Source organism: Triticum aestivum, chromosome 7A (assembly GCF_018294505.1).
Source record: "Triticum aestivum cultivar Chinese Spring chromosome 7A, IWGSC CS RefSeq v2.1, whole genome shotgun sequence".
NCBI classification, from domain to species: Eukaryota; Viridiplantae; Streptophyta; class Magnoliopsida; order Poales; family Poaceae; genus Triticum; species Triticum aestivum.
In genome coordinates, this window is record NC_057812.1 from 567,035,522 (window position 1) to 567,107,610 (window position 72,089).

The window sequence follows — 72,089 nt, forward strand, 5'->3', positions numbered from 1 at the left end:
TGAATCGATGCTTGATATGCCTGGTCTTCTTGTGTGGGCTCCTTGGCACGGGCAATGGCTCCAGTGTTGTCATAGAAGAGAGTTATCGGCCCTGAAGCATTGGGAATAACTCCTAGGTTGGTAATGAACTCCTTCATCCAGATTGCTTCATGTGCTTCCTCCGAGGCTGCCATGTACTCCGCTTCACATGTAGATCCCGCCAGGACGCTTTGCTTGCAACTTCACCAGCTGACTGCCCCACCATTCAAAATATACGTATCCGGTTTGTGACTTGGAGTCACCCAGATCTGTGTCGAAGCTAGCATCGACGTAACCCTCTACGACGAGCTCTTCGTCACCTCCATAAACGAGAAACATATCCTTAGTCCTTTTCAGGTACTTCAGGATATTCATGACCGCTGTCCAGTGTTCCATTCCGGGATTACTTTGGCACCTTCCTACCAAACTTACGGCAAGGTTTACATCAGGTCTGGTACACAACATGGCATACATAATAGACCCTATAGCCGAGGCATAGGGAATGACACTCATCTTTTCTCTATCTTCTACCATGTTCGGGCATTGAGCCGTGCTCAATCTCACACCTTGCAATACAGGCGAGAACCCCTTCTTGGACTGATCCATATTGAACTTCTTCAATATCTTGTCAAGGTACGTGCTTTGTGAAATACCAATGAGGCGTCTCGATCTATCTCTATAGATCTTGATGCCTAATATATAAGCAACTTCTCCAAGGTCCTTCATTGAAAAACACTTATTCAAGTAGGCCTTTATGCTTTCCAAGAATTCCATATCATTTCCCATCAATAGTATGTCATCCACATATAATATGAGAAATGCTACAAAGCTCCCACTCACTTTCTTGTAAACACAGGCTTCTCCATAAGTCCGTGTAAACCCAAACGCTTTGATCATCTCATCAAATTGAATGTTCCAATTCCGAGATTCTTGCACCAGCCCATAGATTGAGCGTTGGAGCTTGGAGACCTTGTCAGCATTCTTAGGATCGGCAAAACCTTCTGGCTACATCGTATACAATTCTTCCTTAAGGAAACCATTAAGGAATGTCGTTTTGACGTCCATTTGCCATGTCTCATAATCATAGAATGCGACAATTACTAACATGATTCGGACGGACTTCAGCTTCGCTACGAGTGAGAAAGTCTCATCGTAGTCAACCCCTTGAACTTTTCCATAACCATTAGTGACAAGTTGAGCCTTATTGATGGTCACATTACCATCCGCGTAGGTCTTCTTCTTAAAGATCCATTTATTTTCTATGGCTCGCCGATCATCGGGCAAGTCAGTCAAAGTCCATACTTTGTTTTCATACATGGATCCTATCTCGTATTTCATGGCTTCCATCCATTTGTTGGAATCCGGGCCCGCCATCGCTTCTTCATAGTTCGAAGGTTCACCGTTGTCTAACAACATGATTTCTAGGATAGGGTTGCTGTACCACTCTGGTGCAGAACATGTCCTTGTGGACCTACGAAGTTCAGTAGCAACTTGATCTGAAGTTTCATGATCATCATCATTATCTTCCTCTCTAGTCGGTGCAGGCACCACAGAAACATTTTCTTGAGTTGCGCCACTTTTCGGTTCAAGAGGCAGTACCTCATCAAGTCCTACTTTCCTCCCACTTACTTCGTTCGAGAGAAACTCTTTCTCTAGAAAGGATCCATTCTTGGCAACAAAGATCTTGCCTTCGGATCTGAGGTAGAAGGTATACCCAATAGTTTCCTTAGGGTATCCTATGAAGACGCATTTTTTGACTTGGGTTCGAGCTTTTCAGGTTGAAGTTTCTTGACATAAGCATCGCATCCCCAAACTTTCAGAAACGACAGCTAAGGTTTCTTCCCAAACCATAATTCATACGGTGTCGTCTCAACGGATTTCGACGGAGCCCTATTTAAAGTGAATGCGGCAGTCTCTAAAGCATAACCCCAAAATGATAGCGGTAGATCGGTAAGAGACATCATAGATCGCACCATATCCAATAGAGTGCGATTACGACGTTCGAACACACCATTACGCTGAGGTGTTCCAGGCGGTGTGAGTTGTGAAACAATTCCACATTTCCTTAAGTGCGTGCCAAATTCGTGACTCAAATATTCTCCCCCACGATCTGATCGTAAGAAGTTTATTTTCCTGTCACGTTGATTCTCAACCTCATTCTGAAATTACTTGAACTTTTCAAAGGTCTCAAACTTGTGTTTCATTAAGTAGCATACCATATCTACTCAAGTCATCAGTGAGGGTGAGAACATAACGATAGCCACCACGAGCCTCAACACTCATTGGACCGCACACATCAGTATGTTTGATTTCCAATAAGTTGGTTGCTCGCTCCATTGTTCTGGAGAATGGAGCCTTGTCATTTTGCCCATAAGGCATGGTTCGCATGTGTAAAGTGATTCATAATCAAGAGACTCCAAAAGTCTATCTGCATGGAGTTTCTTCATGGGTTTGACACCAATGTGACCAAGGTGGCAGTGCCACAAGTATGTGGGACTATCATTACCAACCTTACATCTTTTGGCATTCACACTATGAATATGTGTACCATCACGTTCGAGATTAAATAAGAATAAACCATTGACCAGCGGGGCATGACCATAAAACATATTTCTCATATAAATAGAACAACCATTATTCTCAGATTTAAATGAGTAGCCATCTCGCATTAAACGAGATTCAAATACAATGTTCATGCTCAAAGCTGGCACTAAATAACAATTATTGAGGTTTAAAACTAATCCCGTAGGTAAATGTAGAGGTAGCGTGCCGACGGCGATCACATCGACCTTGCAACCATTCCCGATGCGCATCGTCACCTCGTCCTTCGCCATTCTTCGCTTATTCCGCAGCTCTTGTTTTGAGTTACAAATATGAGCAGCCGCACCGGTATCAAATACCCAGGAGCTACTACGAGCGCTGGTTAGGTACACATCAATAACATGTATATCACATATACCTTTGGTATTGCCGGCCTTCTTATCCGCTAAGTACTTGGGGCAGTTCCGCTTCCAGTGACCGTTTCCCTTGCAATAAAAACACTCAGTCTCAGGCTTGGGTCCATTCTTTGGCTTCTTCCTGGCAGCTTGCTTACCGGGCGCGGCAATTCCCTTGCTGTCCTTCTTGAAGTTCTTTTTACCCTTGCACTTGATGTTCACCATCAACACTTGATGTTCCATTTTCATCTCCACCTCCGCTGATTTCAGCATTGAATATACCTCAGGAATGGTCTTTTCCATCCCCTGCATACTGAAGTTCATCACAAAGCTCTTGTAGCTAGGTGGAAGCGACTGAAGGATTCTGTCAATGACCGCGTCATCCGGGAGATTGACTCCCAGCTGAGACAAGCGGCTGTGCAACCCAGACATTTTGAGTATGTGCTCGCTAACAGAACTCTTCCCCTCCATCTTACAACTGTAGAACTTGTCGGAGACTTCATATCGCTTGACTCGGGCATGAGCTGGGAAAACCATTTTCAGCTCTTGGAACATCTCATATGTTCTGTGTTGCTCAAAACGCTTTTGGAGCCCCGTTTCTAAGCTGTAAAGCATGCCGCACTAAACTAGGGAGTAATCATCACTACGCGACTGCCAGACGTCGATAACGTCTTGAGTTACTGGGAAAACAGGTGCGTTACCTAGCGGTGCTTCAAGGACATATGCTTTCTTGGCAGCTATGAGGATAATCCTCAGGTTGCGGACCCAGTCTGTGTAGTTGCCGCCATCGTCTTTCAGCTTGGTTTCTCTAGGAACGCGTTGAAGTTGAGGGCAACAGTAGCGTGGGCCATTTGATCTACAAGACATATTGCAAAGTGTATATACTATGTTCATGATAATTAAGTTCATCTAATCAAATTATTTAATGAACTCCAACTCAGATAGATATCCCTCTAGTCATCTAAGTGATACATGATCCGAGTCAACTAGGCCGTGTCCGATCATCACATGAGACGGACTAGTCATCATCGGTGAACATCTTGATGCTGATCGTATCTTCTATACGACTCATGTTCGACCTTTCGGTCTTCCGTGTTCTGAGGCCATGTATGTACATGCTAGGCTCGTCAAGTCAACCTAAGTGTATTGCGTGTGTAAATCTGGCTTACACCCATTGTATGCGAACGTTAGAACCTATCACACCCGATCATTACGTGGTGCTTTAGAACAACGAACCTTAGGAACGGTGCACAGTTAGGGGGAACACTTTCTTGAAATTATTGCGAGGGATCATCTTATTTAAGCTACCGTCATTCTAAGCAAATAAGATGTAAAAACATGATAAACATCACATGCAATCAAATAGTGACATGATATGGCCAATATCATTTTGCTCCTTTTGATCTCCATCTTTCGGGCGCCATGATCATCATTGTCACCGGCATGACACCATGACCTCCATCATCATGATCTCCATCATCGTGTCTTCATGATGTTGTCTCGCCAACCATTACTTCTACTAGTATGTCTAATGATTAGCGATAAAGTAAAGTAATTACATGATGTTTATATTGACACGCAGGTCATAAATAAATTAAGACAACTCCTATGGCTCCTGCCAGTTGTCATACTCATCGACATGCAAGTCGTGATTCCTATTACAAGAACATGATCAATCTCATACATCACATATATCATTCATCACATCCTTTTGGCCATATCACATCACACGGCATATGCTGCAAGAACAAGTTAGACGTCCTCTAATTGTTGTTACAAATTTTTACGTGGCTGCTATAGGTTTCTAGCAAGAACGTTTCTTACCTACGCTGAAACCACAACGTGATATGTCAATTTCTATTTACCCTTCATAAGGACCCTTTTCATCGAATCCGATCCGACTAAAGTGGGAGAGACATACACCCGCTAGCCACCTTATGCAACTAGTGCATGTCAGTCAGTGGAACCAGTCTCACGTAAGAGTACGTGTAAGGTCGGTCCGGGCCGCTTCATCCCACAATTCCGCCAAATCAAGATAAGACTAGTAATGGCAAGTAAAGTGACAAAATCGATGCCCACAACAACTTGTGTTCTACTTGTGCATAGAAACTATGCATAAAATTTTCTACGCATCGCCAAGATCAATCTATGGAGAAACTAGCAACGGGAGAGATAGGGGAGTGCATCTTCATACCCTTGAAGATCGCGACACGGAAGCGTTACAAGAATGCGGATGAGGGAGTCGTACTCGTGGCGATTCAGATCGCGGTTGATTCCGATCCAAGCGCCGAACAACGGCGCCTCCACGTTCAACACACGTGCAGCCCGATGACGTCTCCCATGCCTTGATCCAGCAAGGAGAGAGGGAGAGTGAGGGAGTCTTGGATTAGGGGGTGTTCGGATAACCGAACTATACCTTCAGCCGGACTCCTGGACTATGAAGATACAAGATTGAAGACTTCGTCCCGTGTCCGGGAGGGACTTTCCTTGGCGTGGAAGGCAAGCTTGGCGATACGAATATGCAGATCTCCTACCATTGTAACTGACTCTATGTAACCCTAACCCTACCCGGTGTCTATATAAACCGGAGGGTTTTAGTTCGTAGGACAACATACACATCAACAATCATACCATAGGCTAGCTTCTAGGGTTTAGCCTCCTCGATCTCGTGGTAGATCTACTCTTGTACTACCCATATCATCAATATTAATCAAGCAGGACGTAGGGTTTTACCTCCATCGAGAGGGCCCGAACCTGGGTAAAACTTCGTGTCCCTTGTCTCCTCTTACCATCCGGCCTAGACACACAGTTCGGGACCCCCTACCCGAGATCCACCGGTTTTGACACCGACATTGGTGGTTTCATTGAGAGTTCCTCTGTGTCGTCGCCGTCAGGCTCGATGGCTCCTACGATCATCGATAGCGATGCAGTCCAGGGTGAGACCTTCCTCCCCGGACAGATCTTCGTCTTCGGCGGCTTCGCAATGCAGGCCAATTCGCTTGGCCGTCTGGAGTAGATCGAAAGCTACGCCCCTGGCCGTCTGGTCAGATTCGGAAATTTAAACTACACGGCTGACGTCCGCGGGGACATGATCTTCGACGGATTCGAGCCACTGCCGAGCGCGCCGCACTATCACGACGAGCATGATCTAGCTCTGCCGCCGAACAGTGCCCTGGAGGCCGCATCCGCATCGGTTCCGACCCTTAATTTGGAGCCAACTGCGCCGATCGAGGATGGGCGGTTGGACGCCACCTCGGGGGCTGCGACCCCAACGGCGATTGAGCCAAGCACCAGCCCCGTACTCTGTGAGACTCGTGACTCCAAGGAGCCGGACTCCTCTCTGGACTCCGAACCCTCTGCGCCCCTACCGACCGAATCCGATTGGGCGCCGATCATGGAGTTCACTGCCGCGGACATCTTTCAGCACTCACCTTTCGGCGATATCCTGAAGTCACTGAAGTCTCTCTCTTTATCAGGAGAGCCCTGGCCGGACTACGGTCAGCAAGGTTGGGGTACGAACGATGAAGAAATTCAAAGCCCACCCACCACCCACTTTGTAGCCATTGTCGACGACTTAACTGACATGCTCGACTTCGACTCCGAAGACATCGATGGTATGGACGCCGATGAAGGAGATGATGAAGAACCAGCGCCTACTAGGCCCTGGAAAGCCACCTCATCATATGACATATACATGGTGGACACCCCAAAAGAGGGAGATGGTGATGGAACAGCGGAGGATGACCCCTCCAAGAAACAGCCCAAGCGCCGGCGTCAGCGGCGCCGCTCAAAATCCCGCCAAAACAAACAAGGTGATTCCAGCACGGGAGATAATAATACTCCGGAAAGTGCCAAAGAAAACCCCCTCCAGCAAGATTTAGCACAGGAGGATGGAGAAACCAGCCCTCATGAGAGAGCAGCAGACAGAGAGGTCGAGGACGATAATTATATGCCTCCCTCCGAAGATGAGGCAAGCCTCGACGACGACGAATTTGTCATGCCAGAGGATCCCATCGAGCAAAAGCGTTTTCAACGCAGGCTTATGGCCACGGCAAGAAGCCTCAAGAAAAAACAGCAACAGCTTAGAGCTGATCAAGATTTGCTAGTCGACAGATGGACTGAAGTCCTTGCGGCCGAAGAGCATAAACTCGAACGACCCTCCAAGAGCTACCCAAAGCACAGGTTGCTACCCCGATTAGAGGAGGAAGCACTTGATGCGGCCGACCGGCCACCTCGTGGTCGTGACAAAGAGGCCTCTCGGCCCTCCACTCAAGCTGCACCCCGTACCAAGGCATGGGAATATGTGCCGGACTTACGAGACATGCTGGAGGACAAGGCAAGGCAAACAAGATCGATCTACGGTTCGTGTGGGCGCCCCGCAGCTCGAGATGGTAACCGTCACGCCGGCCACAAATTCGGCGGGGCCGAACACAGTAGACAAGGCTCATTGGAGCTACGTCACGATATAGCCCAGTACAGAGGTGCCGCACACGCACTCTGCTTTACAGACGAAATAATGGATCATCAAATCCCCGAGGGTTTCAAACCCGTAAACATCGAATCATACGATGGCACAACAGATCCTGCGGTATGGATCGAGGATTATCTCCTTCATATCCACATGGCCCGCGGCGATGATTTCCACGCCATCAAATACCTCCCACTCAAGCTTAAAGGACCAGCTCGGCATTGACTTAACAGCTTGCCAACAGGGCCTGGAAGCCGCATTCCTCGACAATTTCCAGGGCACTTACGTGCGACCCCCAGACGCCGATGACCTAAGTCACGTAATTCAGCAGCCAGAGGAATCGGCCAGGCAATTCTAGACACGGTTCCTAACAAAGAAAAATCAAATAGTCGACTGTCCGGATGCTGAGGCCCTAGAAGCCTTCAAGCACAATTTCCATGACGAGTGGCGGCCCGGCACCTTGGACAGGAAAAGCCGAAATCTATGGCAGAACTCACGACACTCATGACCCGCTTTTGCGCGGGAGAAGACAGCTGGCTTGCTCGTAGCAACAATATGACCAAGAACCCTGGTAATTCGGACACCAGGGACAGTATTGGCAGGTCGCGTCGCAACAAGCAGAAGCGCCGCATTAACGGCGATAATGCTAAGGATACGACAGTTAATGCCGGATTCAGAGGCTCTAAATCCGTTCAGCGGAAAAAGCCATTCAAAAGGAACCCTAGGGGCCCGTCCAGTTTGGACCGAATACTCGACCGCTCGTGCCAGATACATGGCACCCCCGAAAAGCCAGCCAATCACACCAACAGGGATTGTTGGGTGTTCAAGCAGACAGGCAAGTTAAACGCTGAAAATGAAGACAAGGGACTGCATAGCAATGACGACGAGGAGCCCCGGCCACCGAACAACAGTGGACAAAAGGGTTTTCCCCCACAAGTGCGGACGGTGAACATGATATACGCAACCCACGTCCCCAAAAGGGAGCGGAAGCGTGCGTTAAGGGATGTATACGCGGTAGAGCCAGTCGCCCCAAAGTTCAACCCATGGTCCTCCTGCCCGATCACCTTTGATCGAAGGGACCATCCCACTAGCATCCGTCATGGCGGATTCACCGCATTGGTTCTAGACCCAATTATTGACGGATTTCATCTCACTAGAGTCCTCATGGACTGCGGCAGTAGCCTGAACCTACTTTACCAGGATACAGTGCGGAAAATGGGCATAGATCCCTCGAGGATTAAGCCCACCAAAACGACCTTTAAAGGCGTAATACCAGGTGTAGGGGCCAACTGTACAGGCTCAGTGTGACACTCCAAAAATTTTAATTTGGTTTTTATCAAAAACTTTGTTGGATTTTTAAGAGAGGGCTTTTAAAAAAAATTCTTTTCCAGAAATCCTTCCTCTTAAAAACTTCCTTTCCTTTGGCAAGGATTTTCTTTTCCCTTTCAAATTTGGTGTTGAAGTTTTTGGAAGCTTTTCCTTCTGGTTGTTACCCTCTCAAACTTATTTATTTTCATTTAAAAAAAAAGAAACCCTAGGAGTTTTGGGACTTCTTTCTTTTTGAAACCACCCATGGTTTTACCATGTCTCCCATAGTAAATCTTCTCAAAACCCCTCCCTCCACCCTTGGACAATCTAACTTCTCTATCTCAACAAGTCCAAACAAGTTTTGGATTTTATTTCAATTATTTTATCTCCCAAAACTTTTCTGCCATTTATTTTGAGCCTAAGTAATTTTCAAAGCAAGTACCACTTTGCCTTTGATTTTTTGTCCCAAACCAACTTCCCTGGATTGTCTTTAGTACCCACGACCTAGAACCATCTTGATCGACTCTTCTTCTTTTCAAAAATTTCAAATTTCACTCACTGCAAGTTTGGACCAGATTTGCCAAATTTGGTGAAATTCATATCTACACTCCTCCAAAAATTCCACCAAAAATCATGCAGCCTACTAGAGCAATGAGAAGCCACTCCACCAAATTTCAGCTCAAGGAAAAATCCCTAGATGCCAAAAGCATTCTGTCGAACACCTGAGCTGCACTGTTCTTTGCATTTTTAGTAAAGTTCAGTAAAATTCAGTTTTACAGTGTCGTTTTCTTCAGAGTTCAGTCACAAGCTCACAGTGCGCTTGGCTCGATGCTTGCAGCCCCTCCCTCTTGTCCGGAGCTTCACACGCGTGCGTGGAGCCTTCCTGGCGTCGGTGGCGCGCTGGCCCGCCCTCGCCGGCGTCTTCTGCGGCGTTGGGACCTCCCGTGGCGGCCGACAGAAGGCACACCACGGCAGAACGCCGTTCAGCGCCGCCCAAAGCCCCCTGGCTCTCCGCGTGGCCTCATGCATGCCAGCGCACGCCCGTGGCACCATCACCGTGGCCCGGCAAGCACGGAACGTGCTCCCTGCCGCCGACAGGCCGCGCCACCCCCGTTCCGTTGAGCTCGACCCAAACACCCAAACCCCGGCCAGTTTAGCACCTAAACGGACCCATTGAACCCCCACGACGGCGCTCGACCCCTAATCCTCCCCGACCAATGCCCTGCGCCGCCGTAAGCTTCGCCGGAGAACCCCGTTCTCGGCCACCGCCTCGAATCGCCTATAAAAAGGAACCCGAGCTCGCCCTCGAGCACGCACCTTCACTGCACCTCCCCAGGACCCTCGTCCGTAGCCCTCTCTCACACCCGGTACTCTAACCCCCTCATCAATTTGGCCTTTGCAGTCCTCTCCGACGAGCTCCATCCACGCCCGAACCACCGTCCGCCGGAGTTGAGACCGCCGTCGACGTGGTGCTCCCCGGCGACCAACACCACCACCCACCGTTGCGGAAGGACACGGTGAGCACGTTGGTAACCTCCGATCCCCTTACCTCACCGTGGATCGCCGCCGGCAACCACCGCAGCCCTTGGGCGCCGACGAGCCTCGTCCCTCCCATTTGAAAGTTTAAACATGACAAGTGGGACCCGCTGTCAGCCTCTCTGTCCTTTCTAAACGAAGCGTTTTCTGAAAACGCCTTCTGCCAAATGCGCTTTCCCTTTGGGCTGGCGTAGTTTCTGCCGAAGCATTTTCTGTTTTTATAAACTAGCCCCTGGAAACTTTCTGTTTCATTACAGATGAGTCCCTGGACAAAAACCCTTATAACTTTTAAACAAAAAGGTATTTTTGACTGATTCTTTTTCTGTTCTCTTTAAAATTTTGTCTAGTTTTTTATCAGATTTATTTGAAAAATATTTGGAATACTTTTTGTGCACCCCTTGGTATTTACGATAGCGCATATATTTTCTTTATACCATAGATACCGAAGGAGGTGACGGAGCCGCGAACTTCACCGAGCTAGGCTCCGACTACTCTGAACCAGGCAAGCATGTTTGAACTTTTGATATGATGAGTGTCTTGGCATGTTTTGCATTTAGTTAGTTTCATGGCATGTTGATGAGCATACCGATGAACGTTATTTTATGCAATGTTGAGTTAAGTGAGTTCGATGATCCATAAGTGGATGGATGTGAGTATGAATGGCCATGTGTTGGAATGAGGATGGGTAAGATGGCAGTGTCGTAGCATGCCAGTCTTATGCCAGACTATATGACTTCAGTGTCAAACCGTATCGGTCCAGTTCCTCTCATTTCCTTCCCTGTACTACCACATGTTTTCCGCAAGGAATATGGTTTAGTAAGTTGCAAACCGTTTTCCTGGTACACACCAAAAGGAGAGGCCGGGATGATGGTTCCATGGCCCTGGATTAAAGCCAGTCATCCGGTCAGGGGGCATGGGTGTTTCCGGTTGGGACCGAGAGGGGGGCACCCCTTAGAGCGCGCGTATATAAATTTGATCCCATGTTATTTGAGATTGTGATCTCCCCGTCTCAAAATTTTTTCTTGGACGATGTCTAGGGTGAGTCCTAGCATCGAGAGGTAGGATGGGTGTGTACTGGATAGCTGTGTTTTCTTCCAAAAAACCGTAAACGGAACTAGTCCTTCGTGACTACGGAAATCCGTTGGCTGTGGGAAAAATTTTGTACAAACTCTGCAGAGTCATACATTCCTTGAATCATCTATTCCATGTCCAAATTCGTATTATCTTGTCCTAACAGTATCAGTTTGATGACAGAGACTCCGGTGAATCCCATGAGTGCTAAGTCCGGTTAAATGTTATTCTTGTGGGTGGACTAACCTGTTTATTATCATGAATTGAATATTTATTATGAGTATTATTTACTTGTGAATAAAGCCCTTTCTGTGATGTCGCCCCGACATCCGACTGTGGCATTTCTTTAAAAGCCCTTTCTGTGATGTCACCCCGACGTCCGACTGTGGCATTTCTTTTAAAGCCCTTTCTGTGATGTCGCCCTGACGTCCGATTGTGGCATTTCTTTTAAAGCCCTTTCTGTGATGTCGCCCCGACGTCCGACTGTGGCATTTCTTTTAAAGCCCTTTCTGCGATGTCGCCCCGACGTCCGACTGTGGCATTTATTTTAAATCCCTTTCTGTGATGTCGCCCCGACGTCCGACTGTGGCATTTCTTTTAAAGCCCTCTCTGTGATGTCGCCCCGACGTCCGACTGTGGCATTTCTTTTAAAGCCCTTTCTGTGATGTCGCCCCGACGTCCGACTGTGGCATTTCTTTTAAAGCCCTTTATGTGGTGTCGCTAAGACGCCCGACCGTGGCATGATTTTCTCCTTTATTTATTTGTTCACCTTTCGAGGCGTCGCTTCAGACACCCGATCGGTTTCCATTTATATTTCTGTCGGGATTTCAGGTGGACTACCGCCGATTCCCTCTTTGATTACCTTGCCTGCTAATACTTTAAATGTACATTGGGGAATTAATCATGACGCATTCATGCATGCATTTATTATATCTTACGTCCGAACTGTCTTGCGAGTACTTTCAAAGTACTCACTGGCTTGTTGATTTGGCCAGATGCTGACGAAGGCGATCTCATGGATGAAGAGTTCGATAGCGAGTCCGGCGCCTAGAGGAATCCCAGTCAGTCTCGTGCGACCCTGGATTTGGTCACTGTATTATATTCGCTTCCACAACCCGACTAAATTTATCGAGCCTCACCTCGACGCTCGATGAGATGCCAGTTTGAGAGTCGTGTTATCACACTCCCCACTGTGTTATTCCACCATCACTTTATCCTCGAGTCAGTAGTATGCCACCACACCATTGTGTTATATCCGCCATTATGTATAATTATTGGCGCGCTTGTAATAATTTGTTGAGCAGCCCTAGCTCAACCCTGTAATATATCCTATGCTACTGGCTTATTGTATCAAGAATTTGTCTACCAGTGAGGAGGATTTCTCTCATACTGGACTCAAAAGATTGGTTTCTCAATAAATATTTTTATTTGAAAACCGGTCGTGACACTCAGTCACACTTGAGGTGGTCTTCGGATCTCCGGATAATTTCCGAAGCAAGGAGTTAATCTTCGACATAGTCCCGTTTCGCAGTGGCTATCACGCACTGCTCGGGCGAACCGCATTCGCTAAGTTTAATGTGGTACCGCATTACGCATACCTTAAGCTCAAGATGCCAGGCCCTCGAGGAGTAATTACAGTCAATGGAAACACCGAACGCTCCCTCCAAACGGAGGATCACACGGCCGCCCTTGCAGCGGAAGTTCAAAGCAGCCTCTCCAGGCAGTTCTCCAGTCCGGCCACTAAACGACCGGACATCGTCAAGCGCGCCCGGAGTAACCTACAACAAGACCGCCTGGCATGATCCAAGCAGGCGTAGCAATGCGGCCCCAACCCCAACCCTCGCAAAAAGGCGATGCTAGTACTTCGCGTACATAACTACGCTCTAGAGATACCATGGGCACAGGGGGAGGGGCACCATCACAGCACACCCAAAACATGGCTTAAACCGTACTAGGGGCTGCCGATTTTTTAATTTTCTCTTACTTTCAGGACTTCATCCTTCGGAAGGCCTGTTCGGCAGTTCAATTGCCGCACAAATGATGCAAGAACCAGGGAAGCAGACAAGCCACGCCGCACTACGGAACTCCGAGGTGGTCTCTATCATGAGCAGTATACCCGTTCCGCATACTATTCCGCAGCTTGCCCCTGGAACGGACATGTTAACTAGTCCAACCTTCCACTTATCGCATTATTTGTATCGTTCTGCTTTGATCGCAGCCCTTTTTAATAAACAATGCATAGCTTTCGTCTATTTTTGCATTACCTTTTTTTTCTTTATATATGTTCCTTAACGACATGTTGCACTCGTACACGTTGGTACGGCCAAAATACGCCAGGGGCTTTAGTACCCCTCAATATGGTGTGAGAAGTCTGAACACTTTAACAAGTGCGGCACCCCGAACTTATAGCATTATATGCATCGGCTCCGAATCATGTCTTGGGTCAATAGTTGGGTTTGCCCGGCTCCTATGTTTTGGTGCCTTACGTTCCGCTATATCGGCTAAGGTAGCACTAGGAGAACCACTGCGATTGTGCCTCGATTGAGTTGGGTCGAGCACCTCAGTGGAGAAAGCTAAAACTGACTGTCATGATGAAGCGAGAGCTGGTCGCTGTTCGAGCGGTTTTTTCGAGTCCCTAAAGACTTATGCCGCTTAGGGCGAGGAGCCGGCTCTGTCCGGCCAAGGCGTGGATAGCGCCCCGAACTCGGTCTTCCGAATACCAGGGGCTTCGCCGAAATTTAAAATTATAGAATTCTATGGCTAAGTGAGAGTGTTCACGCATTATAGTCCGATTACCTTGTTCATTGGGCTGAGCGCCTCCCTCAAAGGACCCAAACATGGGAAAAAGAGCGCTCAGGTCTATCCCCGAACACCCCAGCACTAGCGGCACGGGGGCAGAAGCCGACGACTTGCCATCTCTCAGAATTGATAAACAGCCGCACAGAAGGTAATATTTTAAATTCAAACAGCATTGCTTAGCGCATATGAACAAGTTTTCAGCGCACAGGACAAAACGAGCGAGTTTTACTCAAAAATTACATCCATAGAACATTCATCTGCCACAAGGCGGGCACCCTTCAGAACATCCTTATAGTAATTCTCGGGCTTGCGATGCTCTTTCCCCGGCGGTGGCCCGTCCTTCACAAGCTTCTCAGCATCTAGCTTGCCCCAGTGCACCTTAGCACGAGCAAGGGCCCTACGGGCACCTTCAATGCAGACGGAGCGCTTGATGACTTCGAGCCTTGGATAGGCCTCCACCAGCCGCCGCACCAGCCCGAAATAGCTCCCAGGCTGAGCCTCTCCAGGCCACAGCCGAACTATGAGGCCCTTCATGGCCTGTTCGGTCACCTTGTGGAGCTCGACCAGTTGCTTCAGCTGGTCGCTCAGGGGCATGGGGTGTCCGGCCTCAGCGTACTGAGACCAGAACACCTTCTCCGTCGAGCTGCCATCCTCGGCTCGATAGAATGCGCGGCATTGGACACACTCCGGGGAAGGTCTGCGAATGCTCCTGGAGAACTCCGGATTCGGGTAAGTAACAAGTAACTCACGTTTATGTGTTTGCTTTGCATAAAGAATGCCTTACCCGCCGCTATCTTGTTCACCTCATCCAACTCCTGGAGGGTCTTCTGGGATTCGGCCTTGGCAGACTTGGCATTTTCAATAGCCACCGCGAGCTCAGACGCTCGCGTCTTTGAGTCAAGCTCCAAACTCTCATGCTTTTCCATGAGAGCCTGGAGCTCTTGCCGCACCTTGCCAACTTTGGCCTCATACTTCTCCTGCTCGGTGAGCTCCGAGGATGCCCTCTTCTCGGCCTTGTCCAGCGCTTGCTTAAGGGTCGCCACCTCAGACGTGGCCCCTACAATAGCCATGATAATCCTGTCATTTTTTGAAATTGCACCTTTTTTATATATATATTTTAAACAAGGTATTTCTTACCTTCATTATCCTCGAGCTGCTTCTTGGCACGCTCAAGCTCTTGCTCGGACCTTTCGAGGTCCTACTTTAGCGTGTCCACTTTCGCAGTCAGTGCGGCGGACGCAAGCAGGGTAGCCTGCACATGCATATTGACTCATTTTTGTTAGACTCCTGCGAATTCTATTTGATCCTCTATTCATCTTTTCTTCCCAAATGCCAAACAGAGCATCAGGGGCTAATGTCTATGCGGTACTATTATTTACACTTTCTTTACTTACCTCAAAGTCTGTCAAAAGGCTAGTACAAGCTTCAGTCAGTCCGCTCTTGGCGGACTGAACCTTCTGGACCACCGCACTCATAATAGCGCGATGCTTCTCGTCGATGGAGGCGCCTTGGAGCGCCTCCAACATATTGTCCGGCGCCTCCGGTTGGGCGGAGGCCACCGGCACAGTGGGCTGGCTCCTCTTGGAAGGAGGTCGCCCGCCGGACTCTGGAACCTTTGAAGGTTCCGAAGCAGTGTCCGGCCTAGAGCCAGACTTGGAACCCTGAGGGGTTCCGTCCCCTTTACTCCTGGAGTCCGGGAGGTCGCCTTGCGGCGCCTCCAGGACCACCTCCTCCCGGCTTGGAACCTATGGAGACAACACTTCGGTGTCGTCCGTAGGACGGGGGGAGGAAGCCGTCGGAAGCGAGTTCACATTCGACGAGTCTAGTGAGCCGCTCGACGACGCGTCGAGCCGGTCTTTGGGTGGGCTGCATAAACATATTCGACGTTAGGGAAAGTTGTGCAATAAACGAATGCTATGAATTGCTCCTGTATCAGGATACTTACGATTTTGCCAGGGGCTTGGCCCTAGGCGCCCACTCCTCTCCACCGGCGTCGGCGTCGATGGAGCAGTCCGGAGGAAGGGTTTTCCCCTTCTTGGACCCTTCGGCCTCCCCAGTTGGGGCGGCCTTCCTTTTCTTCCCTTCCCCCGCTAGAGGGGGAGGGGTCTGTTCTTCTTCCTCCTCCTCATCTTCGCGGGAGGAGTGCGTCTTGGATTCGTCGGATGATGAATCCGACACCTCCGGTCGTCGGGCACTCTTTCGAGTCCCCTTGGCCTTCTTCTTGACCTTCTTCTCCGGCACCACATAAGGTGCCGGAACCAGCAGCCTCGCCAAGCGAGCGTCCGCTGGGCCTTCGGGCAAAGGGGTCGGACAGTTGATCCGTCCGGACGTCACCTGCCAATCCTGTCAGAGGAAAGGGAGCTTAGATCCCGCATAGAGTCAAACTATGAAAAACTGATACCCTGTAAAAGGAAAAAATAGCTTACCGCGAGAGCGTGACGCTGTGCACTGAATCCGCGATCCTCAGTAGCGGATGCGGGAGCCTCGGCGCCTTTGAAAAGCACCTTCCAGGCATCTTCGTACGTCGTGTCGAAGAGCCTGCCCAAAGTTTGGTGTCGCGCCGGGTCGAACTCCCACATGTTGAAAGCCCATTGTTGGCATGGGAGGATCAAGCGAATGAGCATAACCTAGACTACGTTGACAAGTTTGAGCTTCTTGTCCACCAGGGTTTTGACGCATGTTTTGAGTCCGGTCAGCTCTCCTTTTTTACCCCACGACGGTCCCATCTCTTTCCAGGACGTGAGCCGCGTTGGGGGTCCGGACCGGAACTCGGGGGGTGCGACCCATTCGGCGCCGCGCGGCTCGGTGATGTAAAACCACCCCGATTGCCACCCCTTCAGGATCTCCACAAAGGAGCCCTCGAGCCAGAGGACGTTGGCCATCTTACCCACCATGGCGCCTCCGCACTCCACCTAGCTGCCGCGCACCACCTTCGGCTTGACGTTGAAAGTCTTGAGCCAGAACCCGAAATGGGGGCGGATGCGAAGGAAGGCCTCGCACACAATGATAAACACCGAGATGTTGAGGACGAAGTTCGGGGCCAGATCGTGGAAATCCAGGCTGTAGTAGAACATGAGCCCCTGGACAAATGGGTGGAGAGGGAAGCCCAGTCCGCGGAGGAAATGGGGGAGGAACACCAACCTCTCATGGGGCCTAGGGGTGGGGATGAGCTGCCCCTTTTCGGGGAGCCGGTACACGATGTCGTTAGACAGGTATCCGGCCTTCCTCAGCTTTTTGATATGTCCCTCCGTGACAGAGGAGACCATCCACTTGCCTCCCGCTCCGGACATGGCTGGAGAAGGTTGAGGTTGGGAGTGCGGACTTGGGCACTAGATCTCGAGTGCGCAAGAATGGATAGGCGAAGGAGGAAGCAGGCGTAGGTGAAAAGGTGGATCCTTATCCCCTTATATGGGTGGACGCAGCTACATGTCCCCACCAGCCTGATAAAACTCACTTATCTCCAAGCGTCGTAATCGATGGCGCGGTTGGGTTACCCACGCCCGTATTGATGAGAATCCTGGAATAAGGGGACACGATCTCTGCTTTAACAAGACGTGCCAAGGAAACTGCCTCGCATAACGCGCTGAGATGGGACAGTAAAATGGTTCGAATAAAAGCTTGGCCGTAGTGTGATGTCACGCTATGAAATACGTCAGCAGATTAGATTTGCGTAAATATTATTCTCTCTATGGCAATATGTGGAAACTTATTTTGTAGAGCCGGACACTATCTCTGTGTTCAAAATCTTCTATGAAGTACTTGGAGGAGGAACCCGCCTTGCAATGCCGAAGACAATATGCACGCCGGACTCGTCGTCATTGAAGCCTAGTTCAGGGGCTACTGAGGGAGTCCTGGATTAGGGGGTGTTCGGATAGCCGGACTATACCTTCAGCCGGACTCCTGGACTATGAAGATACAAGATTGAAGACTTCGTCCCGTGTCCGGGAGGGACTTTCCTTGGCATGGAAGGCAATCTTGGCGATACGGATATGCAGATCTCCTACCATTGTAACCGACTCTATGTAACCCTAACCCTACCCGGTGTCTATATAAACCGGAGGGTTTTAGTCCGTAGGACAACATACACATCAACAATCATACCATAGGCTAGCTTCTAGGGTTTAGCCTCCTCGATCTCATGGTAGATCTACTCTTGTACTACCCATATCATCAATATTAATCAAGCAGGACATAGGGTTTTACCTCCATCGAGAGGGCCCGAACCTGGGTAAAACTTTGTGTCCCTTGTCTCCTGTTACCATCCGGCCTAGACGCACAGTTCGGGACCCCCTACCCGAGATCCACCGGTTTTGACACCGACAGAGAGGTTGGGGAAGACTCCATCCGGCAGCAGCACGACGGCGTGGTGGTGTTGGAGCAGCGTGGTACTCCGGCAGGGCTTCGCCAAGCGTCGCGGGAGGAGGAGGAGGTGTTGAGGAGGGGAGGGCTGCGCCTTGGATGTGGTGCAGCTGCCCTCCCACCTCCCCTCTATTTATAGGGGCAAGGGAGAGGGGGGTCGGCCCCCTCCTGATGGATCTAGAGGGGGCGGCAGCCAAGGGGAGAGGCTTGCCCCCCAAGCCACGGGGGGGCGCCCCCTTTAGGGTTCCCCAAAATCCTAGGCGCATGGGCCCTAGGGGTTTGGCACCCAGCCCACCTAGGTGCTGGTTCCCCCTCCATATTCAGCCCATAGGGCCCTCCAGGGCAGGTGGACCCTCCCGGTGGACCCCCGGAACCCTTTAGGTGGTCCCGGTACAATACCGATAAACCCCCGAACACTTCCGGCGACCGAATAAGGACTTCCCATATATAAATCTTTGTCTCCGGACCATTCCGGAACTCCTCTTTATGTCCGGGATCTCATTCGGGACTCCGAACAACATTCGGTAACCACATACAAACTTTCCCTATAACCCTAGCATCATCGAACCTTAAGTGTGTAGACCCTACGGGTTCGGGAATCATGCAGACATGACCGAGACATCTCTCCGGCCAATAACCAATAGCGGGATCTGGATACCCATGTTGGCTCCCACATGTTCCACGATGATCTCATCGGATGAACCACGATGTCAAGGATTCAATCAATCCCATATACGATTCCCTTTGTCTACCGGTATAGCACTTGCCCGAGATTCGATCGTCGGTATATCGATACCTTGTTCAATCTCGTTACGGCAAGTCTCTTTACTTAGTCCGTAACACATCATCCCGTGACCAACCCCTTAGTCACATTAAGCTCATTACGATGATGTCTTACCGAGTGGGCCCAGAGATACCTCTCCATCATACGGAGTGACAAATCCCAGTCTCGATTCGTGCCAAACCCAACAGATACTTTCGGAGATACCCGTAGTGCACCTTTATAGCCACCCAGTTACGTTGTGATGTTTGGTACACCCAAAGCATTCGGTATCTGGGAGTTGCACAATCTCATGGTCTAAGGAAAATATACTTGACATTAGAAAAGCTTTAGCAGACGAACTACACGGTCTTGTGCTATGCTTAGGATTGGGTCTTGTCCATCGAATCATTCTCCTAATGATGTGATCTCATTATCAATGACATCCAATGTCCATGGTGAGGAAACCGTAACCATCTATTAATCAACGAGCTAGTCAACTAGAGGCTCACTAGGGACATGTTGTGGTCTATGTATTCACACATGTATTACGATTTCCGGATAACACAATTATAGCATGAACAATAGACAATTATCATTAACAAGGAAATATAATAATAACCATTTTATTATTGCCTCTAGGGCATATTTCCAACAGTCTCCCACTTTCCCTAGGGGTTTGGCGCCCATCCCACCTAGGGGCTGGTTCCCCCTCCATATTCAGCCCATAGGGCCCTCTGGGGCAGGTGGACCCTCCCAGTGGACCCCCGGAACCCTTTCGGTGGTCCCGGTACAATACCGATAAACCCCTGAACACTTCCGGCGACCGAATAAGGACTTCCCATATATAAATCTTTGTCTATGGACCATTCTGGAACTCCTCGTTACGTCTGAGATCTCATCCGGGACTCCGAACAACATTCGATAAACACATACAAACTTTCCCTATACCCTAGCGTCATCGAACCTTAAGTGTGTAGACCCTGCGGATTCGGGAATCATGCATACATGACCGAGACATCTCTCCAGCCAATAACCAATAGCGGGATCTGGATATCCATGTTGGCTCCCACATGTTCCATGATGATCTCATTGGATGAACCATGCTGTCAAGGATTCAATCAATCCCGTATATGATTCCCTTTGTCTACCGGTATAGCACTTGCCCGAGATTCGATCGTCGGTATATCAATACCTTGTTCAATCTTGTTACGGCAAGTCTCTTTACTCATTCCGTAATGCATCATCCCATGACCAACCCCTTAGTCACATTGAGCTCATTATGATGATGTCTTACCGAGTGGGCCAGAGATACCTCTCCATCATACGGAGTGACAAATCCCAGTCTCCATTCATGCCAACCCAACAGATACTTTCGGAGATACCCGTAGTGCACCTTTATAGCCACCCAGTTATGTTGTGACGTTTGGTACACCCAAAGCATTCTTACGGTATCCGAGAGTTGCACAATCTCATGGTCTAAGGAAAAGATACTTGACGTTAGAAAAGCTTTAGCAGACGAACTACACAATCTTGTGCTATGCTTAGGATTGGGTCTTGTCCATCACATCATTCTCCTAATGATGTGATCCCATTATCAATGACATCTAATGTCCATGGTCAGGAAACCGTAACCATCTATTGATCAATGAGCTAGTCAACTAGAGGCTCACTAGGGACATGTTGTGGTCTATGTATTCACACATGTATTACGATTTCCGGATAACACAATTATAGCATGAACAATAGAAAATTATCATGAACAAGGAAATATAATAATAACCATTTTATTATTTCCTCCAGGGCATATTTCCAACAGAGTTGTCCCTCTTCTAGATGACGGGTGGCCAAACAAGCCGGGCGGGAAGCTTGTGCGGTAAACAACACGGTAACGCGGGTACAGGCTCACCGATGATACACTTGGCGCCTCTTCGAGACCACACGTGTGGGGCGGTGTAGTCAAGCGTGCACTAAAATCCTCCGCTATGAATGACATGACAAGACGTGACGATTACAGGCCGGCCGGCCCCCATTTATTACAGCGGCCATTTAACCCTTGTGTCTCTTCAACCTTTCGATCGCGCCCCACCATTGCAAGAAGCACACCCACCACGAGAAATTCTTAGAGGGTATCCCGCGTAGCTCCAATGGCGCTCCGAGCGGCTGCCGACGACGAGTAGCAGTTCACCATGCGTGTCGTGGTGGACACCCATGATACGTCCATTTTGCATCATGCTTTTATATCGATATTTATTGCATTATGGGTTGTTATTACACATTATGTCACAATACTTATGCCTATTCTCTCTTATTTTACAAGGTTTACATAAAGAGGGAGAATGCCGGCAGTTGGGATTCTGGGCTGGAAAAGGAGCAAATATTATAGACCTATTCTGCAAATTCCAAAAGTCATGAAACTTCACGGAAGTCATTTTTAGAATATATAATAAATATTGAGCGCAAGAAGTTCACCAGGGGGCCACACCCTGCCCACGAGGGTGGGGGGCGCACCCCCTACCTCGTGGGCCCCCTGGTGGCCCTCCGATAGCCATCTTCTGCTATATGGAGTCTTTCAATGAGGAAAAATCATAAGCCATCTTTCCGAATGAGACTCCGCCGCCACGAGGCGGAACCTTGGCGGAACCAATCTAGGGCTCTGGCGGAGCTGTTCTGCCAGGGAAACTTCCCTCTGGGAGGGGAAAATCATCGCCATCGTCATCACCAACGCTCCTCTCATCGGGAGAGGGCAATCCCCATCAACATCTTCACCAGCACCATCTCCTCTCAAAACCCTAGTTCATCTCTTGTATCCAATTCTTGTCTCCAAGTCCGGGATTGGTACCTGTGGGTTGCTAGTAGTGTTAATTACTCCTTGTAGTTGATGCTAGTTCGTTTATTTGGTGGAAGACCATATGTTCAGATCATATATGCATATTAATACCCCTCTAATTATGAACATGAATATGCTTTGTGAGTAGTTACGTTTGTTCCTGAGGACATGGGAGAAGTCTTGCTATTAGTAGTCATGTGAATTTGGTATTCGTTCGATATTTTGATGAGATGTATGTTGTCTCTCCTCTAGTGGTGTTATGTGAACATCGACTACATGACACTTCACCATTATTTCGGCCTAGAGGAAGGCATTGGGAAGTAATAAGTATATGATGGGTTGCTAGAGTGACAGAAGCTTAAACCCTAGTTTATGCATTGCTTTGTAAGGGGCTGATTTGGATCCATATGTTTCATGCTATGGTTAGGTTTACCTTAATACTTTTGTTGTTGTTGCGGATGCTTGCAATAGAGGTTAATCATAAGTGGGGTGCTTGTCCAAGTAAGGGCAGCACCCAAGCACCGGTCCACCCACATACCAAATTATCAAAGTACCGAACGTGAATCATATGAACATGATGAAAATTAGCTTGACGATATTCCCATGTGTCCTCGGGAGCGCTTTACATCATATAAGAGTTTGTCCAGGCTTGTCCTTTGCTACAAAAAGGATTGGGCCACCTTGCTGCACTTTATTTACTTTTTACTTGTTACTCGTTACAAATTATCCTATCACAAAACTATCTGTTACCTATTATTTCAGTGCTTGCAGAGAATACCTTGCTGAAAACCGCTTATCATTTCCTTCTACTCCTCGTTGGGTTCGACACTCTTACTTATCGAAAGGACTATGATAGATCCCCTATACTTGTGGGTCATCAAGACTCTTTTCTGGCGCCGTTGCCGGGGAGTGAAGCGCCTTTGGTAGGTGGAATTTGGTAAGGAAAAATTTATATAGTGTGCTGAAATTTACTGTCACTTGTTACTATGGAAAGTAATCCTCTGAGGGGCTTGTTCGGGGTATCTTCACCCCGACCAGTAGAGCAAAGAGTTGCTCCTCAACCTACCGAACCTACTGAAAATGAAAATGTCTGCTTTGAAATTCCTTCGAGTATGATAGAAAAACTGCTAGCTAACCCTTTTGCAGGAGATGGAACAGTGCATCCTGATGAGCACCTAATATATGTGGATGAAGTTTGTGGATTATTTAAGCTTGCAGGTGTACCCGGAGGTGTTATTAAGAAGAAGGTCTTCCCTTTATCTTTGAAGGAAGATGCATTGACATGGTATAGGCTATGTGATGATACGGGGTCATGGAACTACAAACGATTGAAATTAGAATTTCATCAGAAGTTTTATCCTATGCATCTTGTTCATCATGATCGCAATTATATATATAATTTATGGCCTCACGAAGGAGAAAGCATCGCTCAAGCTTGGGGGAGGCTTAAATGAATGTTATATTCATGCCCCAATCATGAGCTCTCAAGAGAAATGATTATTCAAAATTTATATGCTTGGCTTTCTGATAACAATCGCATCATGCTCGATACTTCTTATGTTGGCTCTTTTATGACGAACACTATTGAATTCAAATGGGATTTATTGGAAAGAATTAAATGCAACTCTAAAGATTGGGACCTCGACGAAGGTAAGGAGTCAGGTATGACACCTAAGTTTGATTGTGTTAAATCTTTTGTGGATACCGATGTTTTCCGTAAATTTAGCTCTAAATATGGACTTGACTCTGAGATAGTAGCTTCTTTCTGTGAATCTTTTGCTACTCATGTTGATTTCCCTAGGGAGAAGTGGTTTAAATATCATCCTCCCATCAAAGTAAAAGTAGTTGCACCTATTAAAGTTGAAGAAAAGACTATCACTTATAATGATCCTATTGTTCCTACTTCTTATGTTGAGAAACCACCTTTCCCTGTTAGGATAAAGGATCAAGCTAAAACTTCAACTGTGGTTCATAAAAGCAATATTAGAACTTATACACCTGCTGAGCAAATTAAAGTTGAACATAATATTGCCATGGTTAAAGATCTCTTGTCTGATAATATTGATGGGCATGTTATTCATTTCCGTGATGAGACTGCTAGAATTGCTAAACCTTGTGCTAAAGATAAACCTAGATCTTTGGTAGGCATGCCTGTTATTTCTATTAAAATAGGAGATCATTGTAATCATGGCTTATGTGATATGGGTGCCAGTGCTAGTGCTATACCTCATGACTTATACAAAGAAATTATGCATGATATTGCACCTGCTGAGATAGAAGATATTGATGTCACAATTAAACTTGCCAATAGAGATACTATTTCACCAATTGGAATTGTTAGAAATGTTGAAGTCTTGTGTGGGAAAACTAAATATCCTGCTGATTTTCTTGTTCTTGGTTCCCCACAAGATAGCTTTTGTCCCATTATATTTGGTAGACCCTTCTTGAACACTGTTAATGCTAAGATAGATTGCAAAAAGGATGTTGTTACTATTGGTTTAGGTGATATGTCTCATGCATTTAATTTCTCTAAATTTCATAGACAACACCGGTGAAGAGGAATTGCCTAGTAAAGATGAAATTATTGGTCTTGCTTCTATTGGCGTACCTCCTAGTGATCCTTTAGAACAATATTTGCTAGACCATGAAAATGATATGTTTATGAAAGAAAGAAGGTAAATAGATGAAGTATTCTTTAAACATGAACCCATCCTGAAACACAATTTTCCTGTTGAAATCCTAGGGGATCCTCCTCCACCCAAGGGTGATCCCGTGTTTGAGCTTAAACCGTTACCTGATACTCTTAAATATGCTTATCTTGATGAGAAAAAGATATATCCTATTATTATTAGTGCTAACCTTTCAGAGCATGAAGAAGAGAGATTATTGAAAACTCTGAAGAAACACCGTGCTGCTATTGGATATACTCTTGATGATCTTAAGGGCATTAGTCCCACTCTATGCAACACAAAATAAATTTAGAGGAAGATGCCAAACCAGTTTGTGATCATCAATGACAGCTGAATCCTAAGATGAAGGAAGTGGTAAGAAAGGAAATACTAAAGCTTCTTGAGGCAGGTATAATTTATCCCGTTGCTGATAGTCAGTGGGTAAGTCCTGTCCATTGTGTCCCTAAGAAGGGAGGTATTAATGTCGTTCCTAATGATAAAGATGAGTTGATCCCGCAAAGAATTATTACAGGTTATGGGATGGTAATTGATTTTCGCAAATTAAATAAAGCTACTAAAAAATATCATTACCCCTTACCTTTTATCGATCAAATGCTAGAAAGATTATCGAAACATACACATTTTTGCTTTCTAGATGGTTATTCTGGCTTCTCTCAAATACCTGTGTCGGCCAATGATCAATCAAAGACTACTTTTACATGCCCTTTTGGTACTTTTGCTTATAGACGTATGCCTTTTGGTTTATGTAATGCACCCGCTACCTTTCAAAGATGCATGATGGCTATATTCTCTGACTTTTGTGAAAAGATTTGTGAGGTTTTCATGGACGATTTTTCCGTCTATGGATCCTCTTTTGATGATTGCTTAAGCAACCTTGACCGAGTTTTGCAGATATGTGAAGAAACTAATCTTGTCTTGAATTGGGAAAAGTGCCACTTTATGGTTAATGAAGGTATTGTCTTGGGGCATAAAGTTTTTGAAAGAGGTATTGAGGTTGATAAAGCCAAGGTTGATGCTATTGAAAAGATTCCATGTCCCAAGGACATCAAAGGTATCAGAAGTTTCCTTGGTCATTCCGGGTTTTATAGGAGGTTCATTAAGGACTTCTCCAAAATTTCTCGGCCTTTGACTAATTTATTACAAAAAGATATACCATTTGTTTTTGATGATGATTGCATAGAAGCATTTGAAATACTTAAGACAGCATTGATCTCTGCACCTATTGTTCAGCCACCTGATTGGAATTTACCTTTTGAAATTATGTGTGATGCTAGTGATTATGCTGTAGGTGCTTTTCTACGGCAAAGAGTTGATAAGAAATTAAATTTTATTCAATATGCTAGTAAAACTCTAGACAATGCTCAGAGAAATTATGCTACTACTGAAAAAATAATTCTTAGCAGTTGTACTCGCCACGTGATATGTTGAGATGTCACCTTACTACTATCACTACAGACAACTACAGGACCAAGTTCTTGAGAAGAAAAATCCACTTGTTGTAGCTGTTGTTCTACACGTGAAGGGAAACCATCGATAGGTCAAATCACCGCTGGATGGGTCAAAGGTCTAAACAACTACGACCCGGAGAAAGACAGGGACTCGGATTAGTCGCCGCCATGGTCTCCGATGCAGCCGCGACTGCGGTTTGCCTCAGGCGTCAAACTGCTGGTGTACCTTTGCTGCTATATTCCGGAATCGGCTCGTTCTACTGCTCACGCTGGCTGCCCGCGTCGGACTCCGAGTCGTTTTCGCTGCAGTCGTTCACTTGCAAACTGTTCCAAGCGGCGGCCTCGCCTGTGACTCGCCTTTGAGCCGTTGCATTTTCGCTTCTGCCAGGGAAGCGCCTGGACCTTCTTTCCGCCTGAGCCGGTCTCCATTGGCAAGCGGCCACTCCGTTCTCAAGCCGGGCTTCACCTCATTGACCCGCCGTCGCCTCCGCCATGGCTTAACCACCAAGCTGCTGAGCCTCCACCGTTCTGCCTCGCTCTGAAATCGGCTGACTCCGCTCTGTTACAAGTCGCCACCCAACACCGCGCTGAGCCACCCGTCACTGCTGAGGCATCTACCGCTGCTGCAGCCACAGCCTCCTGACGGCGCCTCTCTGTTTCCAGTTTGCCACCTCGCCGCTGTGGGCGCATCTTGCGCTGAGCCGCCCCGCATCGAAGTGATCTCCGCTGCTGCGAGCTGCCCGGCCATCAAGTGACCTTTGCCTACAAGCCGCCGCATCTGCCGTGCCACTTGCCTTCATCGCCACGCCCCGGGCCGGTTTGCCGCGACGCCTCTCTTCGTCGGGCGACTCCTCGAGCCGCCGCCTGGCCCCGCAACACGGCGCTTCGCGGAATCGTTGGCCCAGAGCCACTAGCCAGCTCTGGCTAAATGCTTGGGATCGTTCGACGCTAATGTCGCGTCTTCCAAACTTAAAGTGTTGTTATAATGAAGCTTCATGTGTTGAAGAAAGTTAATCATAAAGAAGAAAGGAGCGACTTCTATGCAATCGCTATAGCTTATATTGATCGCGCCATGAAGAAATCTGCTGATAACTTGCTACATGTGCCGAGAAGTGTAAGCTTCAGACTTGCATAAATGGAGGGCAGAAACACACCATCTTGAGGACTCTGTTGGCAATTTGAAGTTCATGAATGATAACTACAAATGGCAGCACTGATGGAAAACTGAGACAATTTGAGAACACACTGTGAGAGATTAACAGGAGACTAGAAAAGAAAAGTGACGCCATGTTATCTGACGGATCCACAAGTAATCACTTGGGGTACAAGGCATGCCACGTCTAAATCCATCTTGTGTCAAGCAGTATGGTTCAGTCCAGTGTACATCATATTTGTCGGGTCACCCGGCGGATGTGATTGTACACAGTGGGATTGGTGAGCGGGTTGTCGGGTCAGACGGATTAAGCCTACCTTGCGCTTTCAGGAAGCAACTTTGACTCGCCACAAAAACTGACTCACCGTATGGTCTCCGGCTTCGACGGCCCGGCCGTGGTCAATCCTACAGCAGTCGACGTGGTGGCCAGAGTCAGACGTCCGGACGAACGTTGCCCATAGATAACCTGTCGTTCAAAAACATCAAGTGGTATCTATCTACATCTATTTTAACACATTGTTTCCGTCAAAGAACAATTACTTGGTCTATATATTTTTATGTGCAGGACAATGATTTATTATAAAGACGGTGCCATGCTATGCCTATGAAAGACGCCGTCATGAACCGGCGTCCACGCTCGCTTGCTGTTGAGAGGGTGTGCGCAAGCCACCGCCCGGGAATCTCGATCTACATCAACTCGCTGGGATAGCACCCGCATTGACTCGCCGTCCGCGCACTTGCGATTGCCTTGCCCGTCCGCACCGGCTTACAACATCGCGGCTGACTCATCTGTCTGCTCTCGCGGCCGACTCGGCCGTGATTGATTTCAGCTTCACCATGGTGATCGTCAACTCTGTGGTGATAATTACTGACCTGGCGCATCAGGTGAAATCCATCCAGTATATTTTATATTATATATTGCTTTCTTTAAAAGAGCAATTACTCTGGCTTCCAAGTTTCTCTAGTGCAGGACAAGTTATATCACTGAGAGGTTGAATGACTCATACCGGTTTATATCACGGTCAAATATGGAGAGTCGCAAGCCAACTCCTCGAGTAGTCTTAAGACTCGGGGGCTACAATGACATGACTCGGAAACTCTGGGTCATAGGAGGGAATGATAACCCGGTTTCGGAGGACACCGCCATATTGATGAAAATTTAAAGGCCGCCAGAAAATTGTCGGTTCAAAATAAAGATTTCGGTTTAAAGTCCGGTTCAAGAGACATGTCTCTCCCGCAAAGCTTTGAAGCTCTCAAATCCGGTTCAAACATCCGCCTCAAGGAAAATTTGTCTCTTACAAAGCTTTTAAGCTCTCAAATCCAGTTCAAACATCCGGTTCAAGGGAAATATGTCTCCCACAAAGCTCTGACGCTGTCAATATCCGGTTCAAAATCTCGGTTCAAGAAGAATTTATCTCTTGCAAAAAGTTAAAGGTTGCCAAAGAGGACCTGTTGCCATGACGCGCGGTTCAAACATGGGTTATCCTGCCTTATTGGCTTATCATATTATTGATCACATGGGGGCTTCTATTTATAAAGTGGAGTTCTGATTACATATTGATCCGGCTATCAAGCCAATATTGTCATAAGAGCACAGCTCTGGTTACTTTGGTAATCCGGCTATCAAGCCAATATTATCATAAGGGGCCAAAGAGAGTCTGTTGCACAGCACAACTCAAACATGGGTATCCCTTGAGCATAACTCATAATATCACTTGGGGGCTATGTTCGAACCATAGCACACCTCTTGATCGGCGTAAGGCCACCAGGGAAATCACTTGGGGGCTTGGTCGTATTCGAACCATAGCTACACCTCTTGATCGGCGTAAGGCCACCAGGGAAGTTACTTGGGGGCTCTTTGCTTCGTAACAAACTAAGAGTCTGCACCCTTGTAATAGGCTATCAAGCCAGGCTTGGAAGCCAGGTGTACGCACCTAAAACCCCGGATTAACCTGCCTTCTTTAAGTAAGTCACTCCGCCCAGGTAAACCTGGTACGACCCGTGAACGTTTGACAGTCAATCCCATAGACCATGAACTTGTCAAAGTTAAAACATGATTGGTTAAAGATTGAGGTCCATCTTAAGAGGCTTTGTGAAATGGTTAATTCAGTGGCCTGGCAGCCCATGAAAAGCCTCGATTTGGAGCCTAGCAGCTCGTAAAAAGCCTCACATGTTCTTTTTAAGCTCTATTTGCCAAGTTTTTTTCGCCTTTGTTGAGGTTCATAATATCTTCTCATAAACCAGCGTCCTTGACCCGGCTTGTCTTTCAACTACAAGTTGTCAGTACATGATCAGTTTATAATCTGGTGTTCATTAACCCGGTCTGGTTTTGACTAACAAGTCACCAGTGTTATAAGGAAAATCCGGTGTTTATTATATCCCGGTACGGTTTATTATCATAATCCGGCAAATTAAGGAAGGAGTTCTCAAATACTCAAGATTGGGGTTACCACCCTCACTACAAGAATTGGTTAAACCAACGAGGTGTTTCAATGTCATAGGTATCATCTATGTCATATTTGATTATCTTCAATTACAGCTTTGGTTATAAACCTTGGCTATTTATATGGGCATTATGACCCGCCTTGTGGTAAACCGCCAAGGATTCTTGTGATCTACTTGTGTGTAACATAAAAATGCATTCGGGTGGCTACCCACCCTGTCTTTCGATGTTAAGTCGCCAGGGCATATGTTATTTACACTTTGTGCAGGATTTGCAGAATTATGACATATAAATTCAAGCTCATCATCCAAATTGATGCTTCAAAACGGTTATCCATTCTGGATTTTCTCAAAAGCTATCAGCCGCCGGGTTATAAAAATTCCGGCTTACAATTAATGCGCATTAAGTCTCCATCGGCCAAGAGCCGCCGAGTATTTAAACTCCAGATTTACTTATCAACTGGTAAGATATTCATATCTTTCATATCCAAAATTGGCTGGATTTTCATGATGATATTGAATGATTGAGGTTTTTTAACCGGATTATATTATTCAAATCTTCAAATAGCCAAACATGGCTGGATTTTTTATGGTTATCAATAACCAGTATTATGATTGAGGTTTTCAAAGTCGCTTTAAGCGCAATGGCTATTATCTTATAAATAGATATAATTTATTCTACAATTGAAGGAATAGTCCGAGTCGCTGCAGGCTTACGACCCGGCACTTGGGGGCTACATTATTCAAATTGAGATTACATGCAAGTCTCATGTCACTGCAAGCATGCACCATGACACTTGGGGGCTAATGCAAAGTCATTTTTATTGGCCTTGTTGAAGACCCGACTCATCACATCATAATGAGTCGGCCCTTGGGGGCTACAATTGCTCCTGTCAACAATTCAAGGTACACAAGTCTTAAAACCATTATATTGAAAGGTCCATTGCTCAGTTGGTAAAGCACAAAGCTCTTAACCTTGTGGACGTGGGTTCAAGGGGGTTACAATATATGTTCTTTTCAAAGAAGTATATATAAAGTACCAACTCAATATTATCTTACTGAGCCGGCCCTTGGGGGCTACACATTATTGTTCAAATCTACATGGTCATATTTATAAAGTCCCTGCTCATTATTGCATAATAACCCGGCACTTGGGGGCTACATATATGGAGTATTTAGTTTTTACTAGTGACTGAGATGAACAATATGGATTTCTTTAAAGTGGCAGTAATTATATGAAAACAAGTCTTAAGCCATCACTTTGTTCTGCTTAAGACTTGGGGGCTACAGGTAATATGGATATAAGGGAGAAAAATCTTCAAATTCTCAGTTCTGAGCAAACCAGATTGACCCGGTGTCTGCAACAATTATGACCTGGCGTTGGTAACAATTATGACTCGGTGCCATCCATATTTACAAACCGGCAAGTTTTACATCTTCAAACCGGCTAAATATCAGATGAGTATTTCAAGACCAATATTTCTTAAGCCGGCGCTATGGAAGCCGACTCAAGTGGATTATTCTTCACAATATTTCTCTGTGAGAAACCAATGTCAGCAAATTGAGTATGAAGCTGGCTTATTGACCTGGATTCTCTAGAAGAAGGAAATGACAAGGAATTAAGTATGATCAGGTGCCGGTTTACAAGAATTCTTAACCCGGAGCATAATCTGTCAAGTTTGTTCTTGTGTTTATTTTATTGGATTAGTTTAACATGGATAAATCCAAATTAAACTAGGGGCTAATGTTGGAGATATGCCCCGTGGTGTAAACCGGCCGGAAGTATAACCCGGCCGGACTTGGCGGTTTATTTGAGATCACGCTGACACTTGGTGATTTACTAGCGACCCGCCCTGACCTGGCGGTTTACAAGCAACCCGCCTGGTCATTATGACTTACTGGTGACCCGGCGAGCGGGTCAGACGGATGACAATGCCCAAGGCCCAGAAGGCCAGTTCATGTTATGGTGGGCCGGTTTAAGAGGAAAGGCATGAGGAATATTTATCTTACAAGGAGTTAAGACCTGGACTTGTATCCGGTTTGTATTAGAGATAGACTAGTCCTAATCCTAATAGGACTCCACATGTAACCCTCCCCTTCAACTTATATAAGGAGGGGCAGGGCTCCCCAAAGAGGGACAAGAAAGAAGAAACAATCTTAAGGCTAGACACAAAGAGGAGAGCCGGTTTACGGCGACTCCCTCGTGATGATAATGAGACCTAGACTCAAACAGCATGTAGGGTTGTTACCGGATGATGTTTCCCGGGGCCTGAAGCTGTCTAAATCCCTGTCTTGTGTTGCGTCACTCGATCCACTCAACCCCTCTCAAGCAACCACATAGATGCGTTGGCCTCACGACTAAGTCCTCACGCTAGGACATCTGCCATGAAAATTCCACGACATTGTTGATTCTAAAGTAACTATTCACATGAATCATGCTGCTATTAAATATCTCATGGAAAAGAAAGATGCTAAACCTAGACTTATTAGATGGGTTCTCTTGCTACAAGAATTTTATTTGCATATTATTGATAGAAAGGGAGCTGAGAACCCCGTTGCAGACAACTTGTCTAGGTTAGAAAATGTTCTTGATGACCCGCTACCTATTGATGATAGCTTTCCCCATGAACAATTAAATGTCATAAATGCTTCTCATACTGCTCCATGGTATGTTGATTATGCTAATTACATTGTTGCTAAATTTATACCACCTAGCTTTACATACCAGCAAAAGAAAAGGTTCTTCTATGATTTGAGACATTACTTTTGGGATGACCGACATCTTTATAAAGAAGGAGTAGATGGTGTTATTAGATGTTGTGTACGCATGAACAGGAACATATCCTACGCAAGTGTCACTCCGAGGCTTATGGAGGACACCACGCTGGAGATAGAACTGCACATAAGGTATTACAATCCGGTTTTTATTGGCCTACTCTCTTCAAGGATGTCCGTAAGTTTGTCTTATCTTGTGATGAATGTCAAAGAATTGGTAATATTAGTAGACGTCAAGAAATGCCTATGAATTATTCACTTGTTATTGAACCATTTGATGTATGGGGCTTTGATTATATGGGACCTTTTCCTCCCTCCAATGGATACACACATATTTTAGTTGATGTTGATTACGTTACTAAGTGGGTAGAAGCTATTCCAACTAGTAGTGCTGATCATAACACCTCTATTAAGATGCTTAAAGAAGTTATTTTTTAAAGGTTTGGAGTCCCTAGATATTTAATGACCGATGGTGGTTCACATTTTATTCATGGTGCTTTCCGTAAAATGCTTGCTAAATATGATGTTAATCATAGAATCGCATCTCCTTATCACCCGCAGTCTAGTGGTCAAGTAGAACTGAGTAATAGAGAACTCAAATTAATTTTGCAAAAGACTCTTAATAGATCTATAAAGAATTTGTCCAAGAAACTTTATGATGCATAATGGGCCAATGGAACTGCATATAAAAATCCTATGGGTATGTCTCCGTATAAAATGGTCTATGGAAAAGCATGTCACTTACCTCTCGAACTAGAACATAAGGCTTATTGTGCTATTAAAGAGCTCAATTATGATTTCAAACTTGCCGATGAGAAGAGGTTATTTGATATTAGCTCAGTTGATGAATGGAGAACCCAAGCCTATGAAAATGCCAAATTATTTAAAGAAAAAGTTAAAAGATGGCATGACAAAAGGATACAAAAGCATGAGTTTAATGTACGTGACTATGTATTGCTATACAACTCTCGTTTAAGATTTTTTGTAGGAAAACTTCTCTCTAAATGGGAAGGTCCTTACGTTATCGAGGAGGTCTATCGTTCCGGTGCCATAAAAATCAACAACTTCGAAGGCACAAATCCAAAGGTGGTGAACGGTCAAAGAATTAAACATTATATCTCAGGTAATCTTATAAATGTAGAAACCAATGTTATTGAAACCGTAACCCCGGAGGAATACATAAGGGAAACTTTCTGGAATGTTTCAGACTCCGAAAAGGAATAGGTATGTGGTACGATAAGTAAACCGACTCCAAAACAGTTCTAATGGCAATTTTCTTCCATTTTGGAACATTTGGAAAAATACAAAAATAAGAAGCAGTCCGGGAAGGACACGAGGGTGGAGGGCGCGCCCTACCCCCGTGGGCGCGCCCCTACCTCATGGGCACCTCGTGTGCTCTCCGGACTCCATTTTCGTACCCGACACATATTTTGGTCGGTAAAAATTCACTATATAATACCCCGAAGGTTTTAACCACCGTATCACGCAAAAATCTCTTGTTCTTGTTTCAATTGTTTTCCGCCAGGGTTGTCAAAGCTAAGCATCATGTCGTCTCCCTACTCCTCCAACAATGAGGGCAACGACGCAGGGCTAATGAAGATAGAGCTGAAGAGAGAAGAACCCATGGAGATCAACAAAGATGAAGGGATCAAGAAGGCCATGGAGGACCAAGTTCCGGCAACAAAAGACATCCTTCAACTTGATCACAATCTTCTTACCCCTACTAAGATCGAAGCTTTCAAGATGATTGAGCTAGCTCGTATACAAAACAAGTATCTCACACATGAAAATATTTTGTTGAAGGAGCATATCATCGCACTCAAGGGCATTATCCGCAAGTTGGAAGACCTCCTACGCTCAATGTGCGACTACCCATCATCACCACCATCTTCTTCACCAACAAAGGAGACATAATCACATGGGTATGGGCACTCCCCTTGGCAACTGCCAAGCTTGGGGGAGTGCCCCGGTATCGTATCACCATCACTTTTATCTTTACCGTTTTTCTTAGTTCGATCCTTTTGGTAATATTTTGATTTAGTAGAATAAAAGCTTTTAGTATGATCTAGTTGTGAGTTTTGCTTTATGATCCTTCTATGTAATCGAGTCCGTGAGCTATATAATAAAGATTAGTGTTGAGTCAAGGGCTTGATTATTTTGCCATGATCTTGAGTGAATAAAAGAAAAGAGAAAGAATAAGAAGAAATAAAAGAGATCATATGGATCTTTTGGAGAGTAATGAGCTCACATATAAAAAGTATGATGAATAAAAGTTGTTGAGAGTTGACAGACATAGTTTTGGTCATCGTTGCAATTAATAGGAAGTAATAAAGAAAGAGAGGTCTTCACATATAAATATACTATCTTGGACATCTTTTATGATTGTGAGCACTCATTAAAATATGACATGCTAAAGGGTTGACGTTGGACAAGGAAGACAATGTAATGGGTTATGTTATCTTACATCTGAGATAAATTATATTGTCATGGATTATCCAACATGGTTGAGCTTGCCTTTCCCCCTCATGCTAGCCAAATCCTTTGCACCAAGTAGAGATACTACTTGTGCTTCCAAACACCCTTAAACCAGTTTTGCCATGAGAGTCCACCATACCTACCTATGGATTGAGTAAGATCCTTCAAGTAAGTTGTCATCGGTGCAAGCAATAAAAATTGCTTTCTAAATATGTATGATTGATTGGTGTGGAGGAAATAAGCTTTATACTATCGTGTGATATGGAAGAAATAAAAGCGACGGACTGCATAATAAAGGTCCATATCACAAGTGGAAATATAAAGTGACGTTCTTTCGCATTAAGATTTTGTGCATCCAACCATAAAAGCGCATGAAAACCTATGCTTCCCTTTGAGAAGGGCCTATTCATACGTCTCCAATGTATCTATAATTTTTGATTGCTCCATGCTATACTATCTACTGTTTTGGACATTATTGGGCTTTATTATCCACTTTTATATTATTTTTGGGACTAACCTATTAACCGGAGACCCATCCCAGAATTGTTGTTTTTTGCCTATTTTAGGGTTTCGAAGAAAAGGAATATCAAACGGAGTCCAAACGGAATGAAACCTTCGGGAACGTGATTTTCTCACCGAACATGATCCAGGAGACTTGGACCCCACGTCAAGAAACAAAGGAGGAGGCCACGAGGTAGGGGGACGCGCCTACCCCCCCAGGCGTGCCCTCCACCCTCGTGAGCCCCCTGTTGCTCCACCGACGTACTCTTTCCTCCTATATATACCTACGTACCCCCAAATGATCAGATACGGAGCCAAAAACCTAATTCCACCGCTGCAACTTTCTGTATCCACGAGATCCCATCTTGGGGCCTGTTCCGGAGCTTCGCCGGAGGGGGTATCCATCACGGAGGGCTTCTACATCAACACCATAGCCTCTCCGATGAAGTGTGAGTAGTTTACCTCAGACCTTCGGGTCCATAGTTATTAGCTAGATGGCTTCTTCTCTCTTTTTGGATCTCAATACAAAGTTCTCCCCCTCTCTTGTGGAGATCTATTCGATGTAATCTTCTTTTTGCGGTGTGTTTGTTGAGACCGATGAATTGTGGGTTTATGATCAAGTTTATCTATGAACAATATTTGAATCTTCTTTGAATTCTTTTATGTATGATTGGTTATCTTTGCAAGTCTCTTCGAATTATCAGTTTGGTTTGGCCTACTAGATTGATCTTTCTTGCAATGGGAGAAGTGCTTAGCTTTGGGTTTAATCTTGCGGTGTCCTTTCCCAGTGACAGTAGGGGCAGCAAGGCACGTATTGTATTGTCGCCATCGAGGATAACAAGATGGTTTTTTTATCATATTGCATGAATTTATCCCTCTACATCATGTCATCTTGCTTAAGGCGTTACTTTGTTTTCATGAACTTAATACTCTAGATGCATGCTGGATAGCAGTCGATGAGTGGAGTAATAGTAGTAGATGCAGGCAGGAGTCGGTCACTTGTCTCGGACGTGTTGCCTATATACATGATCATACCTAGATATTCTCATAACTATGCTCAATTCTGTCAATTGCTCAATAGTAATTCGTTCACCCACCGTAGCATACTTATGCTCTTGAGAGAAGCCACTAGTGAAACCTATGGCCCCCGGGTCTATCTTCATCATATTAATCTTCCAATACTTGTTTATTTCCATTGCTTTTTTACTTTGCCTTTATTTTACTTTGCATCTATATCACAAAAATACCAAAAATATTATCTTATCATATCTATCAGATCTCACTCTCGTAAGTGACCGTGAAGGGATTGACAACCCCTTATCGCATTGCTTGCGAGAAGTTATTTGCTTTGTGCAGGTACTAGGGGACGCGCGCGCAACCTCCTACTGGATTGATACCTTGGTTCTCAAAAACTAAGGGAAATACTTACGCTACTTTACTGCATCATCCTTTCCTCTTCGGGGAAATCCAACGCAGTGCTCAAGAGGTAGCAAGAATAATTTCTGGCGCCGTTGCCGGGGAGGTCCGTGCAAGTCAAGATTTGACTCCCGACAACAAGCAATTTCTGGCGCCGTTGAGTCAACATACCAAGTACCCATCACAATCCTTATCTCCCGCATTACATTATTTGCCATTTGCCTCTCGTTTTCCTCTCCCCCACTTCACCCTTGCCGTTTTATTCGCCCTCTCTCTCTATCCTCCCTCTCTTTCTCTATTTGCCTCTTTTCCGTTTACTTGTCATTATGGCGAGTCCTCTATCTTCTCTGTTGTCTCCCAAGAATGAAGTTCTAAATTTTAAGCAAAGGGAGGGAGAAAATCTAAAAGACGCTTGGTATAGAATTTGCAATGCTCAAAATAGATCTACCAGGAAGCAGTCTACTTCCGTTCTTCTTCGCAATTTTATGTAGGCATTGCTCCTTGGTACAGATTTTTCCTTGATACCATTACCGGAGGGAATTTCTTGGGTAACCACACTTTTGATTCTTATAATGCTATGAAGATTTATTTGGCTCACCACCTCTTTTGGTTAATGGGACTGTATTAACTTTGGAGCATGTAATGCAAAGGCTCGAAATTATTGAAAATAAGGTTGCTACCGTAGAGTCAATTGAAAATTTGGATAAAAAGATCCACAATCGAATCTCTCAACATGGATCTGAAGTAGGAGTCACTTTGAAAAATATTAAAGAGAAGGAACCCATAGTTAATGAGAAAATAAATCATGATTCCACTAGAATCGATAAACTTGAGGGTATCATTACCAATTTGGGAACTGCTTTTTCTTCCGTAAATAATACTCCAAGTCCCCGACTAAAATTGCCAAGCTTATGTATGTTCCTAAAAATAAGGGTGAATCCTCTAGTAAGGAAACTGTGGATCTCAAATCTATAAGTATTCATCCCAATCTTGTTGCTATCATTAAGGAACCATTTGTTACAAATGAATTTTTCGATATTGTGCCTAAAAGTTTGATAATAACTAAAAAGAAAGAAATTCCTAAGGATGGTAGATTCCTCATTCAAGAATTACCAACCAAAGATGGCAATACCTAGATCTATCCTTGCTTTTATGCCTAGCTAGGGGCGTTAAACGATAGCGCTTGTTGGGAGGCAACCCAATTTTATTTTTATTCCTTGCTTTTTGCTCCTGTTTAGTAATAAATAATTTATCTAGCCTCTGTTTTGGTTGTGTTTTTGTGTTTAATTAGTGTTTGTGCCAAGTAGAACCGTTGGGAAGAGTTGGGGAAAGTCTTGATATCTTGCTGTAAAAAAACAGAAACTTTAGCGCTCATGAGAACTGCTTCCATTTTTATTTGTAAAGTGATATTTAGTTAATTATTTTTGCAGATGATTAATAGATAAATTCCTCACGTCCAGCAATTTATTTTAGAATTTTTGGGGTTCCTATTCTTGCGCTAGCTACAGATTACTACAGACTGTTCTGTTTTTGACAGATTCTGTTTTTCGTGTGTTGTTTGCTTATTTTGATGAATCTATGGCTAGTAAAATAGTTTATAAACCATAGAGAAGTTGGAATAAAGTAGGTTTAACACCAATATAAATAAAGAATGAGTTCATTACAGTACCTTGAAGTGGTCTTTGTTTTCTTTCGCTAACGGAGCTCACGAGATTTTCTACTTTGAGTTTTGTGTTGTGAAGTTTTCAAGTTTTGGGTAAATATTTGATGGATTAGGGAACAAGGAGTTGCAAGATCCTAAGCTTGGGGATTCCCATGGAACCCCCAAGATAATCTAAGGACACCTAAAAGCCAAAGCTTCGGGATGCCCCGGAAGGCATCCCCTCTTTCGTCTACTTCTATCGGTAACTTTACTTGGAGCTATCTTTTTATTCACCACATGATATGTGTTTTGCTTGGAGCGTCTTGTATTATTTGAGTCTTTATTTGTTAGTTTACCACAATCATCCTTGCTGTACACACCTTTTTAGAGATCCATACATGATTTGGAATTTGTTAGAATACTCTATGTGCTTCGCTTATATTTTTTGAGTTATATAGTTTCGCTCTAGTACTTCACTTATATCTTTGAGAGCACGGTGGTGGATTTGTTTTATAGAAACTATTGATCTCTCATGCTTCACTTAGATTATTTTGAGAGTCTTAAATAGCATGGTAATTTGCTTAATAATCGTTATATGCTAGGTATACAAGATTAATAATAAAATTCTCTTATGAGTGTGTTGAATACTATGAGAAGTTTGATGCTTGATAATTGTTTTGAGATATGAAGATGGTGATATTAAAGTTGTGCTACTTGAGTAGTTGTGAATTTGAGAAATACATGTGTTAAAGTTTGTGATTCCCGTAGCATGCACGTATGGTGAACCGTTATGTGATCAAGTCGGAGCATGATTTATTGATTGATTGTCTTCCTTATGAGTGGCGGTCGGGGATGAGCGATGGTCTTTTCCTACCAATCTATCCCCCTAGGAGCATGCGCGTAATACTTTGCTTTGATAACTTGTAGATTTTTGCAATAAGTATATGAGTTCTTTATGACTAATGTTGAGTCCATGGATTATACGCACTTTTCTCACCCTTCCACCATTGCTAGCCTCTCTAATACCGCGCACCTTTTGCCGGTATCATACACCCACCATATACCTTCATCAAAACAGCCACCATACCTACCTATTATGGCATTTCCATAGCCATTCCGAGATATTCTAGCGACCAGACCTCAAACGGTCCAATCTCTGTGCTCTGGTGTCATCCCTGGATCAGTAATGCTGACAGCACATAGTACTTGAAGGATTTATAACAGAGTAGCAATCACACACTTATTACATCGAGTGTCTCAAAAGAGAACTTATTACAATAAATATGGCATAAGGCCATCTAATAACGATAACAGTGGAAGGCTTGGAAGATAAGTGAGTCCATCAACTTCAACGGCATCACTGAGTATAGAACCACGACCTAAAAGCACCTTACTCGTCGTCTGAAAAGTCTGCAACATGAACGTTGCAGCCCGAAACGGGTCAGCACATGGAATATGCTAGCAATGTAACACAGAGAGCAATGAAAGAATAAGGCTATACTACATGCATATTTGGCCGGTGGAAAGCTCTATGGTTACACTTTTGCGTAAAGCCAATTTTTCCCTACTGCAAAGGAATAAATTTTATTTAACTATTATGGTGGTTGTTAAACATTGAGAGTGTAGACACCCTCTCAATCCCAATTAAACATCATCATTAAAACCCCAACAAATTAATTAGAGTAACATGATGAGATTCACATGATAATCCAAGTACTAGATACTCAAGATGTCCATAACCGGGGACACGGCTAACCATGATTAGTTTATACACTCTACAGAGGTTTGCGCACTTTTCCCCACAAGACTCGATCTCCTCCATTGGGATTCTCGCACTTCATGGTGTTTGAGAAACGGATGACCGAGACATAGTCTTTCAGAAGCGCTAGCACCTTACGATCGGGTAGACCGTTACACCTACTTTCCCCTACATCTGCTAGTCTACCACTGTAAGAGTTTGCACAACTTAATCAACTATGCTAGAGCCCATAGTAGCTTGTGGCTGCACACAGAAGTTTCTAGTATGAATAATCTCATGATCCCTTTGATCCTGGGTGGCGGTCCAAAAGAAAAACAGGCAATCGCTGGAATACCCAGGTGCCTCAATCCACCCAGATGTGTATTAAAGTTTCCACCTTAAATAAACCATTAATTTAACAATCTCACATCTGTCATGGATACACTCACCCAATCCATGTCTACTAGCATAGCATGGCAATATAAGCAAACGTAGAAGTAACTCCCAAAGGTTTGATAATAACACAGGTAATAGGTACTACCTCATCTACTTCCCAAAACCCACAATTTAATTAGATCCTAATCATGCAATGTGTGAGGATTGATCTAATGCAATAAAACTGGGTAGTAGGAGGTATGATCTAGGTGTTACTTGCCTTGCTGATGATCCGCAAAACCTAGCGATTCGAAGTAGCAAACGGCGCACTCTGGGTACTCTATCACAAACAAACAAGCATACAATAAGTACTCAACTAATGCACAGATAAACTCAAATAAGAGATCTAACCAGAAAGTTCAACTTAAGAACTCCGGTTGGCAAAAAGAACCAAATCGAACGAAGCAACGAAAGACAAACGGCAAAAGAAACAAGCTTCATTTACTATTCTGGATCTAGGTCAAATTTTATAGAGGAAAAAACTTGTTTGAGTTGGTTAAATGAAAAGAGGGTTTCGAGACGAAACTCCAGGTGCTTGAATCACCTGATTCCGATAAACGAGCGAAAAGTTATACTAAAACGAAAATCGGATCAGAAATCGTGATCAGAAAAATCGTGGAATAAATCCGAGAAAAAGATAAATGACGAACAGATTAACAAACGAGCGTTCGTTATTTGGATCTAAACGATGAACGCGTTCGTTAAAACGAACGAACGAGCGAATGCTCGCTAATTAACTAAACCGAAAAAACTGATTTATCTTAAAAACGGATCTAAAAAACCGACGAAAAACCGAACGGTTTTTCTAAAAAAACGGCGGCGCCGGCGGCGGGATCGACCTCGTCGGCGGCGGCGGGCGGCGGCTGGGCTCGGGCGTGGCTTAGGGTTAGGGTGGCGGCGGCTTGGGCTGATTCGGGCCCCGGGGCGCGCTATATAAAGCCCCCCCCCCCCTGAGGAGTCCGGGCCAAACACGGCCCGTTGTCGGTTCGCTCTTTTTTTTAAATTATTACGCGCAGAAAAACAAACAAAAGGAATACTAAACGTACTCCAAAAATCCCGAAATAAAATTTCCCCGGCTTCTAAAATCAAGCTTTTGCTCATGGAGCTATTTTTTTCATTAGGGATTACAATCCGGAACAGAATGAGGATAATGTATTGGCAAGAATGTTAGACCATAAAGAAGCTATCATATCTCATTTAAGTTGGGCTAGCCTCTTTCTAGGAATTCTATTAATTTTCATTTTCCATTTATTTAGTTAGTTTTTCTTAATGAAATTGAAATTATGAACTAGAGGGCAAATAAAAATAAAGAAACAACTTTGCTGACCATGATATATTTTTATCTAGGCCAATTTCGATTATCTATATATTAGTTCATTTCTATTTCTAGATATCTATTTCTATATATTAGTATTAGTTAGTAGTACTATTAGTGCCAAATACGCTCAGTGTGTGATCCACAGAAAGAAAAAAGAGTTGTTTTGGTGAACATCAAAGAAAAAACTTGCTCTTCTTCCATAAAAAATTCTTCTAAAAATGCCGAACCCAATCGTTGCCTTGTACACGCCGCCCGTCACACTATAGGAGCTGGCCATGTTTGAAGTCATTACCCTTAACCGTAAGGAGGGGGATGCCTAAGGCTAGGCTTGCGACTGGAGTGAAGTCGTAACAAGGTAGCCGTACTGGAAGGTGCGGCTGGATCACCTCCTTTTCAGGGAGCGTTCGCCACTGGAAACACCACTTCCCGTTCGACTTGCATGTGTTAAGCATGCCGCCAGCGTTCATCCTGAGCCAGGATCGAACGCACAGGATGAACATTTATTTGGGGCCTAAATGCAATTTTGAAAAACGTGCATTTTTCCTAAATTCAAATAAAATAGCAAATAAATCCAAAATAAAAATCTTATTTTATTTTATTATTAAATCCTCAATATTTCTTTATTTTGGGAAAGTCATTTTATTCCCTCTCTCATATTTTTATAATAGAAATAATTGAAGATAAAATAAATAAAATCAAATGATCCTATTTTCAAAATTTGAGAAAACTCAAATATGAAAAATAACGAAATCCCCAACTCTCTCCAAGGGTCCTTGAGTTGCGTAGAATTTCTAGGATCAACCAAAATGCAAATAAATATGATATGCAATGATGATCTAATGTATAACATTCCAAATTTAAAATTTGGGATGTTACAAACCTACCCCCCTTAAGATGAATCTCGCCCTTGAGATTCGGGTTGGCCAGAAAATAGGTGAGGGTGGTCCTTTAGCAGATCTTCCTCTCGCTCCCAGGTGGCTTCATCCTCTGTGTGGTGGCTCCACTGAACTTTGCAAAACTTGATAACCTTGCTACGGGTGACTCGGGTGGCATACTCAAGAATATTGACTGGTTTCTCCTCATAGGTCAAATCACTGTCCAACTGAATTGCTACCAGCGGCACTGTGTCTCTCAGCGGTATATCAGCCATCTCTGTGTGGCACTTCTTCAACTGGGAAATGTGGAATACATCGTGAACTCCTGACAATCCTTCGGGCAATTCCAACTTATAGGCTACTTCTCTCATACGCTCCAAAACCTTGTATGGTCCTACAAAACGTGGCGCTAACTTTCCCTTAACTCCAAAGCGCTTAACTCCTCGAAGTGGAGATACTCGAAGATAAACTCGGTCTCCGACTTTGTAAACGGTCTCCTTGCGTTTAGAATCTACGTAGCTCTTCTGCCTGGACTGGGCTACCTTGAGCCTATCGCGATTCAATTTCACCTTCTGTTCAGACTCCATAATCAGATCTGGTCCAAACAACTGGCGGTCTCCAACTTCATCCCACGACAATGGGGTCCTGCACCTCCTTCCGTACAAGGCTTCTAAAGGGGCCATCTTCAAACTGGATTGATAACTTTTGTTGTAAGAGAACTCTGCGTATGGCAAATTCTACTCCCAACTAGATCCGTAATCTAGCGCACAAGCTCTCAGCATATCCTCCAAAATCTGATTGACTCTCTCGGTCTGTCCATCTGTCTGCGGATGGAAAGCTGTACTGAACTCTAGCCTGGTACCCAAAGTTTCATGCAACTGATTCCAGAACTTTGAGGTAAATTGGGTTCCTCTATCTGATACAATGCTCCTTGGAACTCCGTGCAGACATACGATCCTGGTCATGTATATCTTTGCCAACTTGGCACTAGTGTAGCTAGTCTTCACTGGGATGAATTGAGCTACCTTTGTCAAACGATCGACTACAACCCAAATCGAGTCATAGCCTGAACGAGTTCTGGGTAATCCTGTGATAAAATCCATGCCTAACTTATCCCACTTCCATTCGGGTATTGGCAATAGCTGTAGCAATCCTGCTGGCTTCTGATGCTCTGCCTTTACTCTCTGACATACATCACAAACTGCTACATACTCCACAATATCCTTCTTCATTCCGGTCCACCAGAAAGTATCCTTCAAATCCAAATACATCTTGGTATTTCCTGGGTGAATCAAATATGGTGAATCATGGGCCTCCTGCAGAATTAACTTCCTGATCTCCGGGTCATTGGGCACATAAACACGGTCTTCAAACCATAAGGTATCGTGCTCATCCTCAAAAAATCCTTTAGCTTTTCCTTTGTTCATTTTCTCCTTAATAGAAGCAATCTCCTTTTCAGTCTTCTGGGCTTCTCTGATCTTATCCATCAAGGTAGACTGAATCTCCAATGCTGCTACATAGCCTCTCGGAACTATCTCCAAACATAGCTCACGAAGATTTTTGGCTAACTCCCATGGTAATTCTCTCGTCATTAAGGTGTTGACATGACTTTTACGGCTCAGCGCATCGGCTACTACGTTAGCCTTTCCAGCGTGATAATGCATTCTCATATCATAATCCTTGATGAGCCCCAACCATCTCCTTTGCCTGAGATTCAACTCCTTCTGTGTGAAAATGTACTTCAAACTCTTGTGATCCGTGTACACTTCACAATGGTTTCCAATGAGAAAGTGTCTCCAAGTTTTTAATGCATGCACTACGGCTGCTAATTCCAAATCATGCGTGTCATAATTTAACTCATGCAACTTAAGTTGTCGTGAGGAATATGAAACAGCTCTTCCTTCCTGCATAAGCACTTCTCCAAGTCCTCAACGTGAAGCGTCATAATACACCTCATAATCCTTGGTCTGATACGGCAAAATCAACACTGGTGAGGTAACCAAACGTTTCTTCAACTCCTGGAAACTAGCCTCACATTCCTCAGTCCATTTGAACTTGGTATCCTTCTTCAAAAACTCCTTCATAGGCTTCGCAATCTTCGAGAAATTTTCAATGAATCTCCGGTAGTATCTTGCGAGTCCAAGAAAACTCTGGATCTCTCCAACTGTCATTGGGGCTTCCCAGTTTGTCACAGTGTCAACCTTGGTGGGATCTACTGCTATACCTTCTACGGATATAACGTGTCCGAGAAATCCAACTTCCTTCAACCAAAATTCACATTTGCTAAAATTGGCATATAACTGATGTTCTCTGAGCTTCCCAAGTACCAAACGCAAATGCTCCTTATGCTCCTCTTCATTCTTCGAGTAAACCAGAATATCATCAATGAACACTACGACGAACTTATCCAAAAACTCCATAAACACTTTGTTCATCATGTTCATAAAATATGCCGGTGCGTTAGTCAGGCCAAATGACATAACGGTGTACTCGTACAGCCCATACCTGGTGGTAAAAGCCGTCTTAGGTATATCCTATTCTCGAATCTTCAACTGATGGTATCCTGATCATAGATCGATCTTGGAAAATACCTTAGCTCCTTGCAATCGATCAAACAGATCATTGATCATTGGTAGTGGGTACTTCTTCTTGATTGTTACTTCATTCAACCCTCGATAATCAACAACCATCCTTAACGATCCATCCTTCTTCTCCACTAAAAGTACTGGCGATCCCCAAGGTGAAGAACTTGGGCGAATATAACCTTTATCCAGTAACTCTTTAATCTGCTTCTTAATCTTCTCCGAATCCTTTGCGGGCATCCTATACGGTCTCTTAGATATTGGTCATGTGCCTGGCCAAAGCCCAATCAAAAACTCAATGTCTTTATCCGGTGGCATGCCTGGCAACTCCTCTAGAAATACATCAGGGAAATCCTTCACTACTGGTACTTCCTCCTGCACAACTCCTGTTAACGAATTTACTTGAGTCCTTTTAGGCACATGTCGGGATACATACTTGATCCTTCTTCCTTCTGGGGTGGTAAGCAAAATTGACTTACTGGCGCAATCGATGTTTCCTCCATACATCGACAGCCAATCCACCCCCAGAATTACATCCAAACCTTGTGATTCCAAAATGATTAAATCTGAGGGAAACACATGCCTACCTATACTCAATGGCACTTGAAAACATCCCTTACTGGCCATATACTCCGCTCCTGGTGAGCTTACTAACATAGGTGTTCTAAGAACCTTAGTGGGCAGGTTATACTTATCCACAAATCCCCATGATATGTATGAATCCAATGCACCAGTAACAAAAAGAACGATTGCAGTAAATGTCTTAACCAAGAACTTACCGATTACTGCTTCCGGCTGCTCTTCAACCTCCTCCACGTTAACGTGGTTCACCTGTCCCTATTGAAAGGGTTCGGCTTCTTCCCAAAGCTTCCATTGCCATTTCCATTCTAGGATTCAGGACATTCATTGGCATAATGTCCGGTCTTCTGGCACTTAAAGCAAGTGACTTGGCTCATGTCTCTTTTGGCTGGGGTTGATGGGTTGGTACGGTTCTGGCCGTTGTTCGTTCCATTCCCATTACCATTCTTGGGGCCATTATGATTGTGCGAGCTACCTCCTCCATGAGTATGCTGAAAATGTCCTCCTGGTCTAGGGGTAAAACGTGGCTTCTGCTGAGCTCCAGAATTGTACTTCCCTTGTCCATACTTCCTCTTGCGGTTCTCAATTTGCTGCTGCTTCCCTTCAATCATAAGAGCATGATCTACCAACTCCTGGTAGTTGTTGAAGGTTGCTACCATCAACTGCATGCTCAACTCATCATTCAGTCCTTCCAGAAACTTCACCTGCTTAGCTGCACCCATAGCAACGTCATCTGGGGCATAATGTGCTAGCTTACTAAAGTCCTCCACATACTGGCCAACTGGCCGTCCTCCTTGGCGCAAGTTGCGAAACTCTCGCTTCTTCATGGCCATAGCTCCTGCTGAAACATGGGCAGTACGGAAAGCCTGCTCGAACTGGTCCCATGTGACAGTGTCGATAGGGAAAGTGGCTGTGAAATTCTCCCACCATGATGTTGCAGGTCCGACAAGCTAATGTGCGGCAAACTTCACCTTTTTCGCATCTGTGCATCCTGCTGTGGTTAACTCCCTTGCTGTCTTGTGGAGCCAAGCATCTGCTACTATAGGCTCGGTGCTACTGGAAAACATCGGCGGATTCAGCCTAAGAAAATGGGCTAAGTGATCAACAGGTGGTGGTGGTGGTGGGTTGTTGTTGTTGTTCCCCTGATTCTGATTCTGTACTAGCAACTGCATCAACGTATTCTGCTGCTGGATCAACAGAGTGAGTTCTGGTGGGAAGGTAAATCCGGGGTCACGTCTCGGAGGCATGTGAGGGGTTTAGAAAAGATGAGATTTAAGAATAGAGAGGGGGTCTAAAGAGAAAACACCACCCATATGCACATGAGGCAAAAGCAAACAATTCACTTCATTCAATCAAACAAGGGCATACAATCGGTCTAACTATCGCAAAAGTGCTCGGACTACTATATTTACATGGTGGACTACTACTACTATTAGGGTGGTCTACTAGAAATATTCTTCGGTTGCAGACTCCATGATATCTGCTCCAGCTTCATCAACATAGTCATCATCGCTATCATCTGGATCCGAGTCGGTGTCGTCGATGATGATGTAGTCTTCCGGGCGAATCTCCTTGGGTTCTTCGTCTTCTTCTACTGGTGTAGGGCCTCCCATAAATATTCCGATCTTCTTGATCAGGTTGTCATTCTTCTCCACTAGTACTTCGATTTCCTCTTCATAATCTTCACGTGTAGCCTTGAGTTCTTCCTCTAGTTCCGTGATTCTTGTCCTTGCCTTCTTCAGATCTATCATATCTGCGCACATCTGGTTCTCCTGACGTCGAATGTGCTGGTTTAACTCCTGGATAAAACCTGCAATTGATCTATCCTTCTTGGTGTTGATCATCTCCCAGTGCTCATCTCGGCGCCCACAAATCTGGTAGATAGTATCCTTGAGATCATTGCGGTAAACTTCTCCAATATGTCCCATGGCGATGTGAGCTGCCATGCTCTTTCCTAGACTCCAGGTTGGTGCATCAAAGGAAAATTCTATGGGTTCAGTGACTGGCATGAACGTCCATCCTGGAACTTGAACTTGAATCATCCAGCGCTCCTCTTCAGGTAAAGTGGCGTTGTAGGTCCCGGTGAAGCTTGGTACTCCATGTTCAGATATCTAGTGACTTCCTTCAAGTGACGTCCAAAGGGTGTATCTTCATCCGGTTGTGTGAACTTGTTCCTTGCATCCGCCATCCTAAAAGAGTACAAAAGATGAGAAGTCAGAATGAGAAGAGTGAGTAGTGATCTAGGGCTTTAGCTTAGTGATCGTGTCCTACAGTCAGCATGTGCTCTGATACCATCTTGTAGTGACCAGACCTCAAACGGTCCAATCTCTGTGCTCCGGTGTCATCCCTGGATCAGTAATGCTGACACCACACAGTACTTGAAGGATTTATAACAGAGTAGCAATCACACACTTATTACATCGAGTGTCTCAAAAGAGAACTTATTACAATAAATATGGCATAAGGCCATCTAATAACGATAACAGTGGAAGGCTTGGAAGATAAGTGAGTCCATCAACTCCAACGGCATCACTGAGTATAGAACCACGACCTAAAAGCACCTTACTCGTCGTTTGAAAAGTCTGCAACATGAAAGTTGCAGCCTGAAACGGGTCAGCACATGGAATATGCTGGCAATATAACACATAGAGAGCAATGAAAGAATAAGGTTATACCACATGCATATTAGGCCGGTGCAAAGCTCTATGGTTACAGTTTTGCATAAAGCCAATTTTTCCCTACTGCAAAGGAATAAATTTTATTTAACTATCATGGTGGTTGTTAAACATTGAGAGTGTAGACACCCTCTCAATCCCAATTAAACATCATCATTAAAAAAACCAACAAAATAATTAGAGTAACATGATGAGATTCACATGACAATCCAAGTACTAGATACTCAAGATGTCCATAACCGGGGACACGGCTACCCATGATTAGTTTATACACTCTGCAGAGGTTTGCGCACTTTTCCCCACAAGACTCGATCTCCTCCGTTGGGATTCTCGCACTTCATGGTGTTTGAGAAAAACGGATGACCGAGACATAGTCTTTCAGAAGCGCTAGCACCTTATGATCGGGTAGACCGTTACACCTACTTTCCCCTACATCTGCTAATCTACCAATGTAAGAGTTCACACAACTTAATCAACTATGCTAGAGCCCATAGTAGCTTGTGGCTGCACATGAAAGTTTCTAGTATGAATAATCTCATGATCCCTTTGAGCCTGGGTGGCGGTCCAAAAGAAAAACGGGCAATCGCTCGAATACCCAGGTGCCTCAATCCACCCAGATGTGTATTAAAGTTGCCACCTTAGATAAACCATTAATTTAACAATCTCACATCTGTCATGGATACACTCACCCAATCCACGTCTACTAGCATAGCATGGCAATATAAGCAAACGTAGAAGTAACTCCCAAAGGTTTGATAAGAACACAGGTAATAGGTACTACCTCATCTACTTCCCAAAACCCACAATTTAATTAGATCCTAATCATGCAATGTGTGAGGATTGATCTAATGCAATAAAACTGGGTAGTAGGAGGTATGATCAAAGTGTTACTTGCCTTGCTGATGATCCGCAAAACCTAGCGATTCGAAGTAGCAAGCAGCGCACTCCGGGTACTCTATCGCAAACAAACAAGCATACAATAAGTACTCAACTAATGCACAGGTAAAACTCAATAAGAGATCTAACCAGAAAGTTCAACTTAAGAACTCCGGTTGGCAAAAAGAACCAAATCGAACGAAGCAACGAAAGACAAACGGCAAAAGAAACAAGCTTTGTTTACAATTCTGGATCTAGGTCAAATTTTACAGAGGCAAAAACTTGTTTGAGTTGGTTAAACGGAAAGAGGGTTTCGAGACGAAACTCCAGGCGCTTGAATCGCCTGATTCCGATAAACGAGCGAAAAGTTATACTAAAACGAAAATTGGATCAGAAATCGTGATCAGAAAAATCGGGGAATAAATCCGAGAAAAAGATAAACGACGAACAGATTAACGAACGAACGTTCGTTATCTGGATCTAAACGATGAACGTGTTCGTTAAAACGAACGAACGAGCGAACGCTCGCTAATTAACTAAACCGAAAAAAAATCGATCTATCTAAAAACGGATCTAAAAAACACGAAAAACCGAACGGTTTTTCTAAAAAAACGGCGCGGCGGCGGGTCGACCGGCGGCGGGCGGCTGGGCTCGGGTGCGGCTTAGGGTTAGAGCGGCGGCGGCTTGGGCTGATTCGGGCCCCCGGGAACGCTATATAAAGCCCCCCCTGAGGAGTCCGGGCCAAACACGGCCCGTAGTCAGTTCGCTCTTTTTATAAAAAATTATTACGCGTAGAAAAACAAACAAAAGGAATACTAAACGGACTCCAAAAATCCTGAAATAAATTTTCCCGGCTTCTAAAATCAAGCGCATAGGATGAACATTTATTTGGGGCCTAAATGCAATTTTAAAAAACGCGCATTTTTCCTAAATTCAAATAAAATAGCAAATAAATCCAAAATAAAAATCTTATTTGATTTTCTTATTAAATCCTCAATATTTATTTATTTTGGGAAAGTCATTTTATTCCCTCTCTCATATTTTTATAATAGAAATAATTGAAGATAAAATAAATCAAATCAAATTATCCTATTTTCAAAATTTGAGAAAACTCAAATATGAAAAATAACAAAATCCCCAACTCTCTCCGAGGGTCCTTGAGTTGCGTAGAATTTCTAGGATCAACCAAAATGCAAATAAATATGATATGCAATGATGATCTAATGTATAACATTCCAAATTGAAAATTTGGGATGTTACAGATATATTGCCATGCAACTTTCCACCGTTCCGTTTATTATGACATACTCCATCATTGTCATATTGCTTAGCATGATCATGTAGTTGACATCGTATTTGTGGCAAAGCCACCATTCATAATTCTTTCATACATGTCACTCATGAGTCATTGCATATCCCGGTACACCGCCGGAGGCATTCATATAGACTCATATTTTGTTCTAAGTATCGAGTTGTAATTGTTAAGTTGTAAGAAAATAAAAGTGTGATGATCATCATTATTAGAGCATTGTCCTAGTGAAGAAAGGATGATGGAGACTATGATTCCCCCACAAGTCGGGATGAGACTCCGGACGAAAAATAAAAAAACAAAGAAAAGAGGCCATAAAAAAGAAAAAAAGGCCCAAATAAAAACATGTGAGAGAAAAAGAGAGAAGGGGCAATGCTACTATCCTTTTACCAAACTTGTGCTTCAAAGTAGCACCATGATCTTCATAGTAGAGAGTCTCTCATTTCGTCACTTTCATATACTAGTGGGAATTTTTCATTATAGAACATGGCTTGTATATTCCAATGATGGGCTTCCTCAAAATACCCTAGGTCTTCATGAGCAAGCAAGTTGGATGCACACCCACTTAGTTTCTTTTTGAGCTTTCATATACTTATAGCTCTAGTGCATCTGTTGCATGGCAATCCCTACTCACTCACATTGATATCTATTGATGGTCATCTCCATAGCCCATTGATACGCCTAGTTGATGTGAGACTATCTTCTCCCTTTTTGTCTTCTCCACAACCATCATTCTATTCCACCTATAGTGCTATATCCAAGACTCACGCTCATGTATTGTGTGAAGATTGAAAAAGTTTTGAGAATGTCAAAAGTATGAAACAATTGCTTGGCTTGTCATCGGGGTTGTGCATGATTTAAATACTTTGTGTGGTGAAGATAGAGCATAGCCAGACTATATGATTTTGTAGGGATAACTTTCTTTGGCCATGTTATTTTGAGAAGACATGATTACTTTGTTAGTATGCTTGAAGTGTTATTAACTTTATGTCAATATGAACTTTTATCTTGAATCTTTTGGATCTGAATATTTATACCACAACTAAGAAGGATTACATCAAAATTATGCCAAGTAGCACTCCGCATCAAAAATTCTATTTTTATCATTTACCAACTCGAGGACGAGCAGGAATTAAGCTTGGGGATGCTTGATACGTCTCCAACGTATCTATAATTTTTGATTGCTCCATGCTATATTATCTACTGTTTTGGACATTATTGGGCTTTATTATCCACTTTTATATTATTTTTGGGACTAACCTATTAACCAGAGGCCCAACCTAGAATTGCTGTTTTTTTGCCTATTTTAGGGTTTCGAAGAAAAGGAATATCAAACGGAGTCCAAACGGAATGAAACCTTCGGGAACATGATTTTCTCACCGAACATGATCCATGAGACTTGGACCCCACATCAAGAAACAAAGGAGGAGGCCACGAGGTAGGGGCGCGCCTACTCCCCCAGGCACGCCCTCCACCGTCGTGGGCCCCATGTTGCTCCACCGACGTACTCCTTCCTCCTATATATACCTACGTACCCCCAAATGATCAGATACGGAGCCAAAAACCTAATTCCACCGCCGCAACTTTCTGTATCCACAATATCCCATCTTGGGGCCTGTTCTGGAGCTCCGCCGGAGGGGGTATCCATCACGGAGGGCTTCTACATCAACACCATAGCCTCTCCGATGAAGTGTGAGTAGTTTACCTCAGACCTTCGGGTCCATAGTTATTAGATAGATGGCTTCTTCTCTCTTTTTGGATCTCAATACAAAGTTCTCCCCCTCTCTTGTGGAGATCTATTCGATGTAATCTTCTTTTTGCGGTGTGTTTGTTGAGACCGATGAATTGTGGGTTTATGATCAAGTTTATCTATGAACAATATTTGAATCTTCTCTGAATTCTTTTATGTATGATTGGTTATCTTTGCAAGTCTCTTCGAATTATCAGTTTGGTTTGGCCTACTAGATTGATCTTTCTTGCAATGGGAGAAGTGCTTAGCTTTGGGTGCAATCTTGCGGTGTCCTTTCCCAGTGACAGTAGGGGAAGCAAGGCACGTATTGTGTTGTTACCATCGAGGATAACAAGATGTTTTTTTATCATATTGCATGAATTTATCCCTCTACATCATGTCATCTTGCTTAAGGCGTTACTCTGTTTTCATGAACTTAATACTCTAGATGCATGCTGGATAGCGGTCGATGAGTGGAGTAATAGTAGTAGATGCAGGCAGGAGTCGGTCTACTTGTCTCGGACGTGATGCCTATATACATGATCATACCTAGATATTCTCATAACTATGCTCAATTCTGTCAATTGCTCAATAGTAATTCGTTCACCCACTGTAGAATACTTATGCTCTTGAGAGAAGCCACTAGTGAAACCTATGGCCCCGGGTCTATCTTCATCATATTAATCTTCCAATACTTAGTTATTTCTTTTGCTTTTTACTTTGCCTTTATTTTACTTTGCATCTTTATCACAAAAATACGAAAAATATTATCTTATCATATCTATCAGATCTCACTCTCGTAAGTGACCGTGAAGGGATTGACAACCCCTTATCGCGTTGGTTGCGAGGAGTTATTTGCTTTGTGCAGGTACTAGGGGACGCGCGTGCAACCTCCTACTGGATTGATACCTTGGTTCTCAAAAACTGAGGGAAATACTTACGCTACTTTACTGCATCATCCTTTCCTCTTCGGGGAAATCCAACGCAGTGCTCAAGAGGTAGCACCTATCTTTTACCTTTATCTCCTACCTTACATAAGAGTCATGGTGATCTTCACCCTTCCTTTTTACATTTTATCTTTTGGCAAGCACAACATGTTGGAAAGATCCTTGTATATATGGCTAATTGGATGTGAGTTTTCATGAACTATTATTGTTGACATTACCCTTGCGGTAAAACGTTGGGAGGCAAAACTATAAGCCCCTATCTTTCTCTGTGTCCGATTAAAACTCCATACCCATAAGTATTGCGTGAGTGTTAGCAATTGTGAAAGACTAAATGATAGTTGAGTATGTGGACTTGCTAAAAAGCTCTTATATTGACTCTTTCCTATATTATGATAAATTGCAATTGCTTCAATGACTGAGATTATAGTTTGTTAGTTTTCAATGAAGTTTATGATTCATACTTGAAATTGTGATTGAATTGTTACTTTAGCATAAGAGATCATATGACAAGAATTATATAAGTTGCTATTCTAAGAATGATCATGATGCCCTCATGTCCGTATTTTATTTTAATCGACACCTCTATCTCTAAACATGTGGACATATTTTTCTATTTCGGCTTTCGCTTGAGGACAAGCGAGGTCTAAGCTTGGGGGAGTTGATACGTCCATTTTGCATCATGCTTTTATATCGATATTTATTGCATTATGGGCTGTTATTACACATTATGTCACAATACTTATGCCTATTCTCTCTTATTTTACAAGGTTTACATAAAGAGGGAGAATGCCGTCAGCTAGGATTCTGGGCTGGAAAAGGAGCAAATATTAGAGACCTATTCTGCACAGCTCCAAAAGTCCTAAAACTTCACGGAAGTCATTTTCAGAATATATAATAAATACTAAGCGCAAGAAGTTCACCAAGGGGGGCCACACCCTGCCCACAAGGTTGTGGGGCGCGCCCTACCCCCCTGGGCGCCCCTACCTCGTGGGCCCCCTGGTGGCCCTCCGATGGCCATTTTCTGCTATATGGAGTCTTTCGATGAGGAAAAAATCATAAGCCATATTTTTGGACAAGACTCCGCCGCCACGAGGCGGAACCTTGGCGGAACCAATCTAGGGCTCTGGCGGAGCTGTTCTGCCGGCGAACTTCCCTCTGGGAGCGGGAAATCATCGCCATCGTCATCACCAACGCTCCTCTCATCGGGAGAGGGCAATCTCCATCAACATCTTCACCAGCACCATCTCCTCTCAAAACCCTAGTTCATCTCTTGTATCCAATTCTTGTCTCCAAGTCCGGGATTGGTACCTATGGGTTGCTAGTAGTGTTAATTACTCCTTGTAGTTGATGCTAGTTGGTTTATTTGGTGGAAGATCATATGTTCAGATCCTATATGCATATTAATACCCCTCTAATTATGAACATGAATATGCTTTGTGAGTAGTTACGTTTGTTCCTGAGGACATGGGAGAAGTCTTGCTATTAGTAGTCATGTGAATTTGGGATTCGTTCGATATTTTGATGAGATGTATGTTGTCTCTCCTCTAGTGGTGTTATGTGAACGTCGACTACATGACACTTCACCATTATTTGGGCCTAGAGGAAGGCATTGGGAAGTAATAAGTAGATGATGGGTTGCTAGAGTGACAGAAGCTTAAACCCTAGTTTATGCGTTGCTTCGTAAGGGGCTGATTTGGACCCATATGTTTCATGCTATGGTTAGGTTTACCTTAATACTTTTGTTGTAGTTGCGGATGCTTGCAATAGAGATTAATCATAAGTGGGATGCTTGTCCAAGTAAGGGCAGCACCCAAGCACCGGTCCACCCACATACCAAATTATCAAAGTAGCGAACTTTATTTACTGCACCTTGATGTACTTTATTTACTTTTGTTACTTGTTACTCGTTACAAATTATCCTATCACAAAACTATCTATTACCTATTATTTCAGTGCTTGCAGAGAATACCTTGCTGAAAACCGCTTATCATTTCCTTCGGATCCTCGTTGGGTTCGACACTCTTACTTATTGAAAGGACTACAATAGATCCCCTATACTTTTGGGTCATCAACCCACATAAGGTTCATGGACCTCTCGGTGGTGTACACCAACGACCCGGTCTGGGTGGAGCATTCCATCCACATCAAGGAGTTGTTGCTTGCCGCGAAGAAGTACAAGGTGGTCGGGTTCAACCTCGAGTACACTCGCGCTCATGCCGGGTCTCGTCCCAAGGTCGCCGTCACCTAGATGTGCATGCGCCACCACGTCCTCGTCTAGCACTACTGCCTGGCCACAAGGCCTTGCGAGCGTTTCGCCAGGTTTGTCAACAGCCCCCATCACATGTTCACTATGGTGGACATCACCAACAATGTAAAGGCGCTCGAGAATTCGGGCATCGCCTGCCAGAATCTTGTCGACATCTAGGGCCAATACAAGATCTGAGGCGGCAAGGAGCATGAGAAGGACTCACTGGTTCACCTCGCCGAGGCCATCATCGACCCCTACTACAAACACATGAAGGATTCATGCAACAAGGACAAGCGTGTCTGGCACTCGACCTGGATGCAACTCGAGAAAGCTCACGTCGTGTACGCGGCCAAGGAGGCGTAGACGAGCTATGACATGTACAGGTGGATCATTGACATGAGGAAGTGCCTCTTGATACGTCCATTTTGCATCATGCTTTTATACCGATATTTATTGTATTGTGGGTTGTTATTACACATTATGACACAATACTTATGCCTATTCTCTCTTATTTTACAAGGTTTGCACGAAGTGGGAGAATGCTGGCAGCAGGAATTCTAGGCTGGAAAAGGAGAAAATATTAGAGACCTATTCTGCACAACTCCAAAAGTCCTGAAACCCCATGGAAGTCGGTTTTGGATTATATAAAAAAATATTGGGCGAAGAAAGCACTGGAGGGGGGCCACCCACCATCCACAAGGGTGGGGGCGCGCCCTACCCCCTGGGTGCGCTCCCTGTCTCGTGGGTCCCCTGGCAGGCCTCTGGTGCCCATCTTTGGCTATATGGAGTCTTTCGCCCTGGAAAAAATCATAAGCAAGCTTTCAGGACGAAACACCGCCGCCACGAGGTGGAACCTTGGCGGAACCAATCTAGGGCCCCGGCGGAGCTGTTCTGCCAGGGAAACATCCCTCCGGGAGGGGAAAGTCATCACCATCGTCATCACCATTGATCCTCTCATCGGGAGGGGGTCAATCTCCATCAACATCTTCACCAGCACCATCTCATATCAAACCCTAGTTCATCTCTTGTATCCAATCTTTGTCCCAAAACCTCATATTGGTACCTGTGGGTTGCTAGTAGTATTGATTACTCCTTGTAGTTGATGCTAGTTGGTTTATTTGGTGGAAGATCATATGTTCAGATCCTTTATGCATATTAATACCCCTCTGGTTATGAACATGAATATGATTTGTGAGTAGTTACGTTTGTTCCTGAGGACATGGGAGAAGTCTTGCTATAAGTAGTCATGTGAATTTGGTATTCGTTCGATATTTTGATGAGATGTATGTTGTCTCTCCTCTAGTGGTGTCATGTGAACGTCGACTACATGACACTTCACCATTATTTGGGCCTAGGGGAAGGCATTGGGAAGTAATAAGTAGATTATGGGTTGCTAGAGTGACAGAAGCTTAAACCCTAGTTTATGCGTTGCTTCGTAAGGGGCTGATTTGGATCCACATGTTTCATGCTATGGTTAGGTTTACCTTAATACTTCGTTCGTAGTTGAGGATGCTTGCAAGAGGGGTTAATCATAAGTGGGATGCTTGTCTAAGTAAGGGCAGTACCCAAGCACCGGTCCACCCACATATCAAATTATCAAAGTACCGAACGCGAATCATATGAGTGTGATGAAAACTAGCTTGACGATAATTCCCATGTGTCCTCGAGAGCATTTTCCTTTATATAAGAGTTTGCCCATGCTTGTCCTTTGCTACAAAAAGGATTGGGCCATCTTGCTGCACCTTATTTACTTTTATTACTTGTTACTCGTTACAAATTACCTTATCACAAAACTATCTGTTACCGATAATTTCAGTGCTTGCAGAGAATACCTTACTGAAAGCTGCTTATCATTTCCTTCTACTCCTCGTTGGGTTTGACACTCTTACTTATCGAAAGGACTACCATAGATCCCCTATACTTGTGGGTCATCAAGACTCTTTTCTGGCGCCATTGCTGGGGAGTGAGGCGCCTTTGGTAAGGAAAAATTTATATAGTGTGCTGAAATTTACTGTCACTTGTTACTAAGGAACATAATCCTTTGAGGGGATTGTTCGGGGTATCTTCACCCCGACCAGTAGAGCAAAGAGTTTCTCCTCAACCTACTGAAAATGTTTATTTTGAAATTTCTTCGGGTATGATAGAGAAACTGCTAGCTAATCCTTTTACAAGAGATGGAACATTTCATCCTGATTTGCACCTAATCTATGTGGATGAAGTTTGTGGATTATTTAAGCTTGCAGGTATGCCCGAGGATGTTATCAAGAAGAAGTTCTTCCCTTTATCTTTGAAGGGAAAGTCATTGACATGGTTTAGCCTATGTGATGATATTGGATCATGGAACGACAACCGATTGAAATTGGAATTTCATCAGAAGTTTTACCCTATGCATCTGGTTCATCGTGATCGTAATTATATACATAATTTTTGGCCTCGCGAAGGAGAAAGCATCGCTCAAGCTTGGTGGAGGCTTAAGTCAATGTTATATTCATGCCCCAATCATGAGCTCTCAAGAGAAATTATTATTCAAAATTTTTATGCTCAGCTTTCTCTCAATAATCGCTCCATGCTCGATACTTCTTGAACTGGTTCTTTTATGATGAAGACTATTGAATTCAAATGGGATTTATTGGGAATAATTGAATGGAAATCTGAAGATTGGGAACTCGACGAAGGTAAGGAGTCAGGTATAACACCTAAGTTTGATTGTGTTAAATCTTTTATGGATACCGATGCTTTTCGTGAATTTAGCACTAAATATGGACTTGACTCTGAGAGAGTAGCTTCTTTCAATGAATCATTTGCTACTCATGTTGATCTCCTTAAGGAGAAGTGGCTTAAGTATCATCCTCCCATTGAAGTAAAAGTAGTTGAACCTATTAAAGTTGAAGAAAAGACTATCACTTATAATGTTGATCCTATTGTTCCTACCGCTTATATCGAGAAACCATCTTTCCCTGTTAGAATAAAGGATCATGCTAAAGCTTCAACTATGGTCAACAAAAGTAATATTAGAACACCTATACCCTCTGAGCAAATTAAAGTTGAACCTAGTATTGCTATGGTTAAAGATCTCTGGTCCGAGAATATTGATGGACATGTTATTTACTTATGTGATGAAGCTGCTAGAATTGCTAGACCCGATACTAAAAATAAACATAGACCTGTTGTAGGCATGCCTATTATTTCTGTTAAAATAGGAGATAATTGCTATCATGGCTTATGTGATATGGGTGCTAGTGCGAGTGCAATACCTCATTCTTTATATGAAGAAATTATGCATGATATTGCACCTGCTGAGATAGAAGGTATTGATGTTACAATTAAGCTTGCCAATAGAGATACTATTTCACCGATTGGGATTCTTGGAGATATTGAAGTCTTGTGTGGGAAAGTTAAATATCCTGCTGATTTTCTAGTTCTTGGTTCCCCACAAGATGACTTTTGTCCCATTATATTTGGTAGACCCTTCTTGAATACTGTTAATGCTAAGATAGACTGCAAAAAGGATATTGTTTCTGTTGGTTTAGGGGATATGTCTCATGATTTTAATTTTGCTAAATTTTGTAGACAACCCCATGATAAAGAATTGCCTAGTAAAGATGAAATTATTGGTCTTGCTTCTATTGTCGTGCCTCCTAATGATCCTTTAGAACAATATTTGCTAGACCATCAAAATGATATGTTTATGAATAAAAGAAGGGAAATAGATGAAGTATTCTTTAAACAGGGACCTATTTTGAAACACAACTTACCTGTTGAAATTCTAGGGGATCCTCCTCCACCCAAGGGTAATCCCATGTTTGAGCTTAAACCATTGCCTGATACTCTTAAATATGCTTATCTTGATGAAAAGAAGATATATCCTGTTATTATTAGTGTTAACCTTTCAGAGCAAGAAGAAGAGAAATTATTGAAAACTCTGAAGAAGCACTGTGCTACTATTGGATATACTCTTGATGATCTTAAGGGCATTAGTCCCACTCTATGCCAGCACAAAATAAAATTGGAAAAAGATGCTAAACCGGTTGTTGATCACCAACAATGGTTAAATCCTAAGATGAAAGAAGTGGTAAGAAAAGAAATACTAAAGCTTCTTGAGGTAGGTATAATTTATCCCGTTGCTGATAGAAAGTGGGTAAGTCCTGATACGTCTCCAATGTATCTATAATTTATGAAGTATTCATGCTATTATATTATCCACCTTAGATGTTTTATATGCTATTTTATATGATTTTTGGGACTAACCTATTAAACTAGAGCCTAGTGTCAGTTTCTGTTTTCCCATTGTTTTGAGTATTGCATAAAAGGAATACCAAACGGAGTCCAATTGACGTGCCAATTTTTGATGATTTTTTATGGACCAAAAGAAGCCCCCGGAGTAAAAGAGTTGGGCCAGAAGAGACCCGAGCCGTCCATGAGGGTGGGGGGCGCATCCCACCCCCTAGGCGGGAGCCCCTATCTCGTGGACGACTCGGAGACCCCCGCTGACGTGAATACGATGCCAAAAATTCCTATAAATACAGAAACCCCCAGAAAACAACCTAGATCAGAAGTTTCGCCGCCACAAGCCTCTGTAGCCACGATAAATCAATCTAGGCCCTCTCTGGCACCCTGCCGGAGGGGGCCATCATCACCGGAGGGCATGGAGGAGGATCCCGGAGGGGCCATCATCGTCATGAAGGCCAAGGACCAGAGGGAGAACCTCTCCCCATCCAGGGGGGCCATGGAGGAGGAAGCACAAGGGGGAGAACCTCTCCTCCTCTCTCTCGATGGCGCCGGAGTGCCATCGGGAGGGGAATCATTGTCGTGGTGATCATCTTCATCAACATCACCAACATCATCATCATCCTCATCTCTTTTACGTGGTCCACTCTCCCGCACCCCGTTGTAATCCCTACTTGAACATGGTGCTTTATGCCACATATTATGACCCAATGATGTGTTGCCATCCTATGATGTTTTGAGTAGATATCCTTTGTCTTTGGGTTGATTGATGATCTAGATTGGTATGATTTGTATGTTTTATTTTGGTGTTGTCCTATTGTGCCCTCCGTGTAGCGCTAGCATGAGGGATTCCCTCTGTAAGGTGTTGCAATATGGTCATGATTCACTTATAGTGGGTTGCTTGAGTGACAGAAGCATAAACCCAAGTAAGGGGTTGTTGCGTATGGGATAAAGGGGACTTGATGCTATAATGCTACAGTTGGGTTTTACCTTAATGATCTTTAGTAGTTGCGGATGCTTGCTAGAGTTCCAATCATAAGTGCATATGATCCAAGAAGAGAAAGTATGTTAGCTTATGCATCTCCCTCATATGAAATTGCAATGACGACTATCGGTCTTGTTAACAATTGCCTAGGACAATTCGCACATCGATCCATCATTATTCCACACTCGCTATTTATAATATTTAGTAATATATTCTAACTTTATGATAATGGAACCAACTTTTATGTTTTATCTCTCCGATATCATGCAAAGTTATCCTCTTCATACCCACAACGTATTTTTATTTCTCGTTTCTAGTTGGAAGCAAACGTTCGGTGTACGTAGAGTCGTATCAGTGGCAGATAGGGCTTGAGAGAATATTGATATTACCTTTAGATCCTTGTGGGTTTGACACTCCATACAAATCACTTCCACCATTGGGAATTGCTACAATGATTCCCTGCACTTGGGGATTATCAAGCTCTTTTCTAGCGCCGTTGCCGGGGAGCAATAGTGTGGGGTTGATATTCTCGTGTGTGCTTGTTTGTTTTCTTCACTAAGTAGATTTTGTTTTTCCTTTTTTGTTTCTGTTTAGTTGTGGGTGAAACATACAAAGAAATTAAAGAATGAAAATACAAGAAATTTACTTGCCTCTCATACCTAAAAAGTTTTTCAATAAGAGAAGTGATTGGAAGGTTATGCATTGGAGAAGTGAGGGTCAACCTTGAACACTTGTGTTCATGCTCGTGGAAACAATGTAAAAAAATTCATGGAAGCTTCTCTGAAAATAATTATCCCCTTGTATATATCCATTGTATTATAAAAATAATGTGCCAAGCCTTGGTTTTAGGATGATTAGATTGCTTGTTTACTTTGTGCAGTACAAAAACAGAAACTTTGGCTGTAGCACGTGAATTTACATTTTTTACTGGAAAGTCAAATGGGTCTGAAACTTTTTTCACATTACTTATGAATAAATTGTTCAAATTTTCATATTTGTTTTAGAATTGTTGGAGTTACAGAAATATACTAAACTTCCAGATTACTACAGACTGTCCTGTTTTTGACAGATTCTGTTTTCTATGTGTTGATCGCTTATTTTGATGAATCTATGGGTAGTATCGGGGGGTATGAACCATGGTGAAGTTGAAAAACAATAGATATAGTTCTAATACTCCCCTCGTCCCGAAAAACATCTTGCGGTGGCATTTTTGCAAAAAAACCCTCTAGTTTCTCCCGACCAAACCCGCAATCCTCGTCCTCCGACAGAAGCAGCAGCTACGCTGCTCTCCGCCGCCACAGCCTCGCTGCTCCCCGCTGCCGTAGCTACCCTTTTCCCCGCCGTCGTAGCTCCCCTGCTCCCCCGCTCTCCTGCCGCAGCTGCCTCCTGCTCCGTCGCCGTAGCTACCGCTCGCCTACCTCCCCAAGCTCCCGCCTTCCTCAAAAAATCTAGGATTTCACCAGCTACCGCCGCGCTCTACTCTGGCTGCGTCAGAACCGCCGTCGGAGAGCCTGGAGGCGCCATATCCGGACCACCACCAACAACCTAAAGGCAGCTCGGCCAACGTCAAGAGCTTGCGGGCCTCCTCATCGCCCCTGCCTCATCACGGGCTCGCCACACCGCATCTCGGCCATCACCGTCCCCGCGGTGTCTCAATGACCGTCGCCGCCGCCGCATTGCCGGACATCGAGAAGGAGCCCTCCTCATCGCTCCCTCCTCACCGGGCTCAGGACCCACGGCACCGAGCTATTCGAGAAGACCCAGCCCGACGGCCGCACATGCTAGGTCTTCTTCTTCGACCCTGACGGTGAGTGAGTGAGGGATTCCTCACTATCTTCATTGGGTTCCTATTCTCTCACCATTCTTTTAGATTTCTACACTGTGAATCCAACTTTCTCTGAATCTCTGTTGCTTGATCTATGTTTGCTGTGATATTTGAGATGTATCGTGTCCAATTGAAAAAATTCCTACTTGTTGCTTGCTGTGTTGCAACTACAACCTACCCTTCGAGAGAGGATTCCTACCCTTGGAGCATTATTCAGGTTGAGTGATGGAGGGATGCCAACCTGACACTTGTTTGCTTCATCACAATCCATCACCTGTGCTATCTGTGAACTTGCAGTGTGCTTGTGGTGATCTTCTTCAGGCAAAGATTAGAGTTGTTGGGTTTATGCATCATTTATGTCCTCTGGATGCACATTGTTTCTTGAAATTCACTGCTATGTTGCTACTAGTACCGTGTGCTCCTGCATTACTAATTTCTGTTTGCTTGTTGTTCAGGTTTTCTAATGTTTGTTTGGTGGGACTTCTAGCCACTTATGGTTACATTGTCCAAAGTCATGAAGACTCGAGGTGTACCTGGAAAGCTCAGTTTTAGGGATTATATTGGAAAATAGTGAACTGTCAGTGATTTGCAACAGATGAGGTTGGCAGTTTTTCAGTTCAGTCTTCATTCTACTAATACGAGATATTCTTCCATTCATCATAACTGTTATTGTTTATTCTTTTAATGGTGTATAGGATCTTCACAGGAATAGCTTGCACCCCTGAAGCCAATTTAGATATTAGGAAGCAGTAGCAGTCTCAAGGTAATGCATTTCAGGGCATGTGTAGTTTCAAAAAGGCATTAAGATGCATTTTGTTTTCAGTAAGATTTTTACTGTCTCTAAATTCAGTCATGAACTATGAACTCTGGAATTAGTATTGTCTCAATAGCTAAATATTCAAGTTAGGACTGCACTTTTAACGTTCAAGATACTCCCGTAAATTTAATTAGTGCATTTCTAAAATGGAAAAGATTATGGCACAAAGATTAGTTACATCGCATCAAGCATGCCATGCCATCTTTGATTATGTTTTTGATGGAGTACTAGGTAACCTTGTGAAGTGAATAATCAGCATGGGCAATAAATATCCACTACTACTCCCACATTATGTTTTTCATTCTGTTTTTGATGGAGTACATTTGCATGGCACTGAATCTTGAAAATACTAGCAGGAGTAATACTAGCCCCTAAATTTGCAAGAGTTTTGCTTCATTCTTTTTCTTTTGACAGTACAAGTCCAAACATGTATTGACAATACATGTTCTATTTTCTACTGTTGATCAGATCCATATTGTCCTAAATTGCAAAGTAAGTTAGCACAAATTCAGTTTTAATCCAAATTATTCAAATAAATCCAAATATTTTAAATTAATTCAAATAACTAAAATTAATCCAAATCAATTCAAATAAATCCAAATAACCCAAATTAATTCAAATAATCCAAATTAATCCAGTTAATCTAAATAACCTAGATAACTCAATTAATTCAAATAACCCAAATTCCAATAAATGCCAACAAGGAGTTGATATACAAGGATTAGACAAGACATACACAAGGACATGACATAAGGGCCTCTTTGTCCCCTCTTGACACAAGATTACACAAGACATACACAAGGAGCACCTGACTACATGACATAAGGGCCCCTTTGTCCCCTCTTGACTACATTCTTTTCCTTTCATTGGCCACTTCTTCCCTTCCCTTCCCTTTACTTTTCTTTATTTTCCCTTCTCTAGCTAATTCTTTCCTTTCATTTTCTTTTCCTATTGCAATTTCCATTTCTTCTATAATGGACCTAGTATCAACAACTACCTGACTGTCGCAATATACACTTATTATTTCCATTCTAGCATTCTGAAAGCAATTCTTGTGCAAGTGGGGCAACTTATATTGATTCCCTCCTTTGTCTTTCATAACTTCAAACATAACTGCTTCTAATGTGATAAGCTTCTGTGCAACTTGTCGGGATCGTAGTTCTTGAATTCCTCTTCCACACCCTGTACCAGTTCCTGGATGTTTGTAGGTGACCTGCAGTCGGTTAGAGACTGGAGAGAGTTATGGAAGCAGAGGTCCAAACAATTTTACTCAGGGCTATTTGGGGGCTGTTGTAGCAATCGGATGTCAAGATCAGTTTGTTCCACAGCTTCTCGAAAAGCTACATCATTGGGAAGCACATGAGGCTTTGCGTTATCCTGTTGGATGAATATTGCTGCTCCCTCATCATCGTCAGGCCACTTATCCTGAATTGCCGGGATAACCTTATTGATTAGATAATCTCTGCACATAGGCCTGGTTACTTTCACTGATGTCAACACTTTTGTTCCCTTTGTTCTGTTCTGACTTGTCTGCTTCGCCTCAGTCTCTTCGACGAATGCCCAAATTCCGATCTTCCCATCGAATGTTAGCTCCCCCTCATTGTTATATCGAGGCCTGGCAACAGCTGTTAGGAACATTACCTTCCCAATCCTGTGAGTGTTTGACACGGTGCGCTTCGGTTCAGGTTCTCCGGGAAGTACATAGTAAATATTCTTCACTCTCGTCATGTCAAACCACTTCTGATCGACGTGAACCATATTCGTCATTGGTTTGAACATAGCCCGAGAAGTTGAGATCGAATTGTCATCGACCATGGACATATAAAATTTCAATCTCGCAAGCTTGTTCTCTAGCTTGAGGTGAGGCTTCACGGTGCTTGTGATGCGGTTGAGCTCATTCAACTGGAACCTCTTATGTAGGGTCAATCGGGCCACACCTAGAGACCGTGCCAGAGATCGAATTATTCTTCTTTTATTCGGTGGGATTGTTGAGGTCCTCTCTAGATCCAGCTCCTTTCTCTTTCGTCCAGATCTTCCTGGCTTCTTGCTTGACACATCTACTTCTTTGCCATCGGCAATTTGCTTTTTGGCGTCTTCCCAGATTCTTTCAAGAGATCATACACTTATGTCCAATAGGTTTGAGACTAGCAGCTTGCCGTCTGGTTGAACAGACCCATCTCTGAGCTCAATTACCAGCAAGGCGAAGTAAACACCATGCCTCTCCTTATCTAACAATTCTCTTCTCTTCTCTTGAAGTATCCAATTCATAACTTCACCCTCTTCCTCTTGAGCTTCATCCTCTTTCCCTAGATCTTCTTGAGGCATCCAATTCATATCTTCATCGTCTTCCTCTTGAGGCATCAATTTCAAATCCATAGCTCCATTATCTTGAGGTATCAAATTCAAATTAATACCTTCATCGTCTTCCTGTTGAGGCATCATGTTCAAATCCATACTCCTGCTATCAATGACAAAAGATGAGTACATCATGGTATCATAACAAGGATATACACACAAAAAATTTATTAGAATGGCAGGAGCCTTGCAAGCATTACAAAAATGTGAACTACTGACTAAGAATGTTATGACTAAGAAATTAAGCTGCTCCTTTGTAACACCATTTCATTTCTTATGAAACTTCCAACTCCTGTCATTTCAGAAAGAATTCCAATCCATCATGATTAATTTTGAAGTTTATGTCATTAGTTTATCAACTTCATTTTTATCACTAATTTTGCTTAACTTTATGTAATGTTGTTAAGTGATCTGCTGCTGTTTGTGGTACAACTCCTGTTAATACAAGAGTGGTAATTTACTGTCAAAATAGTACAAATTTACTAACATTGTTAAATGTACTCCTATCAATAGAATCAAAACTGACTTATTACCTTTGCATATAAACTACTCCTAGTGTGAAACAAGTGCATAAAACCTTATTGGAGTAAATTTTCACCGAATCTTAACTGGAGTACAATTGGATTTCAACTCCTGTCATACAATTGGATTTTACTGTATGTATCTTAACTGAATTTTGACCATGTCTTGTTCCTTTCTTGCTTGCTTGCTTCTCTTGACTTCTAATGGGAAGTTACTTTCTGTATGCGTATATATTGTCAATTTCTGTAACAGGATTTTGTTGTGAATCTCAAATCTAAATTAGTTCCAAAGAAATGCATTCAGTGTACCTTCATGTCAAAATAATCTAGTTTACTGAATTTTACTCTAGTTAGAGTAGTTTTGCTAAATTTTACTCTACTTACAGTAGTTTTAACTGAGGTTACCCTACTTACAGTAGTTTTAACTGAATTTTACTCCACTTACAATAGATTCAAAGTGTAAAGAAAATATCAATAGCTAAATCATAAGGGTGAAGAAGTATTCAAAGAGATGGGAGTAGTTTCTAGATTGACATCTGAGGGTTGCCAAGCAAATTTGCCAAAACTCTTTAAATTCAGTTTTGTATCTTTTACGAAGGCCTATTTAGAATATTCATTTCTTTTCAAACTAGCATCCCCTGGCATGCATTCTTTGGGTGCATACCCATACCAGTTGCATGAGCCATCATAAATTAGGTAAAATGCAGTCCTGCCATTTACATATGCATGATCACTGAAGTAAGTAAAAAAAATATCGATCATTGTCATTTAAATTGTAAATCCAGATCACTGTCATTTAAATTGTAAATCAAGCAGTAGCAAGCAACATCATGAACATGGGTCTCCCCAGGCAGATCTTGCCATGTCAAGCATAGATAGGTTCGATTAATTTGCTTGAATTATCAAAATTACTGTCACTACTACTGTAAGCTTTGACACTGTCGAAACTGAAAATTTGTAAGAGTTTTGCTTGATGTTATACTGATGTTGAAACTGAAATTTTGATCTGAAGGACTTATTGGATCATGGAGCAAGAGGTTAGTACATATTCTTCTTGCAGTAAGTGGTTTAGCTGTTGTTAGCCAGACATGCAAAATTCTCCTTACTATTGTTAGCTGTTGAACTTTGTACTCCTCCAGTGGTAGAGATTACTAATCCATGATAAATTGGAATGGAGTACATTTTTTTAACACAGGTCAGTTACTTAATTATCAGGTCTGTATTCATGTGCCATGCATAAATAGTGTTATCTTGAATGACTGATCTAAGTCACATATCTACGAGTTAATTTTTGATACAGCAAGCAACATTATGACGAAGAGATTACAACAACAATAGTTGCTACAGATCAATCTACAAGGGAAGAACAACAGAAGACCAGAGATTGTACTGTACCTTCTTCGTCAGAGAAGATCAGCAGCGAAGAACAGCAGGTCCGCATGAGCATGAGCTCCACCAGCAAGCATGTAGCGTGGGCGAGCGTACACGCACCAGAGCGTGGGTGATACTCCAATGGCAGCGGCGCCGGTTTTTGGTCACCAGAGGAGCTACTGACGAGCTCCAATGGCAGCAAGGGGCAGACCACCAAGGCCAAGCAAACCAGCAACCAATCGACAGGGGAAAAGTGACCTGGAGGACCAGAAGATCACCCTGAAGCTGTTGAGCCGCTCGGGGAAACTAGAGGAGGAGCGACGGCACTGAGCTCGTGTGCGGAATCAGCGACCGGAGTGGGAGGAGACGGGATCGATTCCGTCGATCAGCGGCTTCCCACCAAGCGTGGCTCAAGGAGGGTGTAGGTATCGGCGAGGCGGAGCTCCTTGTATGGTCGGGAAGGACTGAGGAGGTGCGACGGTGCCGAGCCCTTGTGCGGACGCCATTGCCGGAGGGGGAGGACACGGGCTCATTTTTGGAGTGGGGGCAGCTCCTGTGCGGAAGCAGCGGCCGATAGTAGGGGAGAATCTGCAGGATAAGATGCAGCAGCGGCAGGAGCTCCACCGGCCTGGAGCCCGGCCGGCGGCAGGATTTTCCCGTGACATGGGCCTGCGTGTGGGTTGCTTTGAGAGAATTCAAAGTTGCGGGAGGGTGTTTTTGTAAAAAAATGTGGTAGTTCAAATTTGAAACCCCCTATGACATGTTTTTCAGGACGAAGGGAGTATGAAATTGGAATGAGTTTGCACCAGTACCTAAAGGTAGTGATTTGCTTTATTATACTAACAGATCTCACAAAGTTTTTGTTAAAGTTTTATGTGGATGAAGTGTTCGAAGATCGAGGAGCTATCAATATGAGAATAATAAAGAGAGGAAAGAGTTAAAGCTTGGGGATGCCCAAGGCACCCCAAGTAAATATCTCAAGGATACTCAAGCATCTAAGATTGGGGATGCCCCGGTTGGCATCCCATCTTTCTTCTTCAACAATTATCGGTATACCTCGATTTTTGTTTTGTTCACATGATTTGTGTCCTTTGTGTTTTCTGTTTTTCCTTTAAGAACCATGCTAGTATGAGATATCCCTTCATTAATTTATAGAATGCTTCATGTGCTTCACTTATATCTTTTAAGTATGATCTTATAGAATTGCTCTTTGTGCCTCGCATAAATCTTTGAGTATGGTTTTATAGAATGCTTCATGTGCTTCACTAATATATTTTGAGCTTGGATATTGGTTAGTCTATATTAATTGTAGAATGCTCCATGAACTTCACTTATATCTTTTGGAGTATGAATAATACTATAATCTAGAGTGGATTTGGAAGAGTGTTAACTTTAGTTAGTAATGATTCCACTATTCTGAATGAGAAGAATTTTTCTTATGTGGAGAGTAGTAAAATTTCTATGCTTGTAGATGATGAAAATAATGCTTTGTGTGATGGTTATATTGTTGAATTAATTCATGATGTTACTGAAAATTATTATGAGGGAGGAATATATGCTTGTAGGAGTTGCAATCATATGAAGTTTCCTCTCTATGTGCTTAAAGTTTTGAAGTTATCCTTGTTTTACCTTCCTATGCTAGTTGATCCTTGTTACTATAAATTATGTGCTCACAAAATCCCTAGGCATAGGAAGTGGGTTAGGTTTAAATGTTCTAGTCATATTCTTCATGATGCTCTCTTTATGTTTCAATTCTTATCTTTTATGTGAGCATCATTGAAATCATCATGCCTAGCTAAAAGGCATTAAAGAAAAGCGCTTGTTGGGAGACAACCCAATATTTGCCCTTACTGTTTTGTGTGTTCTCATGATTAAGCTACTGTATTAATCATGTATTATAGATTTTGTTTCAATAAAGTTCCAAGTAAGACCTTTGGGAAGACTTGGGTGAAAGTTAATGTGATATTGCTGTAAAAAACAGAAACTTTGCGCTCACGAGATTAGCTGTCATTTTTTTACAAAAGAGTGCGATTGAGTTGATTATTTTTTCAGAAGATTAATAGACAAATTCCTCAAGTCCACCAATTTATTTCATAATTTTTGGAGTAGCAGAAGTATGGTTGGTGTTCAGATCTTTACAGACTGTTCTGTTTCTGACAGATTCTGTTTTCATTGCATAGTTTGCTTGTTTTCTAGTTTCTATGGCTTATATTTCTCAATATAAGTTGTAGAAATGATATGGTACAGTAGGCATTGTGTGAGAACAATTATGAACCTTGTCTTTGACAGTACCAAAGTGAATGGTTTACTCTTTATCATTCTAACCTATCTCACAAAGTTTTGTTAAGTTTTGTGTGATTAAAGTTTTCAAGCTTTGGGTGAGATATTGATATGAGGAGAATAAGGAGTGGAAAGACCCTAAGCTTGGGGATGCCCAAGGCACCCCGAGGTAATATTCAAGGAAGACTCAAGTGCCTAAGCTTGGGGATGCCCCGGAAGGCATCCCCTCTTTCATCTTCAAAACTATCGGTATACCTTACTCGGAGCTATATTTTTATTCGTCACATGATATGTGTCTTGCTTGGAGCGTATTTTCAATTTTAATTGTTGTTTGAATAAAATCATTGGATCTGAAATCTTGAATGAAGAAGAATCCTCCCATGGCTATTTAATTATTTGACTACTCGGTATTCTTCACTTATATCTTTTTGGAGTAGTTTGTCATATACTCACGTGCTTCACATATATCCTATGAGTAAAAGGTTGAATGAATTGAATATCATAAATTTGAATTTATATACGTTTCATATGCTTACAACATGGGGAGTAATGACTTCACACATAATAAGTATAGGTAGTAAACTTATTGGAAGTTAGCAAAAGCAGAATTGGTCACTTGAACAATTCATGAAAGAATATTGAAGGAAGAGAGATTTCACATATAAATATACTATCTTGGACATCTTTTGTAATTGTGAGAACTCATTAAAATATGACATGCTGAAAAGTTGATGTTGGACAAGGAGGACAACTTAATGGGTTATGTTTTCCTATATTCGAAACATTATATTGTCTTGGATCATCCAACATGTTGAGCTTGCCTTTCCCCCTCGGGCTATCCAAATTCTTTGCACCAAGTAGAGATACTACTTGTGCTTCCGAATATCCTTAAACCCAGTTTTGCCATGAGAGTCCACCATATCTACCTATGGATTGAGTAAGATCCTTCAAGTAAGTTGTCATTGTTGCAAGCAATAAAAAATTCTCTCTAAATATGTATGACCTATTAATGTGGAGAAAATAAGCTTTATACGATCTTGTGATGTGGAAGAAATAAAAGCGACGGACTGCACAATAAAGGTCCATATCTGATAACCCACAAGTATAGGGGATCGCAACAGTTTTCGATAAGTAAGAGTGTCGAACCCAACGAGGAGCTAAAGGCAGAACAAATATTCCCTCAAGTTCTATCGACCACCGATACAACTCTACGCACGCTTGATGTTCGCTTTACCTAGAACAAGTATGAAACTAGAAGTACTTTGTAGGTGTTGTTGGATAGGTTTGCAAGATAATAAAGATTGCGTGAATAAAAAGTAGGGGTTCTTTAGGTAAAGACACAACTAAGTTAGTTTTAGTAAAGAGCTTTTTGTTACGAGAAAGTTATTTGTCCCTAGGCAATCGATAACTATACCGGTAATCATTATTGCAATTTTATATGAGAGAGAGTCATAAGCTAACATACTTTCTCTACTTGGATCATATGCACTTATGATTGGAACTCTAGCAAGTATCCGCAACTACTAAAGATCATTAAGGTAAAACCCAACCATAGCACTAAAGCATCAAGTCCTCTTTATCCCATACGCAACAACCCCCTTACTCGGGTTTGTGTTTCAGTCACTCACGCAACCCACTATAAGAGAATCATGAACGTATTGCAACACCCTACAGCGGGGATCCCTCACGCTTGCGCGACACGAAGAGCACCATAGGACAGCACCAATAATAAAACATGCAACTCAAACCAATCTTGATCATCAAATAGCC